This window comes from Gossypium raimondii, chromosome 8 (assembly GCF_025698545.1).
Source record: "Gossypium raimondii isolate GPD5lz chromosome 8, ASM2569854v1, whole genome shotgun sequence".
NCBI lineage: Eukaryota > Viridiplantae > Streptophyta > Magnoliopsida > Malvales > Malvaceae > Gossypium > Gossypium raimondii.
Window position 1 is genome coordinate 49,458,901 of NC_068572.1, and position 72,089 is coordinate 49,530,989.

The 72,089-nt window shown below is 37.4% G+C and overlaps 3 protein-coding genes and 1 pseudogene across 5 annotated transcripts; 3 read left to right on the forward strand and 1 right to left on the reverse strand.

The window, feature by feature from the left end:
• Nucleotides 1-6,295: 6,295 nt before the first annotated feature.
• Nucleotides 6,296-20,776, forward strand: LOC105791878 (CSC1-like protein At1g32090; annotated as a pseudogene).
• A 1,624-nt stretch (nt 20,777-22,400) lies between these two features.
• Nucleotides 22,401-25,820, forward strand: LOC105791879 (4-coumarate--CoA ligase-like 6). 3 transcript variants are annotated; one of them, XR_008188199.1, is made up of 7 exons: nt 22,403-23,581; nt 23,716-23,905; nt 24,190-24,335; nt 24,441-24,508; nt 24,884-24,986; nt 25,154-25,318; nt 25,605-25,733. XR_008188199.1 is itself a non-coding variant. In XM_012620155.2 (6 exons), the coding sequence occupies exons 1-6, from the start codon at nt 22,523-22,525 to the stop codon at nt 25,818-25,820; spliced, it is 1,782 nt and encodes a 593-aa protein (XP_012475609.1). In that variant the 5' UTR covers nt 22,401-22,522. The 3 variants fall into 3 exon arrangements, 2 of the variants coding, with proteins under 2 accessions (XP_012475609.1, XP_012475610.1); XM_012620155.2 differs by lacking the exon at nt 25,154-25,318 and having other exon boundaries at nt 22,401-23,581; nt 25,605-25,820; XM_012620156.2 differs by lacking the exon at nt 25,605-25,733 and having other exon boundaries at nt 22,404-23,581; nt 25,154-25,532.
• A 1,043-nt stretch (nt 25,821-26,863) lies between these two features.
• LOC105791880 (protein BASIC PENTACYSTEINE7) lies at nt 26,864-27,725 on the forward strand. The gene is given in 3 exon segments (XM_012620157.2): nt 26,864-27,014; nt 27,017-27,180; nt 27,182-27,725. Coding segments are annotated over 3 exon segments (495 nt in total). The 5' UTR covers nt 26,864-26,872; the 3' UTR covers nt 27,371-27,725.
• Nucleotides 27,726-28,420: 695 nt separating this feature from the next.
• Nucleotides 28,421-30,434, reverse strand: LOC105791881 (uncharacterized). Its single transcript, XM_052634866.1, has 2 exons — nt 30,195-30,434; nt 28,421-30,103 (listed from the first exon to the last, which is right to left on the reverse strand). The coding sequence occupies exons 1-2, from the start codon at nt 30,432-30,434 to the stop codon at nt 28,421-28,423; spliced, it is 1,923 nt and encodes a 640-aa protein (XP_052490826.1).
• Nucleotides 30,435-72,089: the final 41,655 nt, after the last annotated feature.

The window sequence follows — 72,089 nt, forward strand, 5'->3', positions numbered from 1 at the left end:
GCTGCATCTTATTCTGGAACCCATTTCTTTTTGGTTCCTCGAGAAGTTTGGGAAGAAATATTTGATTCTGAAACACCTGACATAATTATCTTAAGAAAAAAATTCAAATTAAAATTGAGTTTAATATCATGAATCAAAAGATGAACACTTTATAAAATTAAAATTAAGTTCAATATCGTGAATCAAAAGCTCAACACTTTATAAAATTATAACACATGATGAATGAAAAGAAATTAAATTATAATTCAACAAGTTTAGTACAATACAAAAAACAATTCAAACACCACCAAAGTTTGACAAACTAGATACATAAAATAGCATAAACAAATTAACTCAAACTCATTTTGTCCCTAAACCTAACTAATTTCTAGATGCTTGCCATTCATCGAACATTTGGTGAGCTAGTTCCATCCTCCAAGTAGCCCATGCATCCGATGGAAGAATATTTACGATATTCAGTTCATCATCATCTACCACATTACTAGGTAATTCTTCTCCCAACTCCGCTTCAATAGGATCAATTCTCATATGTGTTCAAATAAAATTATGGAGTAAACAACATGCAATAATGATTCTATTGTACACCCTTACAGGATAGAATGATGGACTCCTAAGTATTCCCCATATATGTTTTAATAACCCAAAGCATCTTTCAATAACATTACGTGTTGAGGCATGTTTCATACTAAAAAATTCTTCCGGAGTACTTACCTGATAACCCTAACACCACTCATTCAAATGATATCGTTGTCCTCTAAAAGGTGCAAGAAATCCCTCACAGTTTGTGTATCCAGCATCAACTAGATAATAACAACCTATAAAAAAAACTTTTTATAAAATGATTAATTCCCCAATAATGTTTGATCTTAAAGAATAATTCAAAGTCCTCTAATTTTGTACTTTACCATGAGGAACTTTTAGTCCATCTCTTCTACTAATGACATCTCGAAGAACTCGTCCATCAGCAACAGAACCTTCCTAACCAGGAAGACCATATACAAATTGCATATCAGGTGTACAAACACCTAACATATTTGTTGCTATGTCACCTTTTTACGTTCGATATCTAGGTTTATCAATTGTTGGAACCCTAATCTTGATGTGGGTTCCATCTAAAGCACCTAAGCAATTCTATATCACATGCATAAAACGTTAAATTAGGATACTATATTTAAATTTAAATTAACTAAATTATGTAGAAGCTATATATAGAACTCACTCCAATACCTTAAATCATTTCCATCTTGGGTCTGTAGAATTAGCTGTAATTGGCTCTGCCTTTTTAAATAACACATCTTGCAAACGTATGACAGCATTTAAAACATTGTGAAATGATCTGCTAACAGTTTCCCCGGACCTACTAAAGTGATGCTTGATAACTCGATTTTTAAGGTGATGGGAAATGATATGTAAAAACATTGCTACTTGCTCATCAACAAACATGTTCCTTGACGACTTCAATCCCCCTAACATTTGTAACATCTCACATAGTTTAAAAAAGGCAATTCTATTCATCGTAACTTGTTCAATACATGTCTCATCACTAGCATTTATAAGCCTTTTCACATAATCTCGTTTTGCATAAAAATCTAAAATATAGAACCTAATCCTTGGTCTATAAGTATGTAGGCTATGGATGACACCCAATGTAAGTAAGAACCAACTCGCAATTCTACAGATTTGAAACCATATTGTCAATGCAATACCAATTCTTTTACGCCTCACACTTTGTCCTATTAAAGGCAGACGAGCCATTACTGCAAGATATTAAAGTGTTATATATCTTCAAATAGTAGTAAAAGGGTCACATTTCTCCAATACTAATTTCAATAATAGTAAAATAAAATTAAATAATTTAATTGCCAAAAAACTTACAGTGATTTAGTGAATACAAGACGCTCAACTATGGGTGGAGGAAGTAATCAAACAAGCCAAAGAATTCAAGTTGCAATAACAAACTATCAAAGAAAAATGAACAATACAAATTTAGAATCTTTACGAAGCAAAAAATGGAAATTAAAATTATCTTTGCAACTTGAAATTTATTTCTTTATATGGATATCTGTTTCATTATAGCTTGATAAAGGGAAAAAAAAGAGGAAAATCTTGAAATTCAATTTTTTTCATTACGACTTGATGAAAGGATATCTGCTTTTTTGGTTTTTTTATATGGAGCTTTATTTAATTAATATTTTTATATTTTTAAAATAATTAAAAAGAAAAAATTGTTGATTAAAAGTGCCACATTCATTCCCTTTCTCTAATAACTAGTTCATTTAGGAGTATTAGGTTTTAATCAATTACAATCATTTTAACTAATTTTTTCAATAATAAATGTAATTAAATTATAAGTATTTTTAAATATGTAATAATTATCACAATATTTGTTAAATTTATAATTATAAAAAATTTATTTTATGTAGACTCTTTTAATTAATAATTTTAAATATTATAATTATTTTAAATATCAATTTAATAATATGATAGAAAATAAAAATATTCTCGTCAATTCAAATAAAAAATTCAAACTCGTACTATTATATATATAAAGCATATTTTAAACATCATAATTATAAAATGATATTATTTTTATATATTCTTTTATCATGCTTTAAATGGAACCTTTATTTATAATCTTTCTTATCCTATCAAAATCATGACAGTTTTTAATTATAAAATAGAATTAAAATTTTCTATTTTAAACATTTAAAAATGAAAGATTATATATTTGTAGGGCCCAAATTTTTTATTAAGCCAATATCAAAAGAAAATAGGAATTTATTAAAACTTAGATGGTTCCATATTTTAGGTTTTAAGCATAAATTTCTCTTAATATATATAAAATGTACGATAAATTGACGCAATTAGGGGTGATAAAAAATCTCGAATTTAATAGGTTTCAATCTACTATAATTTTATAGGTATGAAGCATAAATAAAAGTTTTACTTTAATAAAAGGAAATGAATGGACTTGATAGTATTTTGCCGTTTTGATAACAGTCCATTAATAAAGTCGAGGTAAAAGTTTTAGGAAAATTGGTTAGTTTATCTATGTGGTTTTAATTTTAATTTTTTTCAATAATAAATAAAAGACTCCAACTGTATTAAACTAAGGTAAAATCGAAGAAATCAATTTAAAATTAAAATCGAAATAAATATTTTAAATAAAACCGAATTCAAAATCATATATATATAAATTGATTAAGAAAAAATAAATCCAACACCCTACATTGCTATCCCATTCCTACATTGCCTCAAAAAAAAGTTCCTTCCAGAGGCAGAAAATTAAAGCTCCATATAAAATATTCATTATAGTGCACCCTTACAGCTTCATAAAGGGAAAATAAAAAGAGGGAAAATCTTGAAAATAATACATTTTCCTTTCTGATAAGCTTGCAACCTTCAACAGGACCAGTACTTGCAAAAACCTCTTGGAGTAGTGGTTCAGTCACTTGTGAATGGATGTTTCCCACATACCTGCAGTTTCTCAAAAATCAAAAAAACTATATAAGTAACTTTCTAAGTTTTTAAAAAGATGCAAGAACATGCAAACATCTATCACATTCCAAAAACCATTTAACTATCAATTAAAAGAGCCATTAGCTTAGAATTTTGCACAGAGGGCCATAGCAACGTATCCAATCAGCAGACTCATGAAGGAAAGTGTCTCTAATTCTTGCAATTATAAGCACAGAAGTGACTACGGTAGGTGCTTAAGCAAGAAGGGGAAATAAGCGACTCACAATATACAAACAAAACAAAATGGAGAAAGGGGAAAAAGAAGTAAAAAAAATCTAGGCAAGCACTCACACACTGCGGCAAGTACTTGGATCAAAACCAGGAGGTAGATTTCCACTTGGGATTGGCTCTATCTGCAGAATAGAAAAGTGAAAAATTAAAAAGAGGGGAAAAGAAGAAACGATGTGCAAAAAAGTCAGCTCCCACTCAACTCAATTCTAAAAGCCTCCATGTCCGGGAAAAAGGACGAGTTTTTGAAGAAATCCAATAGTCAACCTAAAATAACAACCAAGATGCTAACTACAACCATCACAAATGTGAGCATCACTTCTCCTACTTTGAAAACACTTTCCACTTAAAAAGACAACAGGCTTCCTTGCTTTTACTATTATCACATTTTCCCCCTTCATTTTTTTAGTGCTGACTGGAAAAAAATTATTTCAGCCTCATCTGAATAAGACAAACTTCAGCAGAACAATAGACTGCAAATCAGACCAAATTCAAGGGTAATGTAGTCCAAAGTTCCTTGAACTCCCTCCTCCAAAGTGAAAAACAAATCCATATCTTTTTGCATGATTCAAACAGAAAAGACTATAGGACATGTAACTCTGAAAGAATGCAAATACATTGAAAGCACCATAGATTTTATAAATTAGCTTCATGCTGTTAAATTTCAACACTATAAACCTAAAAATTCCCAGAACGAAATGCGGGAATCACTCCTTAAACTCCAATACTCAAACAAGAGACAGAGAGATGTCAACTAAACATTATCCAAACACTAACATTTGCAAAGCAAAATAAAGATTAAGATTAGCAGTAAACTAAATAAAACCAAAGAAGTGAGAACCACAAGTAAATGAGAAAGAAAACAAAATAGAGAACCTAGTAGCTTTCCCATTGAACTTCGTATAAGAGAAATAAAAACATTTGAACTTCAAGCAAATGAAAATATAAAATATTCAGAATCAAAACAATCTTTTATCAAAATTCAAACCAAAAACAATTAGCTTCACTCTATACAAGAAGCATGTTAAAATCATAGGCTTTCTCATTTTTGGAAACCAAATCCAGAAACTTCTTCTACCAAAAATCAAGAAAATAACTTTTGTTTTTGAAAATCACATTCAAATCGCCGCTTAAATGTTCAGATCAAAGAAAATACAAAAAGAAGCCATTTTTCCTTTGAATTCAGATCAAAGATGAAGAGAAAAATCAAAGAAATTACAAAAAAAAGATAGAGCATATAACCTGAAAATAGCCGCCGATTAAGTGAAGAAGCACTTGCCGAAACAATTGGGTCGGAGATATGAGATGGTGGAGTCGGCGAAAGATGCCAAGATGAAAGTGAAACGGGAGCCGGTGGAGGTGACTTTGCTGACAGCTTCTGTTTGATGTTGGGAGGGAGCGGGTGGAGGTGGCTTTTGGGTTGGGAGGGTAAAACAGAACTGTAATAGCTAAACGGTGCTTTGGGAAGGGAATAGAAATCCCCCAGAAAGTAGCCAATTTTGGGAATAACTCGTAATGGAATAAGCCCGTAATAGGGCATTCCATTGAACCAAACATATAATTAGCTGGGCCCACAGAATAGGGCTGTAATGGCATAGCCATTACACCCAACCAAACATGCTCTCATTCTTACTAAACACATACTTAATTTTTTACTTTTTCATATTTTTAGCTGTCCACTCACTGTTAATTCATGAATTTATGAAGGGAATAATCCAAGTTAGGTTTTCAGAGAAAATAAAACGAAAGGGTAAAGACAGCAGAAGATGAAAATCATTTTCTTTAATCTTAAGTATTTGTGAAAGCAATGTTAAGTAGAGTAATAAAATATTGCCAGAATTTGAGGCGTTGATGGGGGCAACTTTGTCATCGTTTCATCCCAACTACGACTCTATGGAGCTTCCCTTTCCACCATATGCACAAGGAAAACATGAATACCTAAAATATAAGATACCTCTTTTCACATTTCTTTAATCCATCAACAGGTTTTGACAAGAAAACAAAACATGAACAACAACAAATCAACACATTAATCAATCCCATAAGCAAACCCCATAGTTGTTATTTACGCCCCCAACTTTTCTCTTCTCCTTATTAAATTCAATAAACAAGTCATGTTCTCACATTCACATGCACATGGACATGAAAGCTTTTCATAGTCAAATTTAAGTAATACCCTTTTGATTAAATTATACAACTAGAATCAAAGACAGAGCAGCAGCCTCGGTCCTGACAGATCAATTTTCCATTAATTTCCCACTAAAACAAGAAAAAGAAATTAAGTTTTGTATGTTTAAAAAAAATATACTTTTCCTTTCTGGAACTCGGGAGCTCTCATTCTATTCCTTACATCAGCAGTCACATAGTTTGGACAATTTGGTTGCTTCTTTGCATATCCTCCTTTGTGTCTATCTGACTATCTCTCTATCTCTATTTATTTTTTAAAAGAAAAAAGAAAAAAAACTTACTCACATATTTGGTTTGGGCATTTTGTTTTTCCCTATAGCCTAGCCTAGCCTAGCCTTTGTCTTTCCTTTCATTTCCTCCAATGACTACTCTTAGTGATATTGGGGTGTCTGCCTTAATCAATATTCTCACTGCATTTGCCTTCTTGTTGGCTTTTGTTGTGCTGAGAATTCAACCAGTTAATGACAGAGTTTACCTCCCAAAATGGTATATCAATGGAGGAAGGTCAAGCCCAAGAAGTGGTGGGAACTTTGTGGCCAAGTCTGTCAACCTCGATTTCAAGACTTATCTTACTTTCTTGAATTGGATGCCTCAAGCTTTGAAAATGAGTGAGAGCGAGCTCATCAACCATGTTGGCCTTGACTCTGCTATTTTCCTCAGAATTTACTCTCTCGGGTACTCTTTTCTTTTCTTTTCTTGTGTTTATCTACTCGTTACTTCTGGTGTTACAAGTTGAAAAGTTAGCAGACGACTTTTGCAGAGTTAATTGAAACGGGGAGTTTTGAGAATTAGTCATACGGGGCGTTTTGTGTTTTTGTTGTTATAACAGAATTGTCCACGTCACTTTGTTAGTTTCCTTTATATTTTGCATGTATTGCATGGAAACATTTTATCCAGAAAATATTGAATTAATCCCTCTCATTCTAGAGTTCTTTTCATCCTCTCTCTCCTTTCTTCTTCAAATTTCTTCTTCTTTGTCTACTAAACTTTTAGTCTCGTATCAAGGGTATCAGATCTTTCACGATCCCTCTTGATGGCTGGCGATGGGGTATCGACCAGATTGTAGAAGGAGGTAGGGAGCTTGTAGTAGGATATTTCAAAAATCCAAGAAGAAATCGCTCAGCTGGAAACTAAAATGGAGAATCGGTTATAGGAGTTCAAAGTGGAGTTTCGAGGAGACTTACAGTCGTTGTTAGGCCAGTATTTTGGACCACCCCCAATAGGCTCTTCGGTGAATGCTGCAGTTGATAAGGGTAAAGGAGTTTTAAGGGCTCCTCCTGGGTTTTTACCTAAGAATACTGATTTGCCGCAAGGACAGACAGACCTTTATGTTGCGGATGGAGGTAGTGTACATGCGAGAGATTCTTCTTTTGTGGTAGGGGTTTCTACTAAATTCAGCCGTTTGGAGTGTCCTAAGTTCGATGGCACTGATTTCTAGGGTTGGTGAACCAAACTGGAATAGTATTTTGAAGCTGAAGGTACGCCTGAAGCCAGTAAGGTTCGCTTGGTGATGTTGAATTTGGAGGGCAGAGCGTTAGAATGGCATCATTTCTATTCTCAGCGGAATGGTGGCTTGCCAATGCTGACTTGGCCGGCGTACATCAAGAGCCTTTAGGATCGTTTTGGTTGTGGACCATTTGGGGATCCAATGAGGGAGCTGGTCAACTTGAAATAGCAAGGTACTGTTGAGCAATTTCAAGATCTGTTTGTAAGACTGCTTAATCAATTGCATCTACCAGAATCATTTGCTCGTAGTATCTTCATTGGGAATTTGAAGGCCAAAATAGGTCACTATTTGAATTTATTTGCACCTGCGACGTTGATGGAAGCTTTTCAATTAGCTAGAAAAATCGAAGTTCTCGCGTCCCATTTCGGGAAGGGCCCTCCAATAGTGGGGGTTAGCTCACCAAGGACTGTAACTAGTACTCCATCTATTCAAGGCATTCTTCCTTTTCCACAAAACCGGCGGCAAGTTCACAGTCTACTTTTACTGTACCATCAACCATTTCAAGGTCTAAGATTATTTCTTCAGCATTGATGGCTGAAAGGAAACAAAAGGGCCTTTGTTTTCGGTGTGGGGTTAAATACCACACAGGTCACAATGTATGAAATCCCAATTATATCAATTTCTTTTGGAACCTTTTCCAGATTGTGAAGTGGAAGAATTTCAGGAGTGTTCTGACAAATTGGATGGAAACGGGAATGAGTAAGATGATCTTCAATCCCCTACAATTTCGCTACATGCTTTGACAGGCTTACAAGGGCACAACACCATGAGGGTGGCTACTCGGGTGGGAACAAATTGGGTTATCATCCTGGTGGACTTGGGAAGTACGCATAATTTTATTGACATAAAGTTGGTCAATAGAGTATCCTTACCAGTGATACACCAGAAACAACTGAAAGTTTCGGTGGCCAATGGAAATTGCTTGTTTACCAAAGGTCTATCTAAAGGGGTCAAGTGGGAGGTGCAGGACCAGAAGTTCGAAACTGACTTCATGGTTTTATCCTTGAAGGGCTGTGATATGGTATTAGGGGTACAATGGTTATTGGCGTTGTGAGACATAATTTGGAATTTCAGCTCTTTAACTATGCAGTTCAACTTAGCTGGGGAGTCATACGTTCTTTAAGGCATCATTCTCGGTTTGTTAGTAGCTATGAAAACAGAATGCAAACCGAGATGTTTTGCAGTAATCGGGGAGTCATTGGGACCTTATACAGCTGTATTAAGTTCACCCGAGTAGGTGACACTCTCCACCAAGGGGGACATGAGCTAGGGAGATCAGCTTCAGAAACTGTAGTTGGAGTTTGATGACATATTCCAAGTTCCAAAAGGGTTGGCCCCTAGGACAATACATGATCACAAAATTCCTCTAACGGATGAAAAAGCAGTAATCAAAATTAAGCCCTACAAATATCCAGCATTTCAGAAGACAGAGATAGAGAAGCTTATTCAGGAAATGCTTCAAGCGGGGTTTATTCGCGATAGTACCAGCTCATTTGCCTCTCCTATCATCATTGTCAAAAAGAAGGATGGCAGCTGGCGATTATGTGTTGATTACAGGCAACTCAATCAGCATACAGTCAAGGATAAATTCCCTATCCCTGTGATCGAGGAATTATTAGACGAATTAGGGAATGCTCGAGTATTTTCTAAACTGGACTTAAGATCGGGATATCATCAGATCCGTATGTGGGAACCAAACGTACATAAAATGACATTTCAGACACATGAAGGGCACTACGAATTTCTCGTGATGCCCTTTGGTCTCATGAACGCTCTCTCCAGTTTTCAGGCCCTCATGAACTCTATTTTTAAGTTATTATTAAAGAAATTCGTGCTAGTCTTCTTCGATTACATTCTTGTCTGCTCGGCATCCTGGTCTGAGCACCTACAACACTTGAGGTCAGTTCTTCTTATTTTAAGAGAACAACAATTGTATGCTAAACTATCAAAATTCTACTTTGGTTCCCCTCAAATTCAATATTTGGGTCATGTGTTGCATGATAGAACGGTGTCTATGGATACCACTAAGGTGGATTGCATATCTTCATGGCCTACTCCTCGGTCAGTGAAGGAGCTGCGTAGTTTCCTTGGTCTCACAGGGTACTACAGACGATATATAAGGAATTATGGAGAAATTGCTCAACCGTTAACTGATTTATTAAAGAAAAATTGTTGGGGATGGAACGATCGAGCTACTGAAGCCTTCCAAGCACTTAAACAAGCCCTGGTTACAGCTTCTGTGTTGGTACTTCCAAATTTTCAGCTTGAATTCACTGTGGATACAGATGCGAGTGGCGGGGGCATTTGTGCAGTTTTGTAACAGCAGGGTAGGCTGATAGCATTCTTTAGCAAAGCTCTTGGGGTGCGACATCAAGCTTTATCCATTTATGAAAAAGAAATGCTGGCAGTTTTACTAGCAGTTCGAAAGTGGCATGCTTACTTGGTGGGTCGCCATTTTAAAATTCGCAAAGATCATCAAAGCTTGCGTTTTTTTTCGGATCAGATGGCTATTACTCCCTTCTAGCAGCGTTGGGTAGCTAAAATACTCGGTTACGATTTTGAAGTTTCCTACCGAAAAGGGATTAACAACAAAGTTGCGGACGCTCTCTCTCGACAACCACAACTTGAACATAGTCAGTACTATCAGATGTCAGTAAGTTCGGTGATCTCGGATCTCTTGGTACAGGTGCAGCAATCTTATACTCAAGACAATTGATTGCAGCAAATTATTTAACACACCCAGCAACATCTGAATCCTGACCAAAAATATTCTTGGGATGGCCGATTTTTGTTCAGAAAAGGGAAAATAGTCGTGGGGAAGAATTCACAGTTACGACGGGAGTTATTTCTTCATTTTCATGCTAGTGCTATCGGGGGTCATTCTGGGGTGCATATGACTAGGAAGCGGCTTTCGAGTCAATTATACTAGAAGGGCCTTACTACGGATGTTAAGATGTGGATCCGTGAATGTATCACTTGTCAAAAGTGCAAAGGGGAATCAGTGGCTTCTCCCGGCCTCCTACAGCCATTACCGATACCTGATAGAGCTTGGTCTGTGATTAGTATGGACTTTATTGAAGGGTTACCAGTTTCGAATCGGAAGAATTCCATTCTTGTCGTGGTTGACCATCTCACTAATATGGTCATTTTTGGCTTTGACTCACCCCTACACAGCTAAAGATGTAGCTTTTGAGTATTTAAGTCATGTCTACAGGCTGCATGGTATGCCTGATTCTATCATATCAGATAAAGATAGAATCTTTGCTAGTAATTTTTGGTAGGAACTCTTCCGGAAGTCAGGGACTAAGCTTTTCCTATCGACGGCCTACTACCCTCAGACGGATGGCCAGACTGATGTTTTGAACTGATGCCTTGAGAATTACTTGCGTTGTATGACTGGGGAGACGCCTGCACACTGGTACCAATGGTTGCCTCTAGCTGAATGGTGGTATAATTCTTCTTACCATTCTTCTATCCAGCTCACCCCGTACGAGGCCCTGTATGGTCAGCCCCCACCCGCACACATGCCCTATCTGGCAGGTGTTTCTCCTGTGGCGGTTGTAGATAGAAGCTTACGGGGGCGGGAGGCTGCTCGAAAATTACTTCATTTTTACCTCAAGAAAGCTCAGCACCACATGAAGCACTTTGCAGACAAGCATCGCTGTGAGCGAAGCTTTCAAGTGGGTGATTTGGTTTATTTGCGGTTGCAACCTTATCAGCGGCAATCACTTCGGAAGGTTTTTAACCAGAAGCTATCTCCCAAGTATTATGGTCCTTTTCCAGTGATTCAGAAAGTCGGGACAGTGGCTTATACCCTGCAACTTCCACAAAATTCTCGTATTCATCCTACATTTCATGTTTCACAATTAAAGAAGCATGTGGGATCTGTTCCAACTTGAAGAAAACTAGGTAATCTTTGAGAATTTCTTTCCAATATCAGAGAACTTTGTTTACTAAATGAATTTAGACTATTTGCTTGCTCAATACAAGGCCAGACCATTGTTTTTATACTTACAGATAACAACTTGCTTCACTTTAACAAACTAACTAACCTTTCCAACCTTCACTAACTAATCTGCTAACTGTTTTATTATTATTAACATGCATCCATCTTCTCTATTGTCAAGACCCGAAGAAAATTTCTGAATCGAGCAAAAAGAGAAACCGATAATGGTTTGGTTAACACATCAGCAACTTGATCTGACGCAGGAACTTCTCCTACACGAATCGAACCATCTGCAACCTTCTCACGAACAAAAAACAAATCTAACTCCACATGTTTAAACTTGGAGTGTAATACTGGGTTAGCAGCAACTGCAACTGTACTAGAACTATCACACCATATATTTGGTGGAGAAACAGTCCCAATATGTAACTCTCGTAACAACGATAGTAACCACAGAACATCACTTGTAACGGCAGTAAGACTTCTATATTCAGCCTCAGCTGTAGAACGCGATACCACCTGTTGCTTCTTCGATGACCACGACACAGGATTAGATCCAAAGAAAACACAATACCCCGAAGTAGACCTCCGATCATTGAAATCCAACCCCCAGTTTGCATCAGAAAACCCAACTAAACAAAGAGAATCAGACCGTCGAAAAACAATTCCAAAATCAAGAGTAGCAGACAAATATCGTAATATTCTTTTAAGAGCAGCCAAATGAACTATGGTAGGATGATGCATAAACTGACACACCCGATTAACCGCATAAGCAATATTAGGCCTAGTAAGAACCACATATTGTAACGCACTTGCCAGACTTTTGTACTCAGTTGGATTAGATAAAAAATCACAATCATCCTTAGAGATGTGCAACGAGCTAATCATGGGTGTATGAACACCTTTAGCACTTGTCAAACCGCTACGCTTCAACATATCCCGGATATACTTCCGTTGACAAAGATGAAGACTTCCACATGACGACCTGGTAACCTCAATTCCTAAGAAATAGTGTAACTCACCCATGTCCTTTAACAAAAATTCATCATTCAATAGCTTTACAAACTAGTCAATAGATGACGCCAAATTACCAGTAATGATAATGTCATCAACATAAACAAGCAGATATAGAGTGGAACTCGAGTGAACTCTAACAAACAGAGAAGCGTCCGAATTAGAGCCAACAAATCTAATTTTCACAAGAAAATTTCGCAACCTCTCAAACCAAGCTCGTGGAGCCTGCAATCCATACAACACCTTCTTTAGACGACAAACCAAAGGTCTCCCATCAGAACCAAGCCTAACATATCCCGGGGGTTGCTGCATAAACACCTCACTATCGACATCGCCATTTAAGAAGGCATTGTTAACATCAACTTGTCGAATTAACCACCCTTTAGTAACTGCAATGAACAAGATAACCCTTATAGTAGCAGGTTTTACAACTGGACTAAATGTCTCTTGAAAATCACATCCCGGAACTTGAGAACAGCCTTTTGCCACTAAACGTGCCTTGTATCGTTCAACCGTGCCATCTGGGTTCTTCTTTACTTTAAACAACCATTTGCAACCAATAACTTTGTGACCTGATGGCATAGGAACAAGGACCCAGGTACCATTCCGAATTAAAGCGTCATACTCAGCTTGAGCAGCAGCTTGCCATTCAGGACTAGTGACAGCCTCTTCAATTGTTGATGGTTCGACAATCTCAACCGCAAGAGCCTTAGGTTTAAAAATACCAGCCTTCGAACGAGTGGTCATAGGATGAATATTCACATTAGGCACCACATCTGGTCCTGTAGGGTCAGACGGAACTCGAACAACAGGTGTGGAGGACTGAGTTTCAGAATTCAAGAAATCATGATGATCATTGTCACCTTCAGTCAATATTTCATTCATTGAGGGAGTATTACGACAATTAGTATTTGTTGGACTAACATCCACTCCAGTTTGAGGACTCAAAGACCCAGATACACTAGGTGGACAAGCATTTCCATAAGCAGAATTTCTTTCCAATAATGGATTAGTCTCAAGAATAGGAAAGTAGGTAGGTATAGTACTCACCTCTCATGACCGAGATACATTCGTTGGAGAGAGAAACCGAGACTCATCAAACTCAACATGTTGCGAGACAATAATTCGACCATCTGGCAACAAACAGTGATATCCTTTGTGACAAGGACTGTAGCCCAAGAACGTACACGGTTGAGACCGAAATTCTAATTTATGACGCTGAAACGGATGCAGAAACGGATAGCAACAACACCCAAAAACACACAAATGATCATGAGTAGGGTCTTGCCCATAGAGCATACGATACGGTGTCTTACCATCCAGCACTGATGTGGGAAGACGATTTATTAAATGAACGGCACATGTAAACGCATACGCTCAAAACTCCATTGAAAGCCCGCTTGAGCTAAAAGAGTAAGCCCCATATCCACAATGTGTCGATGTTTACGCTCGGCAACACCATTCTGTTCAGAAGTATGCAGACACGACACACGATGAACAATGCCTTGGGACGCTAAAACCGAAGCTAATGCGCGATACTCACCACCCCAGTCACTCTGGAACTACTTGATGGTCTTGCCAAACTGATTGTAAACAAGTTTCTGAAACTGAAGAAAACAGGTCATAACTTGTGACTTCTGTCGAATTAGATATACCCAAGTAAATCGAGAACTCATGTCTATGAACGACACATAGTACCAATTGTTATTAGAAGCAACCGAAGCAGGTCCCCATACATCAGATACAACTAACGAAAAAGGATCAGTGTACTCAGTATTGGAAGCCGAAAATGGCAACTTATGAAGTTTACCCTTTTTACAAGCAGTACAAACATCATTACTAGAAACTTTATTCAAAGGAACATGACACTTATGTAAAACATTTTTAACAAAAAGAGACGACGGATGTCCAAGGCGCTTATGCCATAACGAAAACAACTCACTGTCGGCAGTCGAAGTCGAACATTCTACCTGAGTAGTAGACATACTAGGAACACCATCTGGTATAGAGAACCGATATAGCCCATCATGAATATGCCCCGTCAGTAAAACCTCCTGTGTCACGTTGTCCTTAATCATACAATAAATAGAGTGAAACTCAAAAAATACCCCATTATCAGTTGCAAATTGTGACACTGACAACAAATTTTTCCGAATAGCTGGGACACATAAAACAATAGATAGCTGAAGCAACCTAGACCGTGACGGCAAAACACTTTGACCAACAGATGATATCATTGCGGGTGTACCATCACCCATTAAAATAGAGGACTTACCTGAATAATGAGTGGCATGCTTCAAATCGGACGGATCCCGACAAACATGATTACTGGCTCCTGAATCAGGGTACCAAGACGACGTCCCAACTGGTCCAGGAATCGGTGAGTCAGACTCATCCCTACTCACTCTATATCGATCGGAGTTAGCATGAGAACTAGGGATCGACGGATCATAATAATCTGATGCATGTATATCTCGAAACCTAGGAAGTCCAAAACACGGGTTTGAGGCAGAAAATACTTGCGCACGTGGCTTGGTTCACCATGGAACTGTCGTGGTACCAATCGGATTAGCTGGATCGAGCTGAACGTTATTCACGAACGAATTTGTGGGCATTGGAGGAGGAACACTTGGCCGAACATACGGCCCAATACTTGGCCCACCATAGGACGGCACGCCAAACCCTCCATGCACACCATCAATTGGCCCAACAACATGCGGCCTAGGAGTTGGAGGCCTCTGTTCATCATGCGGCTTAGGCCACCCATTTGGCCCAACTTGCTGACCTTCACGCTGCACATTGTAGCCTGCTTCAGCACCCCAATTTTGACCAAAATCTTTTGCATTTTGACCAGGTCCAACAGCACCCCAATTTTGACCAAAATCTTTTGCATTTTGACCAGGTCCAACAGCACACCAAATTTGACCAAAATCTTTTGCATTTTGACCAGGTCCAAAGTAATCTTGACCTGTAGTACAATTAACTTGATTAGACCCATAAAGCTGTTGAGCAAAATTAGAAATCTTAGGTCGAGTATTTGGGAAAGATGACCAGCCACCATCGCTAGAGTTAAAATTCATCGTCTGGTCTTGCGGCGGAAGAGACACCGGAGACGACTCATCACGATGATACCTGTAATAACATTTTTGAGCCACGTGCCCAAACCGAGAGCAGATCTGACACTGAAGTCGCGGCTGAAACGTCCGTCCACGACTGCGCGCGCTCGATCGTCCTCCTTGCGACGAACCAGCCGTAGAAACATCCTCCACCAGATTTGCAGCATACACCACCTCTTAACTGGTCTGAGCATGCCGTGTCTCACATTCAAGTAACGCCTCAAGCAATCGTGGAAACGGCAATGGAGTCGGAGACAACGAAGCCGACGAGACGTGGAAGTCCCGCAAGAAGCACCGCCGTCCTTTCCGCCATTGAAATGGAAGATCTAGAGGATTCTAACAGAGCACACACACGTTTTAATTTTGCAACATAATCTCGGATTGACATGCTTCCTTTCTTGAGTGAGTGAAGCTCATGACACAAACGCGACTGCCGTTGATCGGAGTCGGCCGTAAACATTTCCAACGCCATGTTCCATACATCCTTCGCCGACTGAACATCCATAAAGGATGAAAGAATGGAGGAACTAATAGTGGAAAGAAGCCAGGACGTGAGAAGATTGTCCTGCTGTTGATAAACGGACGCCACGGGATTTACCACAAGTGCACCATCTGGCGCTTCCACAAACCTCGGTGGCACAGCAATAGGACCATCAAGAAAACCAAATAGACTATAGCCATTAACAATGAATCTCACCTGTTGCTTCCATTGAAGAAACGAACCTTCATCGAGTTTCACAACATCATGTCGAGGAAGCGAATTTACCACACGTTCAGCAGTGAACACAGATCCAGGAACGTCAACAGAGTCAGACGCAGCAGAGTGTGTCGTTGCCATAATCAAGAACACTAAGCGACTGATACCATGAAGAAAACTAGGTAATCTTTGAGAATTTCTTTCCAATCTCAGAGAACTTTGTTTACTAAATGAATTTAGACTATTTGCTTGCTCAATACAAGGCCAGACCATTGTTTTTATACTTACAGATAACAACTTGCTTCACTTTAACAAACTAACTAACATTTCCAACCTTCACTAACTAATCTGCTAACTGTTTTATTATTCTTAACACAACTCAATTATAGTTACCACTTGTGGATGCTCATGGTGCCTTACCAAAGGAGCCTATTCGCATTATTGATAGAAGAATAGTTAAGAAGGGAAGTCAAGCTGTGACTGAAGTATTAGTAGAGTGGGCTGACTCTTTTCCAGAAGACGCGACCTGGGAATCATTTTCTGTCCTGCAAGCCAAATTTCCTCATTTTCAGCCTTGAGGACAAGGCTGTTCTCGGGGTAGGGAGTATTGTTATGAGTTGAAAAGTTAGCAGAAGACTTTAGCGGAGTTAATTGAAACGGGGAGTTTTGAGAATTAGTCATAGGGGTGTTTTGTGTTTTTGTTGTTATAACAGAACTGTCCACATCACTTTGTTAGTTTCCTTATATTTTGCAGGTATTGCATGGAAACATTTTATCCAGAAAATATTGAATTAATCCCTCTTATTCCAGAGTTCTTTTCATCCTCTGTCTCCTTTCTTCTTCAAATTTCTTCTTCTTTGTCTACTCTACTTTTAGTCTCGTATCATCTGGTTAATATGTTGTTTCTTTTGACACAAAGCTTGAATTTTGTACTATAATTTGCATTAAACTTATGCACATTGTGGTAAAAAACTTGACCTTTTTCTTTTCTTTTGAGAATTCCTACTCTACGGTTTGTCAATTTTCTTGGCTTATTCTTCCATGATCTATCTCCTTGTTTTAGCGTAAGAGAAAGAAGCCTTAATATATTTGACCATTTTTTGACAGAGTTGTTTCCTCTCTTACAGCTTTAAGATTTTTGTACCCATAACTGTCGTGGCACTTCTTATCCTTATTCCAGTGAATGTGTCAAGTGGAACATTATTTTTCTTGAGGAAAGAATTGGTTGAGTGACATTGATAAGCTCTCAATATCAAATGTCCCCCCTAAATCTATAAGGCAAGTTCAGTATAAAATCTTTAATGAATATCTCTTTGCAAAATTTTCTAGCTTTTCTAATGAGTTATGGTGGGACTATTTCAGGTTTTTTGTTCATATAGGATTGGAATACTTGTTCACAATTTGGATTTGTTACATGCTTTAAAAGGAATATGATAATGTGGCAACAATGAGGCTGCGTTTCTTGGCTTCACAACGTAGGCGTGCAGAACAGTTCACTGTTAGTCAAAACATCCTATTTTACTTTCTTGAATGACCCTAGAACGCATATCACTCCCACTTATATATAATTCACTATTCAGTGGTTTATTCAACCTTTCATGGGGTAGAAATTGGTGAACTTTGCAGGTTCTTGTGAGGAATGTGCCACAGATTTCGGGTAACTCCATATCAGATTCCCTGGACCAATTCTTTAAAACAAGTCACCCTGATACTTATCTTTGTTACCAGTAATACACTTATTTTGCTTAAGGATTTTATATGTTTCCAATTATAATGAGAGCAGAAGATGCATAATAAACATCTAGCATATCCTCGGTGGGGCTTTAGGCGGCTTTATAATTCCTGCCATTATTTTTGTACTCAGGCTGTTTATAATGCATACAAATTCGCTAAATTGGTGAGGAAAAGAGATAGGCTTCAAAATTGGCTAGACTATAACCAACTGAAGTTCGAAAGTCATTCTGAGAAGAGACCAACTAAAAAGGTCGTTTGTGCTTATAAGCTTTCATGATAGTAGCATAAGCTGTGTCAACTTTATAGTTGTCCTTTGAGCTTTATATCAATTTAGCAGTTCATCAAATAGTTTACGGACCTGGTGAATGCTTTCAACTTTCAGACAGGATTTCTCGGGCTATGGGGTAAAAGAGTTGATTCCATTGATTTCTACAAACAACAAATAAAAGAATTCGATAAAAATGTAAGCTGCTGCAGATGTTTCATTCCAAGGCGTTCAATATATGGTTGAACCTGTTTTCCTTCTGCATTATTCTGGACCATTGGATGGCTCTAATATTCTATTTATTTCATTGTCTTTAATCGTCTCAGATGACACTAGAGCGCCAGAAAGTTCTCAAAGACACGAAATCTATCCTGCCAGTTGCTTTTGTATCATTTAAATCGCGTTGGGGGGCTGCTGTTTGTGCACAGACACAACAAAGCAAAAATCCCACGCTGTGGTTAGCAAATTGGGCTCCAGAACCCCGTGATATTTATTGGCAAAATCTGGCTATACCATTCCTCTCGTTGACCATTCGGAAACTAATAATATCGTTATCAGTATTTGCATTGGTATTTTTCTACATGATACCTATTGCTTTTGTGCAATCTCTTGCAAATTTAGAGGGTCTTGAAAGAGTTGCTCCTTTCCTTAGGCCGGTTATAGAACTGTAAGTTAGCTTCAATTTCTTAGCTTATAGATACTAGGATTGTGATTTACTTGTATGCATTTTTTTGTGCTAAAGTTCATCCTTAGAATCTATTGCTCACATTTTGGACTTATCTCTTTATATAACTTATAAAATGAAAGTGGGAAGCCATTAAACTATATACGACTAATATTTTTGTTTATTAGCTAAGAATTGTAGGACTACTTCTGTAATATGACTTGTCTGCAACTTAGGACACTTTACTATGAGAACATAATCACCATTATAGCAGGTCTCGAACTATTAATATTATTTGATCAAAGAATATATACAAGTATTTTGAAACTTTTTGTATTGCTTTAGCACCCTCACAAAGTGTTACTTGAAAATAATGTGCAGGAAGTTCATCAAATCTTTCTTGCAAGGTTTTCTTCCCGGTCTCGCTCTTAAAATCTCTTTGTATATACTGCCTACAGTTTTGATGATCATGTCAAAGATTGAGGGACATATAGCTTTATCAATTCTTGAACGACGAGCATCGGCAAAGTACTATTATTTTATGTTGGTGAATGTGTTCTTGGGGAGTATAGTGACTGGCACCAATCACCAACTCAGTTATCCTCTATCCACTCGTACTATTATTTTAAGATGTTATAGAATTGTCTTAAAATTCTAGTTTCTTTTACTTGATATGAATTAATCTGACTTTGAAATTTTTTAGATTTTCCTTTCTTTTAAATGGCTTAGTGATGTCTAGGTGGAATGCCTATGTTTAATCTGCAGCTGTGAATATATCTTATTATCTTATGTTCTGACTATTCCATTCTAATGCAGGATTCCTAGAACCATAGGAGTGTCAATACCGATGAAGGCCACTTTCTTTATTACATTTATAATGGTTGACGGATGGGCTGGTATAGCTGGTGAGATTCTCCGACTGAAACCGCTGGTTATTTTTCATCTTAAGAACATGTTTCTGCTTAAGACCGAGAGTGACAGAGAACAAGCCATGGACCCTGGCAGTGTGGACTCTCCAGAAACTCTCCGAATTACCGTCATCAGGTTAGTTCTTCGCAATGCTGCTGAATTTGTATGCTTTCTCTACAACTCTCACTAGGAAGCTCATCGGTCATAGAGATGGAAAGCTACTAATATTTGAAAGATGCTTTTGCAGATCATGTTATTCTGCTTGTGATCTCATTTTCCATTTAATCATGCAGATAATTAACGTCTACAATCAACAGTATGAGAGTGGTGCCGCATTCTGGCCACATGTTCACAGCCGCATAATAGCAAGCTTAGTGATCTCTCAACTTCTATTATTGGGTCTGCTCAGTACAAAAGAAGCTGCTAATTCAACTCCTCTGCTTGCTATCTTACCCATATTGACATTATCCTTCAATCAGTACTGCAAGCACCGTTTTGAGCCTGCATTCCGAAGGTATCACTCGAGGTAAGTCCCATACTTTGCAAATAGCTAACAAGGGGCAAAAGGTTCTTTTTATTTCATATGTGAAAATTTGTCCAAGCTATAGCTAAAGTTCCTTTTTCGTTGTTATCATGCAGAAAGCAATGAAAAAGGACATAATGGATCAAACCACAGAACCTGATATTAACTTAACAACCTTTTTAGCTGATGCTTACTTGCACCCGATTTTCCGATCCTTTGAAGAAGAGTAATTGGTAGAAGTGAGAGTCGATAAAGTTCGAGTTGATAAGAACCAATCTTATGGCGACAATGCTCAAAGTCAAACTAGTGATGATCACAGTTCCCCTTCCCCACCTCATCATCCCACCACCTCTCCGCCCCAAGATGTTTATCACCACGGCTTCCCACCCCAATATGCCTATAACTTTTCCTCCCCTACCCATTATGGCTATCATTATGAAGCAGAGCCGGGGAATTCAAGGGACTAATATATGTATGCTTAGAACTAAGAAGTCTTAACCAATTTGTCACTAATTTATCACACCAGGCATTGATGATGAAGTCCTTTTCCATTTCTGTAAATTATTTTTAGCTAATATTCATATCACCATGTCAATTAAGGCTTTTTTCAGTAAATTATGATTGATGTTCCACCATGCTAAGTAATTGTTGGGGGGAGGGGGGGGGCGAGAGGGGATCTTGGGTTAATATTCCATTTGGTATTTGAGTTTGGCTTCAATGTTCATTTAGGTACTTGAATTTGGTTTCAGTGTTCATTTAGGTACTTGAATTTTTTCAATTTGATATTTTATGGTTTTTTGTCTAAATTTGATACTTAAGTTTGGCTTCAATATTTAATTTGTTATCTAAGTTTTTTGTTTTTCAATTAAGGGCTTATATTTTTTACTAGAGTACTTATGTGAAACATTGATTGGATAATATTTTATTTGATTTGTGTATTAAATTTAACTTTAAAATCAAATTAAAATATCAAATAGTACATTAATCCAAAAATCTTGAAAGGCTTGAATTTTAGAACTTTGACTGAAATTTTGCACACGTCGTAATGTTGAATGCTAGAATTTTCCTCTTTTAGAACATTGCACTCGAGAAGACATGATTGGTGTGTTCTGAATTATGATCAACGTAACTTGTTGGCAAAATGATGATGAATTTTTAATTTTAATAATAAAAATTCAAATTTTTATGGAAAATAAAATGTTTGTCATCGACTCAGGTGGCCGAGAAATCTGCCATTCAATCTTGGCTATTATAAAGAAACAATTTATAAGGTCAACCCAATTACTTCGAAATATAGAAAGGTCTACGTGAAAGTTTCAAAATCATAGGTTGGCGCAAGCATTTCTGAAATAACAAGCAGAAGGAAAAAGGGGTTGAATTCAGCCATAACCAAAAAATAAAGTTAAGTTTATAAGCAAGTTTAATGTATATATAGTGGGGTTTTTTTTATGAAAATAAAAAAAATTAAGTAAATAGTATAAGTGGAAGGTTATTTACGAAAATAGTATGTTTGTTACTGTAACTTACGGACATCACCTGCAACCCTAAAATTATACCATATTTTTTGATATTTTTTAAAACTATATAACTGGTATTGCTACACACTACTTTCTACAACATGTTGGGAATTGGAGGAGAAAACATGAAAATTGGGAGAATGAGGAGAAAAAATAAATAAAATAGGAATTAGTTTTTGTCATTGATACATTTTATTTATTTCCTTCTTGATTCTCCTTAATTCTCTATATTTTCTCCTCAAATCTCGACATAATGTAAAAAATAGTATCGCAACATTATGCAACGATATCATTTTATTATTTTGATCATATTTGTTTTGAAAAAAATATAAAATTTATTTATGATCTCAAAATTTTTAAAATAGTGTCACTATAAAATAACGCGAAATCATGACTTACTATAACAATTGTACTATTTTCATAAATAATTTTCAACCCTCCATCTACTAATTAATTAATTTTTTATATTATTTTCATTAGAAAAAAACGGTATATAATCGTATCATTTGTTTAAGGATTTAGGGGTTTTTTTTTGTCCTTTTATTCAATTTCTTTTCTTTATAACAAAAGCTGGCCATTACCGAACTATATTACGGTCACGGGACCTAAAAGTGCAAACTAAGCTACAATACCATTTTTCTTCTCTCCTCTGTTCTGCCTCTGTTCCTTTTTTCTTTTCTGTTAAGCGCTGCATCAATGGCAACAAGCTTGAACTTCTTCCCCCAGACCTCAGAACCCAAAACTACTCATCTTCCTGACTGGTATTCACCAGAAACAAGAATCTATTCCAGCACGTATTCCTCTATATCTCTTCCAACTGATCCATTTCTTGACATTGTTTCCTTCATTTTCTCTCACCAACATGATGGGGTTACTGCTTTGATTGATTCCTCATCTGGGTATTCAATATCTTACTCAAAGCTATTACCTTTGGTCCAATCAATGGCCTCAGGTCTCCACCACCTTGGTGTTTCCCAAGGGGATGTGGTCTTGCTTTTGTTGCCAAATTCTGTCAATTTCCCCATTATTTTCTTCAGCGTTTTATATTTGGGTGCAGTTGTTACCACCATGAATCCACTAAGTAATATGATGGAGGTCAAGAAACAAATTGTTGATTGTGGTGTGCGTTTTGCATTTACTCTACTTGAAAATGTTGACAAACTTCAGAAATTGGGTGTTCATGCAATTGGGGTACCAGAAAACATGGACCTGGATTCAGAAAAGACTGGTTTTTTATCTTTTCGTAAGCTTATTGGGGGCCAATTTGGTAAGGCGCCAAGGCCTGTGATTAGGCAGCAGGACACGGCCGCAATAATGTATTCATCAGGTACTACAGGCGTTAGCAAGGGGGTTGTATTAACACATGGGAATTTTATAGCAACGACTGAGCTTTTTGTAAGATTTGAAGCTTCACAGTACGAATATTCAAGTTCAAAGAATGTGTATTTAGCTGTTCTTCCAATGTTCCATATATATGGATTATCACTTTTCGTGGTTGGATTATTGTCATTGGGTTCTAGCATTGTTATCATGAGGAGATTTGATGCCAGTGAACTGGTGAAAGTAATTGATGACTATGGAGTTACTCACTTTCCAGTTGTTCCACCTATACTGACAACATTGACAATGAGAGCCAAGCATGTTTGTGAAAATAGCTTGCAGAGTTTAAAACAGGTTTCCTGTGGTGCTGCTCCTTTGAGCGGGAAAACCATAGAGGACTTTGTTCAGGCTCTTCCTCATGTTGATTTCATTCAGGTACTAAGGCTTAAGTTTAATACATCCCTCTTAAGTTGTCATGCTCTTACAACTTGTAACTAATATAAGCTGTTTACATGTTGTCCATTGGGAGGTTAAATTACTTAGCTTGCTTCAGTTTTGTCTCTTTATAGGGCTATGGCATGACTGAATCAACTGCAGTAGGAACTCGTGGCTTCAACAATGAAAAACATCATAATTATTCTTCAATAGGACTTCTAGCACCAAACATGCAAGCTAAAGTGGTAGATTGGAATTCTGGTTCTTCTTTGCCTCCTGGCTTTCATGGCGAGCTTTGGCTAAGAGGACCTGCAATTATGCAACGTAATTAATTAACCCATCTTTGAATATGGTTTGTCCTATTTGTTTTAATATGAGAATGACATAAAACCGGTTCTTTCTAATCTTGTATTCTTATTCTCACCTTTATGTTTTCTACATGATCAGTGGTCCAGTCAGTCATAAAATGATGCAAATATGCCTGCATTTTGTTTAAAGCAGTCCATGTTGCAGGAAAAGGCAATTTATTCACTTTATGATTTAAAAGCTAGAAACTTCCAAACATATTCTTGGGTAGCTTATTTATTAGGCTTCTCTTGATTTTCCAGGATACATAAATAATGTTGAGGCCACCAATATGACAATTGATAAAGATGGCTGGCTACGTACTGGTGATATTGTTTGTTTTGATGGAGAGGGGTATTTGTATTTATCTGACCGCTTGAAAGAGATTATAAAGTACAAGGGCTATCAGGCATAACTTCTTTTCCCTTTCAATTTAATATACTTGATGAACAGACATAAGCTAGTGCTCTGAAATCAATTTAACATGGTATTTATAATGTTATTGTTGTACCAGATCGCCCCTGCTGATTTAGAGGCTGTATTGATTTCCCATCCCGAGATACTAGATGCTGCTGTAACTTCGTAAGTATTAACTTTCACATTTTTGTCCGACATTGACATGTTGTGGAGAGAATTGTTTGTTGTCCTCCTTCCTAAAATGAATCTCAAATTGCAAGCATATGCATCTGATTTCTCAAAAGACAATGAAGCCATTAGACAACTATGTGTACGAGGAACAATAAACTATGAAGTCCAAAGTTCAGAACTAAAACCTAGCTGAATGTTATTTATAGATCAAGGTCAATTAAATTGTCTATGGAATGAGTAATTGCAATTTGCAACCATGACAACATCACAAAACCTCTGAGCTTGGTGATGCTTCTTCTTTTTAGCCTTTATTTGCTTTTAGCGATGAAAAATAGAATTAAATCTCATCCATTTTTTTGGGTGCTTTAGAGCCGCTGATGAAGTATGCGGTGAGATTCCTGTGGCATTTGTGGTGAGGAGGCACGGTAGCACACTGACCAAAGGAGCTGTCATAGACTTCGTGGCTAATCAGGTGCATAAGTTCTTGCCATTTTTGGATGTCATATAATATCCCTTCCTTTCAGGCATTTACATTTACAAATCATACCCAACATAACAAAAGCCTAATACTCTTCAAAGCTCTTTTACTGGCCTGTTTATCAAGCACTTACCTTATACTTTCATCGTTATTTATATTAGGTTGCACCTTATAAGAAAGTAAGAAGGGTGGTGTTTACAGAATCAATTCCAAAGTCTGCTGCAGGAAAAAATCTTCGAAAAGAACTTAAGAGTTTCATAAGTTCTAGACTTTAAGATCTTTGTTCTGGGTAGAGCTGATTTTTTCGCAGATTTAATTCTGACAAGGTAGGACATTCAGCTATAAAGACAATTATAATTCCGTTTGTCTAGGTAAACAGCAGCAATCTGCTGCTACTTGTATTAGTCTTGAAGGGATAGTACAGTTTAATGGTTCATATGGTCTAAAAGACCTATGTGGCATTTCAGCATCATGTATAAGATACTTTTCGCTACCTTATCTTTGTCATTACTTTCAAGTTCAAGCCTTGTATTTAGTTAAAATTGTCTTAATTCAGCCCTTCAAATCATGCGGTCCCTCTATATATAAAGAAATTATTATGTAAAATTGCAGTATATTTCCATATCAGCAGCTAAGGAAACCTTGAATGGACTTCTGAAGTTTGAGAACTTCGTGCAACACACACAGCAGCAGAAACCAATCAAATCTTTGAGCTTAAAAGTCTCAGCTATTATTGATGGGTCACACTTTTCAATGAATTTTGATCGTTCACCATTTTTAATGTGGTTTAGCGATGTCCTCAATCTGTTCATAGGACAAAAATGGTGATGATGTTTCGTTTGATACCTGAACATATCATTTCAACTAATTTCAGTTTCATGCTGTATATGAGAGCTTGTCTATATTGCTTGTACATGCCTATTCATCCCTCACAGCTGCTGCAGTTGTAGTGACTGGTTCTGACTAGTGCAAATTTTATGCGGGACATTGAACAAATTACTTTTTTGTGACCCTATTAGCCTGAGGAATAGCTACTGCATCAAGGTATGTACCTCTTCAACAGGATTTATGAATTCCGTAAAAGCTGACCAGTATTACTATGCCTGATTATGCATTTGTTTGCCTCTCAAAATTCTCGATTTTCATACTCTTGATATTGTTCCCAGTCTTGATTATGCATTCTTCGTTAAAACTAGTTCTTTAGTCTTTACTTGGTTTTTCCCGTGCCCATAGATTGGAACTGGCTGTGTTGTATATTTGGCTGAATTTTTTCACTCAGCCCCGGCAAGCAGGCAAAGCTTGCTCATTGTTGTCGGCTGACACTATCAGTTTGTAACAGTTCTGTGCATTTGCACGTGGGGCACAACTCTAAATTTGTCCCACAAGATTGATTTATCTTACAGCCAGAAAGCCTTGAACCACAATCTGTTTTTGTTATAGAAAGAATCTGGAAATCTTATATATAGTAATTCAATTAACGGATTTCTAGTTTCTTCTTTCTTTTTCCTCTCAAATATTTTCCTTAGCATAAACTTGTTGGTAATAACTGTTTTCTTCTTTCTTTTTATCTTTCTACTACTAAGTGTGACTTAAAGGATGTTTAAGACCTAATAAGTACTTGGATTTTTAGCTTCTTGAATGCTCGAAAACCATTTAGTATCTCATGATAAATTGACGAATATAGAAAATGTTCATGTACCAGGAATTTTAATGCCAATTAGGAATTTGTTTTTGTTGATATTATGCTGCAGTGAAAACATGATGCCTGGAGCTGACGTTGGATCATCCTTCTTTTTACCTTTTTCTTGGTTTTATAATTACAACTCCACATTCAAACCTGGTTCAAGTTCTATGCAACAAAACTCAAATATGCCGCAAAGATGAGGAAACAGAAGCCTTCTATGAAGGGTTCAAATCAAATTGTATCCAAGCTTCTAAGGCCAAAGCAGCCTGAGAACAAACCCTCTGGTCCTAAGAAAGCAAAGGGACCGATCGTTTTGGAAGCCAGACGTGAGAAGAAGAATATCTTGATGGAAAAGAAACTTTTGATTTTTCCAGGGTGCCTTTGCTGGGCGTTCCAAGAGTGGTACAAGTGGGGGATGCTGGTGGTTGGCAATCCTCGTATTGCACCATTATGTATCAGAATATCCTCTTCCTGAGTTCCAGCAGGGCTGGTGCTCGCATGGCATGGGAGAAAAATGAGCAATAGAGCATGTATAAAATTTGTTCTGAGACTTACAGCTGAGGGTCATGATCTCTCTCAACCAGTTGATTTGAAGGACCATTGCGATAGGCATGGGACAAACAATTTTGTTACAATCAAGCTTATACTTTACTCCATGAACTACCTTCATCTCGCCCGTCATCACTCTCCTTAACTTCAAACCTGATGGCGAAAGCACCTTGTTATAATCCGATTTAGCGAACTCCGCAAGTTGCGTCTTGCGGGGACTGGTTATGTCTTTTATCGGTCCCCATTTTCTGACTGAACTCACCTTCCTAGCATCGGAACAACCCAAAGAAAGGATTGTGAGGAAACCAGGCAGAGAACAAAACCTAAGTTTTTCTCTTTCTTTATTTGTAAAATCCAACCTAATTGATTTTGTTTTCATTTTTTGGATATTAGTTGCGGGGGCTATTTCAGTATTTTGGTTGTTGATTGATCATTTAAATTTATAGCTGTTTATTTGGTTCCAAGACTGTCCTTGATGATTGTTGAATTTATTATCTCAACTTCGTATTGCTGGATTGCCATATTAAAGCAGTTGATGTACAACTGTGATATATATGATAGTTAGCTGTGGTTATAACCCTTTTTAACTATTTTTACTTTGTTACAACAAATATGTCACTTGAGATTTTATCAAATGTGTTTACAGTTTTGGTAACAGCAGTCTACACTTTGGACAAAACTTTATGAACCATCAGGTGAAATTAAATAAACTTTTTTTTTTTGAAGAAAAATGTTAATATGGATAAATACAACAATTCAAATAAACCCATTTATTTTATGACGGCAACGGAAGGTACAATATCTATAACATTGATAAGATTAGTAAATTGTACAAATTAGGAAGAAAGTGAATACAAATACTGCCTCAAGTGTTAAATTTATTTATATATTTAAAAAAAAAGAGGAGTTAAATTACTTTCCGGCAATGAGTTTGGCGACGGTAGTGGTTTGGAAGCAATGGCCTAGACCAAAGTGAGCGACGAGTAACCAGACAAAGGTAATAAGCTCCCCACCTTTTCCTATTTGCTCAACATGTGCACTTGGTCTGCATTGGTTGCAGCATAGGAGAGTAATTCCACCCATACCTTGCTTATTAACACCCACTTTCTGTTTCCAAATTTATTCAGCTCTTTGGCCAGCCTGCATGCATCAAACAACACCGACTTACTTCGATCTCCCTTGAGATACACAGGTTTCAAATTATTTCACAGGCCTCTTTATCAGAATTTCTTGCTCCTAACGGGTATCTTGCAAACAACCTTTCAGCCTCAGCAAGAGTGTCTTGGAATCTTATTTTGGCGAGACCTACCAAGGTGGACATGATAGATGGGCGCATGACCAGAAGATATAACATGTAATCTGAGAGAAGCTTACTAGTGGTCTCATACGGTGGCGATGGCGATGATGATGCTGATGGCGATGGCAAGTCATTGTGGTAGCAGAGGTCAGTGGCAATGTGCCACAATATAATCCTCTCATCGAGTTCTGCCTCATGGCTCATAAATTCAGTCCAGTCAATGTGGCTGTACTCAGCTGACATTAGAACCCATTCACCTCTACCTGAAGATATTCGCTTAGCAACATGTTGAGAAATTAGTGCTTCTTCAGATTTTTCTTTGATCTCCTGAAAGACGAGATCCCATAAAACTTTAGCGAGCGGCTTATGTGACACATAAGCCATTTCATCCAAAAACTCCTTAATGCCCATCTTTTCAGCGATGGTTTCTGGAATGTAGCAAAGTTTGCTGACAAAAGAGAGGGGCCAGAGTATTAGCTTCAGCTTTCCCACCAAGTTGGCAATTAGAGCACGCCCTGGCACTACCTTCGGAATTAGGTCCCACCAACTGGTGAATTTCAGCATTGTGGTTGGACTACTTTTCCGGCAATACCTTACGAAATTGTGTCCTGAGACAGACCCAGACCATCTGCGAAACAAGGGTGTACCCAAGACTTGTATTTCATTTTCTGGAATCAAGTACCAACTAGAATTGGTGAGAGCAAGGCAGAAGCGGTAGATAAGCGCCAAAGGCTTTAAAGCAGGATGAACAGGGGAAGCAAAAGTCCAATCAGAGAAAAAGAGCATGAGGAAGGCTACAAATTCCAAGGCAAGGGCACCCAGGAGCAAGCTGTAGGTGATTTTCACATTAAATGGCTCATATTTACTTTGGTTGGTATGGAAATGGAAAAGCGCAAGAGCCGCTAAAATTGATCCACAGGCTATGATTCGGAAAACATAGCCTACCGAGGAATGCATTATCATCATCTTGGTATAGAAAACCCCATACAAGAAGTTGAGTTCAATCTCTATGACTCTTCGTGCATCTTCCGGCTCCTTCACCTTGAAGAAGTCTCGGCTCTCTTTCCGCGCGTGTCTGCTAAACACGAGATCCACAACAAGGCCCTTGAAGGTTTCAAAAAAGTGATAAGCGTAATGCAACACTTCTAAATCACTCAACTTGCCTAGCTTCACATCCTTGCCTTCTTTCTCAGTCTGTTCTACTGTTATGGTTTTCGTGGGAAGGTGGCCATCTCTCATACAAGCAAATTTGTCCATAAGCAGTGCATAATCGGGGCCCGGATCTTTATCTTGGAGCAAGTATTTGCGGAAGCTGTCGGTGCTTGCCCGGTACAAAGCCCAAATCCGCTCAGAATACTTGATGATTCCGGCAATAAACATGAGGAATGTGGGCAACTCCAGCTTGTTGTGGGAAAGGGATTGAAAGAAGACATAGAGAGAAGCTACGGCTTGGAGAATGAGGCTAAGCATGTGCCTTTGCCAGAGTTCATTATCTTCAAGAGAAAAGGCTGTGATGGGATCAGGACAGCCAAGGTGCAGTAAGAGAAATGGAGCCCAAAATGCCAAAAGATCATCTTCTTCCTTACGGGAAGAATCACATGGGCTGCTTACGTTGTTGCTTATGAGACCGATAGCAAAACTAGCAGTTGCATCAGCGATCAAGTAAGCACACCAGATTATCACTAACAATCCTCTGTCCCTTGTGGATCTTCTGAATGGGGCCACCAATGTGAGGAAGCTCTGCAACATGAGGCTGAAGAGAAAAGCCCCTACGATATTCCAATGCTCCCACAACTTCTTGATTGTTGAAGTTGGTCAGCATGAAGCCAACAATCGATTCCATACAGGCCATGAAGACCAAGCAAAGCTGGAACAGATGCAAGGGCTGCTGATGCAAGCTCATTTTGTTCATTTTGTTATATTTAGTTGATGAAATGAGTGTTAGTTCATTTCTAACTAAGTTAGCTTTCGATTGATGTAATTAGCTTATGTATGAGTCAGTAAACACACTTTTGTATAAGTTTACAAGCTAAGATTTCAAGTTTCTATGTAATTAGTGGAGGTAGGTAATTACTTGTTGATTTTGACAAGCCTTATGCTTGAGTTATGTCTTGGCTTCAAGCCATTGTTTTATGCATGAATCAAATCGGTTTTGTTCATCAATATTCTCTCAAATTTCCCGACTTATTCTCTTCTTTCTTTAACTCGAAATTGTTTGTTTGCTCGGCAAGTTTGAGGCTTGCTCGACAAGATACTTCTTGAGTCTACTTGATTACATTGTTGCACCAACAATTGGTATCTAGAGCTTATTTCTTAAGGGACTGTTATACAAAACCATGGCTTCATCAAGCTTTTCACCACCGCACCTCAAGTATTCAATGGAGAAGGCTATCACATATGGGTGGTCAAAATGAAGACTTACTGCGGGCTTATGATCCGTGGGAGGTGGTCAACTCGGATGTTGAACCGAAACCACTTAGAGGCAATCCAACGATGGCTCGGATCAGGCTGACATCTTGATGAGAGGACCAAGAGGCACAAGGCCATGTCTTGCATTGAACTCGATGTCGGATGTGATTTTCACAAGGATTATGGCACGTGAATCACCAAAACAGCTGGGATAAGTTGCAAGAAGAGTTTCAAGGACGAGAGAGGACAAAGCGACAATGATTCTTGAATTTGAGGAGAGATTTGAGAATTTAAAGATGAAGGAAGAAGAAAGCATCAAGCAATATTCGACAGGATTATGGTCGTAGTTAATAGCATCGAGCTCCTTGGAGAGCGGTTTAATGAAGCTAGGATAGTGGAGAAAGTAATAGCAACTCTGCTGAGAGGTATGAGGCAAAAATCTCATCTCTCGAGGACTCAAGGATCATCCACCATTCCCCGGCCGAGTTGATCAATGCTCTATATGCTCAAGAGCGAGAGGAGAGCAAGTAGACGGAAGAGCATCAAGAAGGTGCCTTTCGAGGCAAGGACAAATCTGCCTATAAAGGCAAGAAGGCACGGAGAGACAAGCCAAAGAATGATCTTTGCGAGAAGAGAAGGTCAAACTTGCAAGCACCGCGGAAGGGCTGGTCATCCGAAGAAAATCTTGGTTCAATCCGGATCTTTGTGTGTCGACATTGTAAGAAGAAGGGTCATGTTGAGAGAGTTTGCAAGAGCAAGACCAAATCAAGACAGAACCAGTCTCAACAGATGAAAGCGGAGGCTCGAGAGGCAAGGAGGACCGTGACCAAGAGGAGCAAGTCTTTCTCTGTGTCATGCTCAGCTGCTCAGGAAAGGCTCTCATCTGGTTGGCTCCTAGACAGTGGATGCACCAATCACATGACACCTGATGCTGCAATCTTCAAGTTTTTAGACAGAAACTGTAAAACCAAAGTCAAAATTGGTAATGGGCACTTTATTCAAGCTGAAGGTAAAGGTGATGTCTTGATATGCACTCCACAGTGCCAAAATGATCTCAAATGTGCTCCTCGGTGCTCGAAATTGTGAAACCTACTCAAAGATAGCTCAATTGCTAGAGAAAGGTTACTCTGTGGTGTTCAAGGACAAGCAGTGCCAAATCAGTGATCCAAGTGGATCCAAACTGATGGCAGTCCCTATGGCTGATAAGAGCTTTGTGGTTGACTGGACAAAGAAGTCAGACATTGCCTACACAGCCACATCAGATGAATCTAAGTTGTGGCATCAAAGGCTGGGACATGCCAACTTCAGATCGATGGCCCGAATGGTCAGAGAAGACCTGGCTGAAAACTTCATCAACTCAGTGGACCATGATGATGTGTGTGAAGTGTGTCGACTAGGAAAAGCAGCCGATTGCCATTTCCCATGAATCAAGCCTGGAGAGCCTCTGAAAAACTCCAACTGGTGCACACTGATGTGTGTGGCCCTATGAGGACTGAGTCACTAAGTGGAAACAGGTATTTCATACTGTTTATTGATGATTTCTCTAGATATTGCTGGCTTTACTTCTTAAAACAGAAATCAGAAGTGGCCACTGTGTTTTGGAAGTTTAAAACTGCTGCTGAGACAGAAACAGGCTGCAAGCTTAAGACCATAAGGTCTGATAATGGGACTGAGTACACCTCAGCTCAGTTCCAAGCCTTCTGTGATAAGGCAGGCATCAAACACCAGCTTACCAACACTTATACACCTCAATGAATGGTGTAAGTGAAAGGAAGAATAGGAGCTTAATGGATATGGCGGTGCTTAATGATTCAGAAGAATCTGCCTAAAGCACTATGGGCAGAAGCAGTTAACACTGCAACATACATTCAAAATAGACTTCCAACCAAGGTTTTGGATCAGAAGACTCCATTCGAGGCCTGGTTTGGCTTCAAGCCATCACTGGCTCATCTGAAGGTCTTTGGATGCATATGTTACACACATGTACTGCTTGTTAAAAGAGACAAATTATGCGAAAGGGCTCGACTGGTCTTACGGTGGGCTACTGACCTTTATTAAGAAGGGTATAGGATCTTGGATCCTTCAACAAACAAAGTGTCGATGGCGGGGATGTGGTATTTGATGAAAGGTCATGTTGGGCCGGAAAGGCATGAACACGAGGAAGTTTCGAAGAACTTCAACAAAACAAGTCGAGCGAACAAAGTGTTCTGAAATGGACATTGATGATGAACGGTCAGGAGGAACAAGATCAATGACCGAGATTTATCAAAGGGCTCATATAGCCATAAATGAACCAAGTAACTTTGAAGAGGTGAAGCTCGGCAAGAGTGGAAGCGAGCAATGGTGAGGAGATCGGCATGATTGAGAAGAACCGGACACTGGAATTGGTTGAAAGGCCGATCAAAGGAAGGTGATTGGGGTGAAATGGGTGTACAAAGCCAAGCGAGAATCTTGATGGAACCTTGAACAAACTGAAAGCAAGGTTGGTTGTCAAGGGGTTCACCGGAGGTATGGCTTGGACTACACGAGACCTTTGCACCAATGGCGGGCTCGACACCATCGATCTTGCGATTGCCTTAGCGACCATTTCGAATGGAAAATTCATCAACTCGATGTGAAATCAGCCTTCTGAATGGTTTTTAGATGAAGACATCTATGTTGAACAACCACAAGGGTTTGAAATAGTGGGAGAGAGCATATGGTCTACAAATTGAAGAAGGCCCTATATGGCTTAAAAGCAGGCTCCAAGGGCACGATGCAATGAGAATCGATGGCTACTTGACCGATCCGGGATTCAATCGAAGCAAGAGTGAGCCAACATCTTTGTATGTTAAGAAGCAAGGGACACAAACACAACTCATTGTGTCCCTATATGTTGATGACCTGCTGGTGACAGGAGGAGATCGAGCAGTGCTGGTTAATTTCAAGACCAAGATGCAAGAGGTGTTTGAAATGTCTGATCTTGGGGAGATGTCCTATTTTCTTGGAATGGAGGTGACTCAAGCACAGAATGGGATATTTTTAAGTCAGAAGAGCTTTGCCACAAAGATTCTGACCAAGTTCTCCATGCAAAACAGCAAACCAACTAAAATACCTGTTGCTGTTGGAGAAAAACTATCGAGCCAAGGAGACTTTGAGAAGGTATGTGAAACTACCTACAGGAGTCTAGTTGGTTGTTTGCTATACTAATCGCCACTAGACCGGACATAATGTATCTTGTAGGATTGCTCTCAAGGTTCTTGCATTGTTGCAATGAGAAGCATTTCAGTCGCCAAGAGAGTGCTCGAGATATGTCAAAGGCACTTTGGACTATGGCTTAAGGTACAAGAGGAAGGAAATCTAAATCTAGTTGGGTACACCGATAGTGGTAAATGGATCGATAGATGACATGAAAAGCACCTCGGGTATGCTTTCAACCTTGGTTCACTATGTTCTGCTGGAGCTCGAAGAAGCAAAGTCTGGTGGCACAATCTCTGCTGAAGCGAGTATGTGGCGTGACAAGTCTTATCAACCAAGCCATTTGGCTTAGGAAAATCTGGTGATTTGAATATGGATCAAAGGAAGCAACAGAGATCTTCCGTGACAATCAATCTCTTGTTGCAATTGCCAAAATCACATGTTCCATGGAAGAACAAAGCATTTTAGCATTAAGCTATATGTTGTTAGAAATGGAGCAAGCTCGAAGTGAAGCTAACTCACTTGCAATTGAGAGGACCGACTTGCGAGACATTTTGACTAAAGCCCTTAATGTCACAAGGTTTGAGCATTTAAGAAGAAAATTAGGTGTTTGCACCATGCTAACCAAGGAGGAGTGTTGAAGTTGGTCAACATGAAGCCAACAATCGATTCCATACTGAGCCATGAAGACCAAGCAAAGTCGAGCAGATGCAAGGGTCTGCGATGCAAGCTCATTTTGTTCATTTTGTTATATTTAGTTGATGAAATGAGTGTTAGTTCATTTCTAACTAAGTTAGCTTTCTGATTGATGTAATTAGCTTATGTATGAGCTGTAAACACACTTTTGTATAAGTTTACAAGCTAAGATTTCAAGTTTCTATGTAATTAGTGGAGGTAGGTAATTACTTGTTGATTTTGACAAGCCTTATGCTTGAGTTATGTACTGGCTTCAAGCCATTGTTTTATGCATGAATCAAATCAGTTTTGTTCATCAATATTCTCTCAAATTTCCCCAGCTTATTCTCTTCTTTCTTTAACTCGAAATTGTTTGTTTGCTCAGCAAGTTTCGAGGCTTGCTCGACAAGATACTTGCTGAGTCTACTTGATTCTGTTGTTGCACCAACATTGATAAATAGTAGAGGAAGTGCTAGACCTGTAATGAGCTTCAACATTTCCTGCCTTCTCTCTCTCTCTCTCTCTCTCTCTCTCTCTCAATTCTCTTGTTATGTATAAGCAACGTAAAACTACACCCACCGCCAATCAACACACATATACATTCATCGTCTCCATCTCTTGCTTCTTTTTTTTGTTTTTTCAAAAAAAAAACAATATTTTAGACGCCTTTCAGATCTCAGGCCGGGTTTGCCATAGTCTCCATCTCTTGCTTTCATTTTTTTTCTTTTTATTTTAAAAAAATAATATTTTTTTCTTTTATTTATGAGAATTATTTATATAACATAATAATTTCAATATTTCAAATTGAAATTGATTATGAGTGCATAACTAATTTCAAGAATAACTAGTTCAAACATTGATCGACTTGATATGTTAAAAAGGATTACACCTTTTAATTACGTGTTATATATAAAAACTTTATAAAAAATTTATGATTGATGTTATGGATTATCAAAAGTAGAGGTGTTCATGGGCTGGGCCGCCCGAAATATGAGTTTAGGCAAAAAAACGAGACCCGTTTAGAAAACGGGCCAGGCCTCGGGCACACTTGTTTTGTTTGGGCTAGAGCACTGCCCTACTTCAATATATAATAAATATATTTTTTATTTTTTATTTTAAAATGTTTTTAAAATACTCTTTTGGTGTTTATTAAAAAAATGGGTCGGGCTCGGGCTTAGAAATTTTTTTCCCTGGCCGGGCCTGGACAAAATTTCAGGCCCATATTTTGGGCAGGGCTGGGCTCGGGCCTAGGACGCGGGCCGAAATCAAAAGTAATATATTTTAATGGTGAAAAAAAGTAACATATTTGTTATACAAGGAATACAGAACATGTTACGTGTCATAGCTCGCCACTTATATGGTTCTATCCTGCTCGTCCATATCTTCTGAGGTACTAGTGATCGCTAGACCTGTCCTGCCCGGCCCGACGGCCCGCCCGAAATATGGGAGGGTTCGGATAAAATATAGGCTCGAAATATGGGTTTGGGCAAAAAAAAGAGGCTGTTTAAAAATGGGCGGGCTCAAACTCAACTTTTTTGCAGAGCCTGGTCCTACCGAATATAATAAATATATATTTTTATTTTTATTTTTAATTTTAAAATACTTTAAAAATATTTTATTTTAAATTTTTTTGTGTTTATTAAAAATTGGGCGGAACTGGTAAAATTTAGGCCCATATTTGGTAGGTGCCCGAACCTAAGAGGCGGGCCAAAAAATTTTTCCGGCCCATGGACAGGTCTAGTGATCGCCACTTACATGGTTTTACGTTGTTCTTCTATATCCTTTGGGGCATCTGGAACACATGTAACCTCTAAGGGGGTAATGTGTCACCACGCATAGTGCCTAACTACCCCTAGCACATAACACCGTTGGACTATGTCTTATATATGCAATTAAGCTACTCTGAAATGGAAAAAAGAAAATAAACACTTAACAATTTGGTGCGGTGAGTGTGGACACACTTCCGACGATCAGAAATACCAAAAAATGAAAATTGCTCACCCAAATAAAAATTTCCCAACCAAGTTACCATTTAACCGAGGTTGAAGATTTGAGGTTGGTAGTCAACCCCAAGAGATGGATCTTTTTGCTGGATGGTTTGCAGACCGACTAGAGAACTTAGGTAGTTCAAGATAGGGAGGTACCTTTAATTTTTTTTATTTTAATTTTTCTTCTGATTAGGGGCCACCTAATCCTTCTGATCAGGAGGCACCACAACAACAGCTAGTAAGTTTGCAGGAACAAATACGACTAATGAAGAAGTAGATGTTGTAGCAAAATATAAGGTTTGAGCAACAACAAATATATCATTAGGAGTTGTTAAGGCAAAATGAGGAGATGAGGAGGAAAATACAGTCAGATCATTCCGATCTCTAGGGTAATGTCATACCTCTATAGGAGGAAGCTTTTGGAATGCATGCAAGACCATGGCAACAGGAGATGGTTGCTTTACGGTGGGATGTGCAGGCATTACATCCCGATGTCTGAGATATGGACTTGCTTTTCTACTCTAACAATCCTTTGGCTCTAGAGGTTGTAGTAGTGGGATTGCTGTCAGAGTTCAAGGTACCGAAGGAGATGTTTGAGAGAAGAAGAGACCCATGATCACATCTCATGCAATACACAGATTACATGAATGTGTCAGGAGCTTTGGATGCGGTGAAGTGCAAAGCTTTTTTGACGACTTTCAAGGGGAGAATGAAGGATTGGTACCTATCTTTGCCACAGAGTTCCATTAGAAGTTTCACATAGTTGGGTCAAATGTTTTTGAGAATATTTCGTACTCAGAGAACGATAATGAGGACCCCAATAGGCTTAATGTTAGTGAAGCAGAGGGAAAAGGAGTCCCTACAGGATAATGTAAAGCTATTTCATATAGTGAATTTAAACATGAAAAAGTTGAAGGATTAGTGGGCCATTGATGCCTTCATCATGGGGGGTCTAAAATGAGCATGTCCAATACTCGTTCATAGACAACAGGCCGCAGAGCCTGGTGGATTTGTACGAGAGAGCACACGAGTTCGCTAAAGTTGGGGAGATAAAAAGAACAGCTCATAGTATTTTTTAAAGAAAGGATAGGCAACATAAAGGTCGCTAGAATGTTCGTAGTTAGTAGGGTTCTGACCCACAGGGCTTGCGAGTCCAAGGTGGGGGATAGTATAAAAGTTATTCTCAATGAGGATCTCCTAGAGGTTTTTAGAGGGTACAAGGGGAATCTATGAGAATATACACTCCTCAAGGTAGATGCGAAGCTTATACCCCATTAAATTCTCTACATGTTTATATTCTTAATCAGTTTAAGAATTTGGGCATCTTATCGACTCCCCTTCCACGCCCATGCAACCTAATCAAATGAGGAATAATTTGAGGGATAGGTTTAGTTTCCATAACAATAAGGGGCACACAACGAAGGGTTACTTTTCTTTAAAAATGACATTGAGGAGGCTCTTCGGAATGGTGAGTTAAATGAATTTATAGTAAGTAATGCTTTAGTGTTCGGACAAGGTTCATGAGGTTAAAATAAGGGAAAACAACAGGTTAAGGGTACAATATATGTCATTATCGGTATCGATGAAGAATGGGCCACATCTAGCATGAAAAGAAAAGCTCATTTGAGAAGTGTAATGTCTATTGGAGCAATAAAAAAGCTGCATCAATAGGAAAAATGGCAAGTAGAATTTAGCACAGAAAATAAGGATTTAGTTTATGATGAAGAGGAGAATGATCCTATAGTGGTTACAACGATAATTGCAGGTTGTTGAAAGCTGGACTGCAAAGCAACATGTGGCCAGCAGCATGGTTGGCTGTCGAGCTTGGTGATAATGCTTGGTGTGCAAGACTGAAGCTGAACCAGATGAAGCAATCAACTTTGGATGTTTTGTTCTTTTGTAATTTAGTTTAGTTCAACTTTAACTAGTTTCCAAAGTTAGTTGGATTAAGTTTGTGATTGGATTGATGATGTAAAGGCGATATGTCACTTATTTTGTATTTGACTTAAGCTTGTATTAGTTTAGTTTAAGTGGGAGCAGTTATGTCATTAGGTAATCATCAAATGAATCAAATTTGTAACTCTTTTATATATTCAAATTTTGAATGAAAAAGGTAATGTTCGTTACAATTTCTTTGAGTATTCAATTTTGTTCACTTTTTTTGCTTTGCTTTGTTTTCTTTTGCTTCGATACTTCTTGCTTCAGTTTTGCAAATTACATTTTGCAACTTTGTTTTCTTTTCTTCTTGCCATTGTTCCAACAAATGGTATCATGAGCCCGAGTCTTTGAGGGCCTTTGTATGCAATCTGTTGTGTTCAAATCAAAACCAACAAAGAAGTTCAAAATTTGGTAAGATCGAAGCATCTGGATTCGATCTAGCAGGATGAGTTTCACTCCACCACCTCCATCTGTGTTCCTTTGGAGAAAACTATCACATTTGGATAGTTAAAATGAAGACTTACCTCCGGGCACATGATCTCCGAAGTGTGATCGAGAATGATCTTGAACCACCTCCATTGAGAGCCAATCCCACTATTGCAGATGAGGCAACATCTTTGAGGAACGAGCTAAGAAGCACAAGGCTATGGCACTGTCTGCAGTGGAGTGTCGATGTGATATTCACACGCATCATGGCATGTGACACACCTAAGCGAGCTTGGGACAAGTGAAGGAGGAGTTCATGGGGACCGACAAGACAAGGCAACAAAGGTGATCAACCTCGGAGAGACTTTGAAAATTTGAGGATGAGGAGTCCGAGACCATCAAGCGATTACTCGAGACGGGATAATGGCCATTGTCAACAGACATTAGGCTCACGGGAGTGAACTTCACGAGAGCGAGTTGTTGAAAAGTCATTACAACTCTCCACGAGAAATTTGAGTCAAAATCTCTTCACTTGAGGACTCGAGGATTTATCGGCCATTTCATTGTGCGGTGATAAACTCCTGTATGCACTTGAGCAAAGGAGGGCAAATAGGCAGGAGGAGAATCCTGAAGCTGCCTTCCAGGCTAAAGCCAGTGAAGGCTCGAGTGTGAGTGCAAAAGGCAAGAAGCCTTGGCACAACAAAAGGGTCAAGTCAGGAAGAGATGAAGCAAAAAGGGTGTTCCCACCATGTGTTCATTGCAAGAAGACAACACATTCAGAAAAGTATTGCTGGTTTAGGCCAGATATTCAGTGTAGAAAGTGTAAGCAGTTTGGCCATGTGGAGAAGGTGTGCAAGGGCAAACCAAGGGAGGCTGCTCTGCAACAAGCTAGACCTGCTGAGGACATTCAAGCTCAGGAGGAGCATGTGTTCACAGCAACTTGTTTTGTTGGCACAACCAAGGCCAGCAATGATTGGCTACTAGAGAGTGGTTGCTCACACCATATGGCTGCAGATGAGAAGCTGTTCAAGGGCCTGAGATGAAGCTTCCACTCGAGGATTAGAATTGGAGATGGCGGTGATTGAGGCTAAAGGCAAGGGCAATGTGTTGATTAGCACCGTTCGGTAATAAGTCGATCTCGGATGTGTTTTTGTACCGACTTAGACCGAATCTGCTTAGTGTTGGCCAATTAGTTGAAAAGGGCTATACATTGGTTTTAAGGATGGTTCTTTGTCTTGTTCAAGACATGAATGGTGCAGGTTAGTCCTTGTCTCTATGGTGATAGGTGCTTCATCTTTGGATGTTAGCCAAATAAAAGAAAGGCATACACCACCTTGTTGAAAGCAATCGACTTGTGGCATAGGAGACTAGGCCATGCAAATTCGGATCCATCGATCTGCTACATAGGCTGAATTTGGTTAATGACATTTCAAAAATTGAAGTTAGTGGGAATGTTTGTGAAGTTTGTCAACTTGGTAAGTAGGCTAGACGCCTTTTTCACGACAAGGCTTGGAGAGCTCGAAACAAGCTCGAATTGGTGCACTCGATGTTTGTGGCCCTATGAGAACACCTTCAATCGGTGAGAACAGTACTTTGCCTGTTTATAGATGATTTAACAAGGTTGTCTTTGGGTCTACTTCTTGAAGCAAAAGTCGAAGTGTTTGAGGCCTTCGCAAATTCAAGGCATATCTTTGAAAATCGGTCAGTTTGCAAAATTAGAGCCTTGAGGATGATAATGGCTCAATATGTGTCGAGAGATTTGAAGCTTTGTGATAGTCTTGGGATTCACCATCACTCACAATGATCTATACTCCTCAACAGAATGGAGTTTGTGAGAGGAAAAATAGGATTATCTTGAATATGGCTAGGTGTCTATTATTTCAAGGCAAGCTTCCAAGCCAGTTTTGGGCTGAGGCAGTCAACACCTCAGTGTATCTGCTCAATAGACTGCCAACTCGAGCAGTCAAGGATAAAACACCTTTTGAGGCTTGGCATGGAGTCAAACCTATGGTAACACATTTAAAAGTGTTTGGCTGTATATGTTATGCTCTTATTCCAGTAGAGAAGAGGACCAAGCTCGAGAGCAGGGCTACTCCAGGAATCTTTGTTGGCTACAGCAATAACAAGAAGGGTTATAGAGTGTATGATCCTACAGCAAAGAAGGTCTTAGTCAGTAGGGATGTAAAGTTTGATGAAGAAAAAGTGTGGAATTGGAATGGTGTTGAAGCTGACATGTCTGAAATGGACCAGTTGGACTTGGTTGATGAACCTATAGAAGAGGGACCAAGTGAAGATGCTGTAGATGACATACCAGTGAGGGCACGGGACTTTGGTGATGTCTATCGGAGGTGCAATGTTCTTTGTGATTGAGCCTCGGACTTTGAAGAGGTCGCCAGGACGGAAGTTTGGATGAAAGCTATGGAAGATGAGTTAGAAATGATCAACAAAATCGGACTTGGGAGTTGGTGAGCGGACGAGAACACAAGAAGGTCATTGGAGTTAAATGGGTGTCTGGGGCCAAGTACAATCTTGATGGCTCATTGAACAAGCACAAGGCCGGGCTTGTGGTGAAGGGCTCTGATCGGCAGTATGGTGTGGACTACTTGGAGACTTTTGCTCCAATGGCAAGATCGATACAATTAAGTCTTTGTTTGCTTTAGCATTCGAAAGCAGTGGAGAGTTCACCAATTGGATGTCAAATCAGCATTCCTAAATGGTTTTCTCAAGGAGGAGATCTTCATTGAGCAACTGAAGGTTTTGAAGTTCTTGGACATGAAGACAAAGTGTACAAGTTAAGAAAGGCCCTCTATGGCTGAAACAGCACCAAGGGCTGGTATGACGAGTTGATGCTTATCGACCAAGCTTGGATTTGTGAAGAGCCTTAGTGAACCTACTCGTATGTTAAGAGGTCGAATTTGAAACCTTGCTGATTGTCTCCTTGTATGTGGATGACTTGTTAGTGACGGGGAGCAAAGTTGAGCTCATTGATGAGTTCAAGGTCCAAATCAACAAGTGTTTGAGATGACAGACTTGGGGATCATGACTTACTTCCTTGGCATGGAAGTTCACCGGTCGATCGAGGTATCTTCATCACCAACACTCATTTGCTTTGAAGATCCTAGACAAATTTTGCATGCATAATCGTAAGCGATCAAGACACACAGGCTCAAGGTGAAAAATTGACCAACAATGGTGATCGACAAAGGGTTGATGAGAGGCATTATCGAAGCCTAGTAGGTTGCTTGTTGTATCTAACGACAACTAGGCGGACATTATGTTTGGTGTTAGTCGCTATCAAGGTTCATGCATTCTTGTAATGATGCGCATTTGAAGGCGCCAAAGGGTTCTTAGATACATCAAAGGCACATAACTTTGGTGTAATGTTTGAAAGTGGGAAGGCGAAATTAGAAGGTTACTCTGATAGTGATTGGGCAGGATCCCTCGATGACATGAAGAATACCTCTGGATACTTCTTCACACTTGGATCGGGCATGTTTTGCTGGAGTTCAAAGAAGCAACAAACTGTTGCTCAGTCCACAGCTGAAGCAGAGTACATTGCAGCAGCAGCAGCAGTCAATCAGGCCATTTGGCTCAGGAAATTGCTTCAGGACCTTAATGAAACACAAGCTGAAGCAACTAAAATTTGGGTGGACAATCAATCAGCAGTTGCTATAGCTAAGAACCCCGTGTTTCATGGGAAAACTAAACATTTTAAGATAAAGTTACACTTTGTTCGAGAGGTGAACAAACAAAAGAGATCGACCTTGTTCATTGTAGCTCGAGGGCACAATTAGTCGATATGTTGACTAAGCCCTTAGGAGTGCTAGGTTTGAGGTATTGAGAAATGGAATTGGTATGTGTTGCTTACAGTCCAAGGAGGAGTGTTGAAAGTCGGATCGCAAAGCAACATGTGGCCAAGACATGGTTGGTCATCGAGCTTGGTGATAATGCTTGGTGTGCAAGACTGAAGTTGAACCGGATGAAGCAATCAACTTTGGATGTTTTGTTCTTTTGTAATTTAGTTTAGTTCAACTTTAACTAGTTTCCAAAGTTAGTTGGATTAAGTTTGTGATTGGATTGATGATGTAAAGGCGATATGTCACTTATTTTGTATTGACTTAAGCTTGTATTAGTTTAGTTTAAGTGGGAGCAGTTATGTCATTAGGTAATCGTCAAATGAATCAAATTTGTAACTCTTTTATATATTCAAATTTTGAATGAAAAAGGTAATGTTCGATTACAATTTCTTTGAGTATTCAATTTTGTTCACTGTTTTTGCTTTGCTTTGTTTTCTTTTGCTTCGATACTTCTTGCTTCAGTTTTGCAAATTCTGTTTTGCAACTTTGTTTTCTTTTTGCTGCTGCCATTGTTCCAACACAGGTTTTGAAGTTAAAAGAATTTTGGTGGTTAGTGGGAGTGCCGTCAAAGTTTTGACTTGGGAAGCCTATCAAAAGATGAGGTTGAAAGAATAGGCTTTGAAGAGGGTGAGCCCTTTGTATGGCTTCGTCAATCATTTAGTAGATGTTAAAGGATGTATTACTTTGCCTGTTACCCTAGGAGATGGTGAGCATGCCACTACAGAGTGTGTTCAATTTTTTGTGGTAGACCACCCCATGACTTACAATACTATTTTCGGTCATCTTATTATGAGGACGACTAAATTGATAATAGCTAATTTTTGTATGAAGATTAAATTTCCCAACAGGACAGGGGTGATATTTATGAAGTCTAATCAGTATTTGGCCAGACAATGCCACATGTCTGTGAAGTAGACCCACAAACAAGAATCAGGAGGTCAGGGTTCGCAACAAAGCAACGAAGCTTACCAGGTGATAGGGTTAGAAGATTTGGATGTAAAATTACAATCCGGAGATGGCAGAGGCCATAGAAACTCTTCAGTTGTTTTATGATGATGTTGAAAGTTTGCTAGAATATCGGAGGCGTTAACGAGAAAGGAAAAAGAATGTTTGGGAAGGTGTTTACAGAGACACTCAAATGTCTTCGCATGGTTTGTGGAAGATATGCCAGGAGTGGATCTTAAGGTCATTGTCCATAGTTTGAATGTAAGTCTAGATGTAAAATCTATACGGCAGAAAAGATAAAGTTTGCTTTATCGGTGTTGGAAGTTAGAAGACAAGAGGTGAGCAAGTTGTCATCAGGATTTATCAGAGAAGTAAAGTACCTTACATGGCTCTCGAATGTAGTCATGGTGAAAAAAGCCAATGGCAAGTGGAGAATGTGCATTGACTTTACTAACCTCAATAAGGCATGCCCTAAGGACAATTTTCCTCTGCTAGCCATTGATAGATTGGTGGCTGCGTCATCAAGGCACAAGTTTATGAGTTTCATGGATACATTTTCTGGTTATAACTAGATTTCTTTGGCAAAGGAAGATCAAGAAAAATTGAATTTTATAATGGATGCAGATCCTTTTTGTTATCGAGTTATGCCTTTTAGGTTGAATAATGAAGGGGCGACATACCAACATTTAGTGAACAAGATTTTCAAGGATCAGATTGGTCGCAAAGTCAAGGTCTACATTGATGATATGTTGGTAAAAAGAAATACTCTGGAAAAACATATTGAGGACCTCGTAGAGGTGTTCGCAATATTGTGTACTTATAATGTGAGATTAAATTCGAAGAAGCGTGCTTTTGGAGTTGGATATAATGAAAAGTTTCTCGATTTTATGATTTCTAAGAGGGCATTGAAGCAAATCTGGAAAAGATTCAAGCAATCCTGAACATGTCTTTACCTAAAACGATAAGGACATTCAATGTTTAATATGTAGAATAGTGGTATTGAGACTTTTTCTCAAGGCATTGAAGGCTCCGCTCAAGTGGATAGAGGCATGCCAAGTAGCTTTTGATCAGCTCAAGCAGTATTTATGTCACCTCCTTTGTTGAGATCGCCTAAAATAGGAGAGGTCATTATCCTGTATATAGCAGCTTCAGAAGACTCTGTGGCAGCGGTATTGGTCAAAATCGAAGGTACACAACAGTACCTAGTATATTTTGTTAGCAAGGTTTTACAGAGTGGCGAACTGAGGTACTCCAGAATAGAGAAAGTTATCTTTGCATTAATAACGACAGCTCAAAAGTTGCGACCATATTTTCAAGCTTACCCGGTGAATGTTATTACAGATCAACCAATTAAAGATATTCTTTCCAAAATGGACACCTTTGGAAGGATGACAAAATGGGGAATGGAGTTGGCAGATTTTAGTTTAGATTATGCCCCTCGAAGGAACATCAAAGCTTAAATTTTGCTGACTTTATAGCATAACGCTACTTTAATAGCTTAATAGTGGTACTAGGTGACACATTTATATGATAACAAGTAATTTATCTAACATAAATGTGTGAATGTGTAAACATATATTTAGATTAACACTTTTGTGAGTATAATGTTAAGAATGTCACTTTCATCTAAAAAATAGAAGTGGCATCGCCACCAAAGGAACAAGCTAATTAGGTGGCAAAGTCAAAGTGTTGGACAATTTATGTGGATGGATCCATGGTGAATAAAGGAGCAGGAGCAGGTATCCTGCTTATAGACCTTGAACGAAATGAGTGGTAGTATGACATTTCTTTCAGATTTCAAGCATCCAACAATATGGCGAATATTAGGCTCTAATATCTGGGTTACAATTGGCCAAACAGCTAGGAGCTAATGAATTGATTATGTTTACTGATTCTCAATTAGTTGCAAAATAGATGACAAGGGAATACGAGGTAAATGAAGCTAATCTATTCAAATATCACTCAACAACGCTTAAACTCCTAGCTAAGTTTGAAAAGGCTAAGATCCAACAGATCTCAAGAGTAGCCAACACCAAAGCTGTCGCCTTATCTAAACTTGCTTCCTCTATCCTAATAAAGTAAAGAGGAAAAATATTATTGAAACACAAAGCTTTCCCTAGTTGCGATCACCCTCAAGTGCTTTCTATTTAACATGGAAAAACTTGGATGACCTTCATTTTTCAGGCCTTGCAATAAGACATTTATGGTTTGAGTAGCAAAAAGTTAGCGAAGATTCAATACAAATTAACCAGATGCATCATATTAAATAGTGTATTGTACAAAAAAGGGTATTTCGAACCCTTGTTAAAAAGCCTCACTCTTGACGAAGCAGAATATATTCTAAGGGAAGTCCATGAAGGCATATGCGGTGATCATTTAGGGGAGAGGTCATTAGCTCAAAAAGTCCCGCAACAAGGATATTATTGACTGACCATCCAAAAATATGCCCACCAATTAGTGCATACATGCGATGCTTGCCAGAGGTTTGTACCAATACAACGATCACCAGCTGAGCCTCTCCAAAGGGTGACCAGACTTTGTCCATTTGCGACATGGGGGATAGATATTTTGGGACCATTTTCGATTATGACAGCATAAAAGAAATTCGTAGTAGGAGCCATTGATTATTTCACTAAATGGATAGAGGCAGAGGCTTTAACTATGATAATAGAGAAACAAATGGAGTCTTTTGTGTGGAATCCTATTTTTTTTAGGTTTGGTATCCCACATTTAATCATAACAGACAATGAAACTCAATTTCAAGAGAAATTTAAGAAAATTTGTATGGATCTACAGATATCGCTTCCTCAAATTTCAGTAAAAACCCTGCAAACGAATGGACAAGTGAACGCAATGAAAAAGAAGAAATTTAATCAAAGATCTTATGATCCCTAAGGACCATGTCGCACATGGCTATAGGAGAGACGCCCTTTTCTTTAGTGTATGGAGCAGAAGCGATCATTCCGACAGACATAGGTCTTCACTTCCATAGAACCACCTATTTTAGTACCGAAGCCAACCAAGATGCTTTAAGGCTCAGTTGAGACCTCATTAAAGAAAGGAGGGAGAATGCTGAAATTAGAACTGCAGTACGACCCCAACAAGTTGCAAGATACTACAATGTTAACGTAAAGGGTAAACAATTCCCGATTGGTGATCTAGTCTTAAGGAACACCAAAGCTAGTTTACTGGGTTCTCAAAAAGGAAAGCTAGCTCCCAGTTGGGAAGGACCATATAAAGTGGTGGAGAAGGTATGATTAGGAGCCTATAGGATCACAAAAATTGACGGTCTAACTCTGCCCTGCACATGGATTGCCCGCCACCTGAATAAGTATTATGTGTGAGCAATTCATCTTTACTTTTAATGTACTCATGATCATCAATAATTTTATTTCTTATTGCTAAGTGCTAAATCCTGTGAAATTTTAGAGCTCGTTGATTTAAGATCACAGCTTTGACTAACAATTCATTGATTTATGATCATGAATTATTCACTCATAGCTCACGAATTTACAATTGCAACTTTACTTAAACAGTGTGTTGATTTAAGATCATAATAGATATTTTATATCTCACTAATGTAATATCGCAAATCCACCCAACAGTTTATTAATTTACGATCATGAACGATTAATTCATCGCTCACCAATTTACGATCACCGCTTTACTTAAACAATATGTTGATTTAAGATCACAACTGATATTTTAGAGTTCACTAATTTAAGATCACAACTCCACCCAATAGTTCTTTAATTTACGATCATGAACAATTCATTCATAGCTTGTTAATTTAAGATTGCAACTTCACTCAATAATTCGTTGATTTAAGATCACGAATAATTTTTTATAGCTTGCTGATTTAAGATCATAACTTCACTTAACAGTTCACTGATTTACGATCACGACTGATTTTTTGTAACTCCACAATTTTATATCGTAATTTCTCTTAATAGTTCGTTGATTTAAAATTACAAATGATTTTTCATAGCTTGCCGATTTAAGATTGTAACTTCACTCAACAATTTACCAATTTAAGGTTGCACTGGATTATTAATATTTGACTAAGTTATAGTAGTAATTTTATAAAGTTGAATTTTAGTAATAGAGTTATGAGATAACTCACCAATTTAAGATTGTAGTAGGTAGACAAGTTAGTTGACTCATAATCATACTTATAATTAAGGTTGATCATTATTTGTGTACACTTGCACAAACAAATTCGATTTGATTCACGAACTTTACTTGAGAGAATGCAGTTCTTGTAATTAACATGCCTTGATAAGTAAACGTTAGTCTCGACAAAGTAATATAAAGTACATGATGAACGATTGCTTCAACAAAGATAGATAGAAAAGATAGACAAAACTAGGCAAACAAAACAATTCAAATTTAACACTAGTTCTTACAAGTAAGAGACAGTGATAATTGATCTAAAATGATAAGTGTACTTTAATACAAACTGAAAGTCTAATTATCTATACTATTAATAAAAACATTGACTGAGTTGGTGTCACTTAGGGGTGAGCAAAATTCAATTCGATTCGAAAAAATTTTAAAAAAATTTAAATTTCGAGTTAATCTAATTGAGTTATTCGAATTATTCAAATTATTCGAGTCAACTCAAATAAGAAATTTCAGATTTCAAGTTCGAGTCAAATTGAATTTTTACAATTCGAATAACTCGAATAATTTGAATAACAAATTAGTATAAATACTCTTTTGGTCCCTATCAATTTTGAAATTGAGAAAAACATTAGTTTTGATAAATGTTTACCCAATAGTCTTACTTTCCTTCTCGAATCATCCCACTTTCCCTTTTTCCTTTATCAAAATTAATCTAAAAGCTTGTACTTCATCTACTAGTTAAATAATCGATTCATGTAAATATAACATTAAGTATAAATAATAAGATTCGTTAACTTGACTTGACTTGACTCGAAATTTTTTGACTCAATTCGACTTGACTCGATCGAATATTCAGCCCTAGTCACTAGGTACCAATTCAGTTAAGAAATTATGAAAATGTCCTTCAGTAATTTAAATAAGTCATATTATTTGAGGGTATTTTAGTCTTTTTATTAAAAAAAACAAGAAAAATATGCATATGATGGGATTTAAACTTACACCTATTAGATCAATAAAATATTAAATTATCACTCAACCAAAGCATTATTTTAATATTTTTATACATAATTTTAATATGCACAATTTACTATATCTACTAGGTGAATCGTACATATTTCATGGGTTATTATGATTAGTTAATTTCAAACAATACATTTTATTATTTATTGCATATTATTTTAAATACACATCTATATTGTAAATATGTAGTTTTCACATGCATATGCATGTGATAGGATTTCAGATATAAAAATATCACTAATTGTATTAGTGTCACAAATTAGCTCGATATATAATTTTTAAAAATAGATAAATTTTAATATTAAATTTTCACTAATTTAATAACTTTTTAACGCGATATAGAAAATGACATTAAACTAATAATAGTGGGATATGATTGATGACAAAATGTAAACTATATATATATGATTATTAAACTGTTGTTCAAGTTATCAAACTATGATACTGATGAAATTAAAAACTAAAATTAATATCATTGAAAATTTTTCATCACTCTTGTTGATATAATAATATTTATCGAGACTTTCTTCGTGAAGCCAAGAAACATGATTAGAGATGAAGTATGGGGTTTTGGCCCCTAAAACTTCTCAATGTATTCGTATATTACTGCCCGTTTTAAAACTTCCCAATATTATTATCATTTTTTCTTCTCAGTTATATTAATACACAATATAATAATTATGAATAATTAAATAAAAATGAACAAAATATGGTTATAAAGTTTCTTGGAAGGCATGGATATATACTTGGCTGTGATTCTTAAAAAAGCATGGAAGGTAGAGGAATAAAGCAAATTTAGTGGAGTTTTGTGAAGTAAATAAGTGTTACGATACACGTTGTTACTAATATTACTTTTAACTTTTGATATAAATTAATTACTATATTATATTATATTAAAATACAATTATAATTCTATAAAATTATAAATTTTAATTGTTCAATAAATTGTAATATTAGTATACAACAATATAAATTATGTGAAAAGTTATATAAAAAAGTAACTTATTTTTTTATGAGATTTGATAAAAAAGTTTTATCTTTTTTTTTATGAAATGAAAATGTGTAATGATAAGTTTAGCCCTTAATTTATATATATATATATATATATATATATATATCAATTTGGCCCTCATTATTTTTTAAAATTAAATTTGGCGATTAAATTTTAAAAAGAGTCAAAATATTTTTTACGAAATTGTTGACTAAAACATTAAATTTGATAGTCCATGTGTATTTCATGTTAACATGACACATTTGTCTTTTATGCCACGTCAACAAATAATTTAAAAATCATAAAAATATTTAAAATAATTAAATTCAAATTTCAAAAAATATAAAAAGTTCCTAAAAATTCAAAACCAAAAAAGAAGAAAAAGCATGAAGTATATGTGGATTGCCATGCAAGTTACATGTTTAAAATCCTAACATTTTAGTTAGTATTTTTGTTAAGAAAAACAAGCTAAATTAACAATATATGACGTTTTTTTATTTGGCCTTTTAGGTCGTTTTCTTTTAAATTAGGGTTATCGGTTGATTTTGGAGAGAGTGTGGGAAAGCACACCCTGCTGGATTTGAGGGGTCGGGTGTGCCTTAGAACACATACATTTCATATGTCATGGTGGGATAGGAAAATTACCTTAGAAACTCATTTTAAGGAAGTCAAGTTTTGGGGTGGCAATGGTTACTGCGGTCACGGGTCGAAGTCTAGGTGGAGGTCCCATTCAGCAGTCGTGATGCGGTCACGGGTTTGAGTATAATTGAGGGTCAGTTGATGGCTGTCATGTGGTCACGAGTTCAAGCTTTTTGGATACCCGCAAATGATGCCTTATATATACCGTACATAAAATTGAGGCCATAATCATAGGAAAAAATAGAGGGATTTTCGATGTAATTAATGTAATTTTTTTCTTTATTTCCAAGTAGACGGTATCTTTAACCTTTCATTCTTATCCGAAAACTGACATTGAGGTGGAAACAAGAGGGATCTCATGAGGAAAGTAGATGTTTTGACGGAAGTAGAGGTCAAACTCAGGTCAACACATCAACAATTGTAGTTATTAATGGGTTGTTTAATAACACAGCCATCGCTGCCTTGAAAAAACATCATCTTTACTCTACCGAAATAGTCGTTCTCCGCCTGAGACTCTTCCTGCGTCTATGAAGGTGTCGGCCTACGGATAAGTAGGAAGGTTAAAAGTACCAGCTGCCTGAAAATGGAGAAAAAAATTACGCTGATTATAGTGGGAAGCCCCACAATTTTTCCGTATGATTATGCCCTCAAACTTCTCTATGGTATTTAAAAAGCAACATTTCTATGTATCCAAAAAGTTTGAGCTCATAGTCGTGTAACGACTATCAACTGGCTCCCCCATTATACCTTCATCCATGACCGCATAACGATCGTTGATTGAGACCTCTATGTAGACTTTCCACCTATGACTGTACAAAACAAAATCATCTTGAAACCTAACTTCTACGGGATAAGTTTTGGAGGTAATGGTCTCATCTCGATAGGATATATGAGATGTATACGTCTCGGAGTGATATCGCATCAGTGATGACTCAAGAATACCTCAAACAATCGAAATTATTAGTAATCTAAATTTTAACACCGAGAAATATTGTATAGTTGAGGGATAGAGAGGCTGGGAGAGATAATGTTTGAAGGGTAATGAAGTATGGAGTGGGAGCCCTATTTTATAAACACGAGGGAAATGTGAGATTGTACAGTAGAAAATTCCCATGGTCAAAAACGTGTCATAGGACTAGCGTCTTCATTGAATATATTCAAAATGTGCTTAAAATCTACAAAAAATTCGAGGGCTTAGGTACTTTTATTTTCTAGGCTTTGAAAATGTTAGAGAAAGCTCGTCTAGTTTGGTAAGCTTCCTTGCTAACATGGCAGAAAAGTGCTCCTAGCTGGATAAGCTTTCTCTAACATTTTTTAAAAGATGAAAAATAAAAGTACCTGACCTTGAGAATCATGGTGAAATCTGATGCATGTTCTGAGGCACTAAATACCCTATGAAGCACATTTCTGATGAAATTTATGTGATCTGTAGAACGTGCTTTCGAGCCCCAAATAATGTTTCATTATTAGTATTTGATGAAAGTGTATCCTGATAAAGGGATTTTGGAGCACCCATTTCTTTTCTCCTTGTTCTATTTTCCTATTAAAGTAACAAAATATTCATAACTTAGGTACGTAGCAAATTCATATTAAACATCGAAGAGTTGAGTTGCGAGATTTATTTGCATTTTTTTGGATAACCATCAAGAGATTTTCTTCCTTATGCTCATCCAATTCGTATTCGATATTGAATTTAGTCAATAAGTGAAATTCGTTATTTACTAAGATAGTTAAATCTGTAATACGAAAGTCGAGGTGGTATTTGTAGGAGCCCAATCCACCGTGTCATTTAATTGCGTGAATTATGAACTAGAATCAGGAGGAAAATAGGGGTTCAAGTCGGGAAAATATTTTAAGGTTGCAATGTAGATATCTTACTTCTATTGACCCATAGAGGTATGAGCTATTTGATGAGAAATGCGAGCTCGAGGGGGTCATATCATCGCACTGCTCAAGCAAAAATGTTGTAATAGAGTTATATGTCGAGTTTCTTGAGGCCGATGGAGCTGGTCCATCTTCAACCACCGTTGCGGCTAATGCTGGAACTGAAGCTGAAGTAGGAAGTCATACTACACAATTGTACGGTGAGTTCACTAACTTGTTGCAAAACTCCTACTATGATTTCCCTGAAACGCTTATGGTAGATGTTCTTCGATTTTTGGCACGAATTTAAACTTTGGTGGCCACTACTAGTCAGGGTTTAAGCATAACCCAAACCTTGACACTGTAAGCCTTTAGTGTAAGTTGGACCTTCGGTTAATGTAAAGAAAAGAGTATTCCACCGATTCTTTTGGACCGTCGATCAATGTAGGGAAACTTTTTGACACTGCAAGCCTTTGGTGCAAATTGATGGCACCTGGCTGTACAGGAGGTATCAATATCGATTTTTTATTGTTGTTGCCCAAGATGGTAACCAGAGGATTCTACCTATTGCGTTTGCAATAACTTCCTCCAAAAAAGTAAATGACTTAGGTTGTATGTTTTGGTATGTTTTATGCTTCTTTGGATGTGTTTTTGAAGGCATATTGATGGTTGATTTTGTTTGGCTTAGTACTTAATGAATTTGCATTGTTTTTTTCCTTGTTTTGGAAGCTATTTTAGGTGCACATGGCTTGGGACACAAGCTGTCACACGGTCGTGTGCCACACATAGTCACACTATTCGGCCTTGTGGACTATTTAACTTTGGTGCAGGTTTATCACACACAGCCACAGGTTGTTACACGGTTTGAAAACACGATAGTGTGATCCAAATTTCAAATTGTACATGGTTTGGCCACATGGCCATATTCCTGGGCCACACGACCTAGGCTCTGTCACATGACCGTGTGACCTCTATTTCTAAAATTCTCAAAATTTTCTATTTTTTTTGTTTTGTTTCAAATTAGTCCCTGATTGTTTCCAAACTATTTTTAAGGTTCCCTAAGCTCAATTTAAGGCCTATAAGAGTATATATGCAATGTCTAACGTGTGTATTGAATATTGATATTTAAATTATTATTTGAATGGTTTGTGATGTTATTTGATTGAATGTGTGCCATAATACTCTATAATCCTAATCTGATAACGGAGACGTATTAGGGGTGTTATAGGGTGATTTAGGTAATAAAATAATGTAACAATCTGTTTTCAGTGAAATCAAAATAGTGGTTTCAAAACCACAAATCCAAGTCCAAAAGAAAACTTATTTTAATATTTTTTAATGTTCTACATTATGATTGAAATGTCGTATGAAAATTTCGTAAAAAATTGTATCGATTACATGTCTAATTAAATGGAAAGGACCAAATTGCATAAAATGCAAAAGTTGAGTTCTTGTAGCTATAGGTATCAAATAGCTATGGAATTCAAAATTGGAGGTCCTTAAATGGCAAATAGAACATTAAGAGGAGTTAGTAGATAAGTATGATTAGTCATCAATGGAAAATTAAATAAAGAAAAGGATTAAATTGGAAAGTAAAAGATAAAAAGATGATAAATAATAAAATAAACTAAAATATCATAATTTTCATCATCTTTCCCAAATAAAAGACGTGGAAACCCTAGTTTGGAAGCTTGAAGAAAGACAATCTTACTTGGCTTAATTAGGTGAGTAATCTTGCCCCGTTTTTAGTAATTTTTATATTTTCGAGATCGTAATAACCTAATCTAGCTATCTCGGGGATTAATTTGAAAAGTTATTAAGGTTCCATGGATGAGTATGCATGAATTATGAAGTTTTATGGTAGAAATGGAGAGGTTGTTGATAGATAAACAACTTTTGTAAATGAAATTTTTATAAAATTGTGATTTAGGGACTAAATTGAAAAGATGTAAAATCCATGGAAAAGTTTTGACTTTTTTGAAATACATGGACTATTATTGTTATAGGTAAAAATTGGTTAGGCTTGGAATAAGGATTAAATTACTTGAATTTCATTTTCCGAGCTTAGGGACGAAATCATAATTAATTAAAAGTATAAGGGCAAAATGGTAATTTTTCCAAAGATGTAAATTGGATTGAATTGCATAGAAATTGATTTTAAATTCATTCGCATAGATCTGGATAGATCAAATACAGAGGTAGATCGGATAAAAGAGAAAGTAATAGATTAGTAGATTTTGCATACACGAACATTGTCGAGGTAACTTCGTGTAACTAAATTGTATATTTATATTTTTGAATTGAATGTTGTGTATGTGAATTAAATTGTGTAATTGATATGTATGAAAATTTAACACACATCCAAATATATCCGACAAGTACTAAGTCTAGTTTGAAAAAATAAAATTTGATGGATACAAGGTTCTCTATTGGTTGTGGTCTTGCATGTGTTGCGGACACACCACAGCTCGAAAGAGCGTCTCGTTATTAGCTCTCATGAGCTCCCCGTTAAATGGTTCTTGCGAGCTTCCCCTTAATAGCTCTTCAGAGCATCCCGATTGGTTGTGAACTTGCATGTGTTGTGGACTCACCACAGCTCTTATGAGCGTCTCGGTATATGGCTCCTTGGAGCTTCTAGATTAAAGGCTCTTATGGGCTTCCTGATTAATGGCTCTTCAGAGCTTTCTGATATTAGCTCGCTTGAACTTCCCGACATTGGCTTGTATGAGCTTCCCGTTAATGGCTCTCCAAAACTTCCCGTTTATGTGCATGCATGAGCATTCCCGAATATGAATTAACATATTACAGGTTTGTACACTTCAAGTGTACTACCCGGGTATCCATCGATATTTTAAATGATTCAACAGACAAAATCCTGATATCAAAAAATAAATGAATTCAAAGTGAATCGTTATCTGTATATACACGAAATACATGGGAATTTGATATTGATGAGCTCATACATGACTCTTGATATTCATGTGAAATAAATGACTAACATGTTTGATGAAGTTGTGTGTTTAGGCTATTAGCCAATTTGCTTGGATGCATTTTGTATGTTTATTTTAATGAAAATGAATGGTAAGCTAATTTCTCGTTATACGAACTTACTAAAAATTAAATGCTTACTCTGTTTTATTTGCTCTATTTTATAGTACTAGGAAGCTCTTAAAGGTTAGAAGTTGGTCGGAGCTACATCACACTATTCTTCGGACTCTTCGGTATAAATATAGCAAACTAATTTTGATTATAATGGCATGTATAGGTGATTTTGGCCAAAGATGGCATGTAAATGTTTGGTTGACTTGTGTTTGATATGTTTTGATGAATATACATATAAGTAGATTTATCATGTTTAAAGTATGAGTTTGATTATGCATATATGCATTTGATACCTAGGTAAGTATGAATATTAGTATGACATGATAATAAATTGTAATTTGAGGTTCCCAAGAGCACATTGGTTGTATGTGGTATTATGTCATGTTTAAGACATGATTATGGACTGTTTTGAGTGTTTTGATATGGTTTGTGAATGTGCAAAATTGTTGTGTTAGGTTGAAGCCAAAATTGGGTGAGAAATGTGGCCTGGAAAATGGTCTATTTTCGTCCACATGGGTAGAGACACGGGCGTATGTTTCAGCCGTGAGTGACACACGACCTAGCACATGGGCGTGTGTTTTGGTCGTGTCCCCTGAAACTTTGAAAATTTTCAAAATTTTCTGAAAAATTCTCTGAGTTTCCAGTTTAGTCCCGACTTGATTCTAATATTTATTTTGGGCCTCGATGGCTCATATAAGGGACAATATGATTGATTTATGATTGATTTCTGATATGAATGTGAAGTGATATGAAATGTCTATATTTGATATGTAAATTTCAGTAATGTTCTGTAACCCTATTCTGATGACTGGTATGAGTTAGGGGTGTTACAAATAAAGTTAAGGTACCACTTTTGATAAAAAAATGTTTACATATTGTTAAAGGTGCTCGACTCCTTTGGAATAAGTCTTTCAAGTGTTGTTTGTTAAGCAACTGATCAAACCTTTAACAAAGGTTGATATTGTCCTTGCCTCTATCGAGATACTACCCCTTTCAGATTTTGTTGTCAAAGCATTGATTGAACAAAATAACAAGATGTCGTGTCGGTGATAATACTTCAATGAACAAGCAAGCAATGATCACTAGGCAATAGGAAGAGGTTTTCTGGGAGAAGAAAGTCTTCATTTGTGAATTAGCATTTGGTATGACACCCTTGAAATGGTATAAAGGACCAAAGAGCTTTACATTCTGTATCCTTGAATTAAAATAGGATAGGATTGAGAAAAAGCCATATTTTTCTACCCTTGGGTTACAGTGGGAGAATGATGGTACAAATTTTGCGTCCCAGTGGATTGAACTTGGAGGTTTACAGTGGGGGCAATCTGACTAAGTGTTTCTTCAGAAAAGCCAGCTGAACAAGAAGGCGTTATAGTACGTCAGTGATAAAGCCTTAATAAACTTTGAGCAATGACAACCTAAGCGAATCATTCTCGAAAAAAATAAAATTCTGTATTCATTCAAATGATATTCATAAGAGGCTAGTTAGGAGCATTTGATTCATTCTGATCATGACATCCTAATCACTAGGCATAATTATGTTCATAAAATTAATTATACAGGTCATGTTCCCCAACAGATTGGTGAAATCACAAAGCCTTATATCCTTGAGCAGTAGTGGAGTAGGTTGAAGATAACAGATCTTGCATTCCTGTACTGACAGCGAAGCAAATTGAAGACACCAGTCTTGCCTTCCTGTACTGACATCGGAGCAGACTAAAGATAACACATCTTGCATTCATGTATTGACAGCGAAGCAGATCGAATACACCAGCCTTGCCTTCCTGTACTGACAGCTGAGCAGACTGAAGATAAAAGATCTTGCCTTCCTGTACTGACAGCGAAGCAAATCGAAGATACCAGCCTTGCCTCCCTGGTTTGACAGCGGAGCAGACTGAAGATAGTAGATTTTGCCTTCCTCTACTGGTAGCGAAGCAGATCGAAGACACGAGCCTTGCCTCCCTAGGTTTGTAGCGGAGCAGACTGAAGATAACAGATCTTGCCTTCCTGTATTGACAGCGAAGCAGATCGAAGACAAGAGTCTTGCCTCCCTGGTTTGACAGCGAAGTAGAGTGAAGATAGTAGATATTGCCTTCCTATACTGACAGCGAAGCAGATCGAAGACACCGGCCTTGCCTCCCTGGGTTTATAGCGAAGCAGACTGAAGATAGTAGATATTGCCTTCTTGTACTGACAGCGAAGCAGATCGAAGACACCAGCCTTGTCTTCCTGGGTTGACAGTGGAGCAGAATGAAGATAGTAGATTTTGCCTTCCTGTACTGACAGTGAAGCAGATCGAAGACCCTAGCCTTGCCTCCCTGAGTTTGCAGGAGAGCAGACTAAAGATAGCGTATCATTGTTTTCCGTATTGGCAGCGAAGCAATCGAAGACACTAGGCTTGTCTCCCTAAATTTGCAGTGGAGTAGACTAAAAATAGCAGATCTTATCTTCCTGTACTAGCAGCGAAGCAGATCGACAACACCAGCTTTGCCTCTCTGAGTGTGCAGTGAAGTAGGTTGTATATTGTAGATCCTGTCTCCCTAAGCAGTAGTGGAGCAGATCAAAGACACTGAATCTTATCTTCTCAAGTTGCGGTGGAACCAGTTGAAGCTATAAGTTTCATCTCCCTGAAGTTGCAGTGGAGCAGACTGAAGATAGCAAATGTTTCCTCAAAGTGCTACAAATCCTATCTCCCCGACGTCACAATGGAGTGGATCAAAGCACCAATTCCTATACCTCCGAAGATGCAGTAGGAAGGAATGAGGCTACTTGAAAAAGAAGAGCACCAAGGTCCAGTACGACCGGGCAAAATTGGACATTTTTAAAGTCTTTACTTTATTTTCGTTATACGACTATGAGCAAAGAGGGGCAGCTGTAATACCCAATTTTGCCCCAGGCCCGTTAAATAATATAAAAACCAAAATATAAATAAAGTCCAAATATTAGACAGTTCATTTACCTAGCCCAGCAAACCAAACCCATTTACAATGGCCCAGTACAAACCCAAACTACACCTAGACCAACTATCATACGACCCAACACCAAAGAGAATCAGAAAACCCTAGCAATAACAGCCCTCCTTCCAGTGCCGCAAGCACCAGAGCCTTCCTCGCATATGCTGCGCCACGTCCACCACTTCCGTACCTACAAAGAATACGAAGACAGCACAGCAAAGAAAAGAAAAAAAACAATGTATTTCTTTTTTTATTTTATTTTTGACCTATAAAACAGAGGACAAAACCCTTGTAATTTTTTTGGGACGCGAACAATACTAAAAAATACAAAAGGAAATCTGAAATCTGAAATCTGAAAAGGTGGCTTACTATTTTTTTCGATTATTTTATTTTACTTATTCGCGATTTAAAAGAAAAACGGAGAAGGTGATACCTTCGTGGGTGCGCCAATGAAGCCTTCTTCCCCTCTGTGCAAGTCGGAGATGGATGGGCGGAGGCCTGAGATTTGAAACGGTAAAGAATGGTTTCAGATTTGCAGCGATAAAAATGAGGAGTTTAGTGTTTTTTTAATCTGTTTACAGTGATTAAGGCTGATAGTTTTGGTGTATTGTTTTGGCATTATTTAATGTATAAAACGGTGTTGTTTAAAGCCTGTGTTAGTAGCTTTGAAACGACACCATTTAAAGGTGTGACCCGATGATCCGATTTGACCCGGGGAGGATCCGCGTGTTTTGTTTCAATGGCTTATTTAAGTTCTTGGTCCTTCTATTTTTTCGATTTACTTCAATTTAATCCTTTTTGTTTTTTTTTTAATTTTGCCACATAATTCGATCTTGTTTTCAATTTCATCCTGTTGAGGAGACGAACGTTCGAAACGACGTCGTTTTCGATGATCTAACTTGATTGCCAGGTGGGACTTGTACGTTTAATTTTTGTGCTAGTCCCTCTAATTGTAAATTAATTTCAATTCGGTCCTTTTCATTTCATTTTATTGCACATCTTGCCCCTAAATTTCTGTTTTAATTCCAAATTAGTAATCTGTTTTGTTATTTTTTTCTATTAAATTAATTACTTTAATATTAATTTATCATTATTACTATTATTACTATCGTTATTATTATTATTAATATTATTACTACTATTATTTTTATTATTAGTATTATTATTTTTATTTTATCAATTTACCTAACCTTTTTATATTCATTATTTTATTCTATTATGCACTATTATTTTAAGTTTTTTATATTATTATCATATATTATTATTTAATTTCATAATGAATTATTTTATATTTTTATGTTAATCCAATAGAATTTACTTTTTTAAATAGTTTTCTTTTTATAATACGTAATTTATATCTATTACCTATTTAGATTAATATAGGTGTATTATTTTGGGTTTTATTTATTTTGACTTTCTTCTTATAATATTTATTTTAAAATTCATTTAGATATTATTATTCATTTTAATTCTATTTTAAATTATTTCAAGTCTTCATATTAAGTACTTCTTTTAAATTTTTATATACGTGTATTTTGTGTATATATGTTGATAATTTCAAATTTCTTTTCTCTTATGCTTTTTTTAGTTATTTTAAATTTGTTAGATTTGCGATAGGCTTTTAGGTCATTAGCTTTCAAATGTTGATGTTAATATTTACATGTGATTATTGCTCTTATATGTATGGTATTGTTTATTTGTTTTTATTGATTATTTATCATTCGTTAGAGTATGTTTTGTTTACAAATCGTCATTCCGCGTTATACATTATCGTTCCGTCGCATTTTATTCGTTTAAAAGGTTAGGTTTAATATCATTAAAGTATCGAGAGCATTTTTATTCAAAAAGTTTTTTCAAAAATAACGCGACACTCGGAATTTGGGATCCTCGAAAAGATTGTGTCCTAACTTACTGGATTCCAATCTTCCTCGTTGAATCTAAGAAACCGGGTATCCTGCTTTAATTAAACCATAAATAAAAAGCTCATTCTTGGGAATTCGATACGTTGTGTCCTAAAGCATTGGATATGACATGTTGTTTACTCGAGATGAGGATTTTTCCTAAAAAATATAGAGGCAAGATTCGGCGTTTAGGAATTTCGAGAAATAGAACCCTAACTTACTGGGTTCTGATTTTTCGTTTGACCCAAATAACCAAATATCCTTCTCAAAATGCATGGGTTTTAAAAAAAGATAAATTTAATTTTGAAGATTAAAAATATTACGCCCTAACTTACTGGGTGTGACATTTCATTTCTTTGAAATAAGAGTGTTTCATTATTTTAATTCATTCAAGTTAAAAAGATCGTATTTTAAAATCTTTTCGAATTTACGACACTAAGACATTAAACAATCGATTCGGTACCAATATTGGGCGTTACGAGGGTGCTAACCCTTCCTTGTGCGTAACTGATTCCCGAACCTATTTTCTTAAAATTCGTAGACCTAAAATTGTTTTCAAGATGATCCGATCACACCTCAATAAAAGATCGGTGGCGACTCTAATTTTCGTTTTTAAGTCGACAACTAAACTTTTCTTTTATTGAAAAAGTGGTTTCGACAGCTTGACGACTCCATTGGTGACTTAGAGAGTCAAGCCGTAAAATTGATTGTTTTTTGTCTTATTGTTCAAAATTGAAAATTTGATTTCAAAAATTACGATCCTCTCATTGCATTTATTTGTTGTATGATTACTGTAAATTGAGTTTTATATCTTAGCATCATATTGCATAATGACCATTTGGTCTTACCTTTTTAAGTAGGAGTGAGAAACTACTCCTTCGTGAGGTTTTCACCTATGTGCAGGATAGTGGATCACTTTCGGGATACATCCGTACTTATGTCTTCGTGAGAATTTCATCTCCGTGCAGCCATAGGGAAATGTATTCCCCTGAACTAAACTCGGTCCACATGAGCCTATAATAGGTGAGGGTCGAGGAATCTATTAGTCCAAGTACCTTTGCCTTAGAAGCCAAACCACATATAGTGAACCTTAAGAACTTGCCCTAGGTAGAACTATGTCGAACCCTAGTAGATACCAGAATAGGTGTTCTATAATTTGTTGATTGTATTGGATTCTATGTTTATACATGATACTGACTTTTTGTGTTTTACTTTGATTGCATGGCATTCCAACTATATGGCATTTCATTATGAAAGGCGCTGGTTCATATTTGGTTGCTAGATAGAAAGCTTATCATGAAAAAAGGGTTTCTTGAAAAAGTGGAAGAAATACGGCTGCCCAAATATATTCCCAGAAACACAACAAAAGAAGGGTGATGAAGAAGTATACGACTTTACTTCGTGGCCCGAGAATTCAAGTTGATTATTCAAGAGCTGGCGACATTTAAAGAAGCAGATTAGCATTACGAGAACAGGGAAATGACGGATCGCGCAAAAAAGAGTTAGGAGTGGCGTCTATTGGAAATTCGCGTGATTTGTCTTAAACATCTAGATGAATGAAAGATTGACGTTGTTTCTTGGAGTATGAAGGCAAGGCCGTACATGCATCCGTTTTATGTAAAAAAATTTGCTTTCTAGTAAAGTTTTCTAAATGAAATCGAATTAGAACCGACACTTTTTTCATTCATTTTATGCATCGCATCATATGCATTAAATACCATTGAAAGACCCTAATTGAGTAAAATTATTTCAGCTAATCTGGAAAACCAACACCCTTACGGTACCCGAGCAAAAACTAAAGACATGGACCAAAGATTGGAAAAGCTTGAGCGGCTTCAAAAGGAAATGCAAGATCAGCTACATGGCTAATCTTGGAGAAGACAATGACGATCTGTTATATCCTCAGGGTTTTACTCCACCAAATGTACAAACCCAAGCTGAAATGTACCCAAGGAGACCATCTGTCACAATTAGGCCTCAACAATTCCAAGCTGGTGCCTCGATGCCCATTAACCTTCAAGGTGGATCAAATTTAAGCCCGGGAGATAACCCGATTAATCCTATTATTCACGATTTTGATGAAGTAGCTGAAAAGGAAAATACAAAAGTTGAATTGCCAAAACAGTTGGAGGATAGGTGTAAATGGTTGGAGGAAAAGTTCAGGGCGATGGAAAGCACCGATGGTCATCATGGAATCGACACTAAGGATCTGAGCTTGGTTCCAAACTTAGTACTTCCTCACAAGTTCAAAATGCCTGAATTCAAAAAATACAATAGAACTAGTTGCCCCGAGGCTCACATCACTATGTTTTACAGAAGGATGACGAGTTACGTTAACAATGATCAACTGCTAATACACTGCTTCCATGACAGTTTGGTAGGGGCAGCGTCTAAATGGTACAATCAATTGAGCCGTACCAAGATTGGTTTATAAAGGGACCTAGCACAAGTTTTTATGAGGCAGTACAGTCATGTATCAGAAATGGTTCCTGATAGAATCACCTTACAAAACTTGGAAAAGAAATCGAATGAAAGCTTTAAGCAGTATGCACAGAGGTGGAGGGATGTTGTCGTCCAAGTTCAGCCACAGTTCTTGGAAAGAGAAATGACAACGCTCTTTATAAATACATTGAAATCCCCGTTCATCACATATATGTTAGGAAGTGCCACAAAAAGTTTCACTGACATAGTCATGAATGGTGAAATGATTGAAAGTGTCATAAGGAGTGGAAAGATTGATGCCGGGGAGAATAACAGAAGGTCGACCTGGAAGAAAAAAGAAAATGAGGTGAACAACACGAATACCTATAACAAGGGTTATTCAAAATCAATTACAGTGAATCAGCCAAGAAAAATGGTCGCTAACCAACAAGGTTCATCAAGACAAGAATCCGAAACCAGACAAAACACTGAAAAGCTTTAGTTCACGCCAATTCCGATGTCGTATAAGGAGTTGTATCAAAGCTTATTCGATGCGCACGTTGTTGCCCCTTTATACTCAAAACCCCTACAACCTCTGTACCCCAAATGGTACGACGCGAATACACAATGCAATTATCATGTGAGAATTACGGGGAATTCCATAGAAAATTTCATTGCCTTTAAAAATGTGGTTGAAAGGCTTATCAGTATGGTCGTTGTTAAATTTGATGATTCATCCAGTGCAAAAAATTCACTACCCAATCATGATTGACAATGGAGTGAATGCAATGTATGAAGAAGTGTTGGGAAATGTTCACATCAATGCCATATATGAAGACACAATTAAGAAGGGTCATTGTTAGATATTTGCCCTTATCAACTTGGAGGTGTTCTAAATAATTAGACTGCAGAAGAAATCCCTATAGTATTTAGAGCTTACTTATAGTATTTAGAAGCAATAAGAACTTCTTTGTGAAACAAGCTCATGCCTGAACGTTATTATTTTAATGAAATACATCCTTGCGGTCATTTTTGAGCAAATGTTCTTTCATTCCATATGAATAATTATTTTGATTCTTTCATTCTTTTGGATTTTCTTCCACATCATTCTTTCATTCATTCATAATCATACTATACAAATAATTATTTATAAATTCATACAATATTTATATATTCTTTGGTACCTACAATAGGTCCCTAAATATCAATGTCATGAGTGACACTGCTACAGACTTAGAATCTCCTTGTGAATGAGACACGTGTTTAGAGGGATCTCATGACTTTGAAGATGACATAGATCGTGGCCTATCTTCAGACTTGTTGAGGATGGTAGAATAGGAAGAGAAACAAATTTTACCTCCTGATGAGACAATGGAGATTGTGACCTTAAGGGAACGTGCATAACCAGAGAAACAAAGTAATACCTTGTTGAGTTACCTTAAGGGTTCAAAGATGTCTTCGCATGGTCATACCAAGATATGCCTGAGTTAAGCACTAATATTGTAATCTGAGCAACAACACAACGTCAATAATTTGCAGTATGTTCAAGATTAACATCATGAACGATGCAGTTAGAATTCTTTGCCAGGGCAATACCTTCTTCTTTGGCTTATCATAGTTTTGCCCATTGAAGTCAAGTTGCCATTTCTCCACATTTTTGTTAGATTTTATCCTAATGGAAGAGGAAGATCCAAATTTTTTCGTCATAGTTAAGTTTCACCCCAAAAGGCTCTATGAGAGAAATCTGATACCAAAGAAGATCTTTCGCATACAAAATGAAAGTGAAAGATCTTATGTGGAAGACCTTATCTGGAATAACATTGATTCTGATTGAAAAGGATGACCAGGACTTGCCTAATCCTATGAACGCAAATTTAATCAAAAAAAAGGAAAAGAACGAACCAAAAATAAAAAGAAACAAAAAACCTCTACCGGGGCAATGCCTTTCTCTTTAGCTTATCACGGTTTTTCCATTGACGTTGAAATTCTTTCTCTCCGGGTATTGGCTGAGCTAAAGTAGGATGAAGATCCAATCTCGATACAATTAGTTAAACCTAATTGAAGAAAAAAAGGTTAAAAGCTATTCGTCACGGTCAGATGTACAAAAAACAGATGATGCGAGCTTACAACAATAAGGTTCGTCCCAGATAATTCCATGAGGGAGACCAGGTATTGAAAAAGATCCTTACTCTACAAAAGGATTTTAGAGGAAAATGGATGCCAAATTGGAAAGATCTTTATGTCGCAACGAAGGCCTTCTCCAGAGGAGCTTTGATTTTGAGCGAGATGGATGGAAAACCTGCCAAATCCTATAGACTCAGATTCGATCAAGAAATACTTCACCTGAAGAAGAAAAAGAGACCAAGGTGAAAACCCACAAATGGTGCTTTGAAAAAAAAGAAGACTAAAGTGAAAACCCGCAAAGGACACTTTGAGTTTAAAAAATAATAAAAAAATAAATAAAAAGAAAAAGAAAAAAGAAAATGGAGAGGCCAAGGTGAAAAATCGCAAAGGACACCTTGAGACCAAAAGGGATTTGAGTTGAAAACTTGAAAAAGGCGGCTCAAATTTTAGATCAGAATGGGACATGAGATGATCAGAGCAGCTTAAAGTTTAATCAGATTGGGGCATGTGGTGATCTTGCTATACCTGAATCAACAGGAAATGGTAATCGACATCTTGGGGCATCGACAGAGTACTGTAGATCTCCTAAACGCATGTCAAACTTAGAATGGTCTTCAGAAAGTTTGTACAGAGAAGTTCAAGCTGCGATACCTGAGGCACCTAATCTTCATACTATTTATACTGAATTTTTTATTCTTGGAACACTCCATTCATTTCCAAGATACGCATGTCCAATCAATTTCTTTGCCATCCCTCTTTACTATCTTTGATAATTTATTCGTTTTGAGCATGCTCAGAACCAACTCTATTCTTATCCATTGTTATGACCTTTTTGCAAGCATTGGAATAATGATTAATGGACTAATAATTCTTTCACAAATGAAGTTTTGCATATTACTCTAGAAGTTTCTAAATGATACAGTAACCTCAAACAAGACTATTGTTTAGAATGCACCAAGTTTAAAGGTTAAAATATCTAGGAAGGAAAAGTTTAAATTGAGACTACCTCTTTCAGATTTTGTTGTCAAAGCATCGATTGAACAAAATGACAAGATGTCGTATCGGTGATAAGGCTTCAATGAACAAGCAAGTAATGATCACCAGGCAATAGGAAGAGGTTTCTTGGGAGAAGAAAGTCTTCATTTGTGCATGAGCATTTGGTATGACACCCTTGGAATGGTATAAATGACCAAAGAGCTTCACATTCTGTATCCTTGAATTACAATAGGAGAGGATTGAAAAAAAGCCATATTTTTTTACCATTGCGTTACAGTGGGAGAATAATGGTACAAATTTTGCGTCCCAGTGGATTAAACTTGGAGGTTTACAGTAGGGGCAATCTGACTAAGTGTTTCTTTAGAAAAGCCAGCTGAACAAGAAGACGTTATAGTACGTCAGTGATAAAGCCTTAATAAACTTTGAGCAATGACAACCTAAACGAATCATTCTCGAAAAAAATAAAATTTTGCATTCATTCCAAATGACATTCATACAAGTCTAGTTAGGAGCATTTGATTCATTCTGATCATGACATCCTAAACACTAGGCATAATTAGCTTCATAAAATGAATTATACAGGTCATGTTCCCCAGAGAACAGATCGGTGAAATCACAAAGCCTTATCTCCCTGAGCAGCAGTGGAGTAGGTTAAAGATAACAGATCTTGCCTTTCTGTACTGACAGCGAAGCAGATCGAAGACACTAGCTTTGCCTTCCTGTACTGACAGCGGAGCAGACTGAAGATAGCAGATCTTACCTTCCTGTACTGACAGTGAAGCAGATCGAAGACACCAGCCTTGCTTTCCTGTACTGACAGCAGAGCAGACTGAAGATAGCATATCTTGCCTTCCTGTACTGACAGCGAAGCAGATCAAAGACACTAGCCTTGCCTTCCTGTACTGACAGCGGAGCAAACTGTAGTAGCAGATCTTGCCTTCCTGTACTGACAGCTAAGCAAATCGAAGACACCAGCCTTGCCTCCCTGGGTTTGCAGCGGAGTAGACTAAAGATAGCAGATTTTTCCTTCATGTACTAACAGCGAAGCAGATTGAAGACACCAGCCTTGCCTTTCTGGGTTGACAGCAGAGCAGACTGAAGATAGTAGATCTTGCCTTCCTGTATTGATAGCGAAGTAGATCTAAGACACTAGCCTTGCCTCCCTGGGTTTACAGCGGAGCGGACTGAAGATAGTAGATCTTGCCATTCTGTACTGACAGCGAAGCAGATCGAAGACATCAGTCTTGCCTTCCTAGGTTGACAGCAGAGCAGACTGAAGATAGCAGATCTTGCCTTCCTGTACTGACAGTGAAACAGATCGAAGACACCAGCCTTGCCTTCCTGTACTGACAGCAGAGCAGACTGAAGATAACACATCTTGCCTTAATGTACTGACAACGAAGCAGATCGAATACACCAGCCTTGCCTCCTTGGGTTTGCAGCGGAGCAAACTAAAGATAGCAGATCTTGCCTTCCTGTACTGATAGCGAAGTAAATCGAAGACACTAGTCTTACCTCCCTGGGTTGACAGTGGAGCAGACTGAAGATAGCAGATCTTGCCTTCCTGTACTGACAGCGAAGCAGATCGAAGACACCAGTCTTGCCTCTCTGGGTTAACAGCAGAGCAAACTGAAGATAGTAGATCTTGCCTTCCTATACTGACAACGAAGCAAATCTCAGACACCAGCCTTGCCTCCCTGGGTTTGCAACGAAGCAGATTGAAGATAGCAGATCTTGCCTTCCTGTCTTGGCAATGAGCAGATCAAGAAGATAACAGATCTTGCCTTCTGTCTCGGCAATGAAGCGATCTAAGACACCAGATCTTGTATTCCTTTGCTGACAGCGGAGCAGACTGAAGATAGCAGATCTTGCCTTCCTGTATTGACAGTGAAGCAGATCGAAGACACCAGTCTTGCCTTCCTATACTGACACCGAAGCAGATCGAAGACACCAGCCTTACCTCCCTAGGTTTGCAGCGAAGCAGACTAAAGATAGCAGATCTTACCTTCCTGTACTGACAGCGAAGCAGATCGAAGACACCAGCCTTGCCTCCACAGGTTGGCAATGAGCAGGCCAAGATAACGATATTGCCTTCCTATCTTGACAAAGGAAGCAGATCGAAGACACCAACATTGCCTCTCTAGGTTTGTAGCGGAGCAGACTGAAGATAACAGATCTTACCTTCCTATACCGACAACGAAGCAGATCGAAGACAAGAATCTTGCCTCCCTGGGTTGACAGCGGAGCAGAGTAAATATAGTAGATATTACCTTCTTGTACTAACAGCGAAGCAGATCGAAGATACCAGCCTTGCCTCCCTGGGTTTGCAGCGGAGCAGACTGAAGATAGCAAATCTTACCTTCCTGTACTGACAGTGAAGCAGATCGAAGACACCAACCTTGCCTCCCTAGGTTTACAGCGGAGCAGACTGAAGATAGCAGATCTTGCCTTCCTGTACTGACAGCAAAGCAGATTGAAGACACTATCCTTGCCTCCCTGAGTTTGCAGCGGAGCAGACTAAAGATAGCGTATCATTATTTTCCTGTATTGGTAGCGAAGCAATCGAAGACACTAGCCTTGCCTCTCTAAGTTTGCAACGGAGTAGACTAACAACAGCAAATCTTGCCTTCCTGTACTGGCAGCGAAGCAGATCGACAACACCAGCCTTGCCTCTCTGAGTTTGCAGTGGAATAGGTTGAGGATTGTAGATCCTGTCTCCCTAAGCAGTAGTGGAGCAAATCAAAGACAGTGAATCTTATCTTCCCAAGTTGCGGTGGAACAGGTTTAAGCTACAAGTCTCATCTCCCTGAAGTTGCAGTGTAGCAGATTGAAGATAACAAATATTTCCTCAAAGTGCTACAAATCCTATCTCTCTGACGTCACAGTGGAGTGGATCAAAGCACCAATTCCTATACCTCTAAAGATGTAATAGATAGGAATGAAGCTACTTAAAGAGGAAGAGCACCAAGGTCGGGCAAAATTGACCATTTTTAAATTTTTTGCTTGATTCCTATTACACGACCATGAGCAAAGAGGGGCAGCTGTAATTCCAATTTTGCCTCGGGCCCATTAAATAATTTAAAAACCAAAATATAAATAAAGTCCAAATATTAGGCAGTTTATTTACCTAGCCCAACAAACCAAACCCATTTACAATGGCCTAGTACAAACCTAAACTACACCTAGCCCAACTACCATACGGCCCAACACCAAAGAGAATCAGAAAACCCTAGCGAAGAATGACCCTCCTTCCAGTACTGCAGATACCGAGCCTTCCCAGCGTGTCTTTGCGCCACGTCCACCACTTCCGTACGCCAACTGGCCTCCGTACCTGCAAAGAAGACGAAGACAACACAGTAAAGAAAAGAAAAGAAAAAACATTGTATTTCTTATTTTTTTTATTTTATTTTCGGCCTATAAAACAAAGGACAAAACCCTTGTAATTTTTTTTGGGACGCGAACAATACTAAAAAATACAAAAGGAAATCAGAAATCTAAAAAGGTGACTTACTATTTTCTTTTTTTATTATTATTTTATTTTACATATTCGCGATTCAAAAGAAAAAAGGAGAAGGTGATACCTTCGTAGGTGCGCCAATGAAGCCTTCTTCCACTCTGTGCAAATCGGAGATGGATGGGCGGAGGCCTGAGATTTGAAACGGCAAAGAATGGTTTCAGATTTACGGCGATAAAAAGGAGGAGTTTAGTTTTTTTTTTAAATCTGTTTAATGTGATTAAGGCTGATAGTTTTAGGGTTTTGTTTTGGCATTATTTAATGTATAAAATGGTGTCGTTTAAAACCTGTGTTAGTAGCTTTGAAACGACACCGTTTAAAGGTGTGTCCCAATGATCCGATTTGACCCGGGGAGGATCAGCTTGTTTTGTTTCAATGGCTTATTTACGTTCTTGGTCCTTCTATTTTTTCGATTTACTTCAATTTAATCCTTTTTGTTTTTTTTTAAATTTTTCCACATAATTCGATCTTGTTTTCAATTTCGTCCTATTGAGGAGACGAACATTCGAAACGACGTCGTTTCTGATGATCTAACTTGATTGCCAGGTGGGACTTGTGCGTTTAATTTCTGTGCTAGTCCCTCTGATTTTAAATTAATTTCAATTCGGTCCTTTTCATTTCATTTTATTGCACATCTTTCCCCTAAATTTCTGTTTTAATTCCAAATTAGTAATCTGTTTTGTTATTTTTTGCTATTAAATTAATTACTTTAATATTAATTTATCATTATTACTATTATTACTATCATTATTATTATTATTATTATTATTATTATTATTATTATTATTACTACTACTATTATTTTTATTTTTAGTATTTTTATTTTTATTTTTACCAATTTACCTAACCTTTTATATTCATTATTTTATTCTATTATGCACTATTATTTTAAGTTTTTTATATTATTATCATATATTATTATTTAATTTCATAATGAATTATTTTGTATTTTTATGTTAATCCAATAGAATTTACCTTTTTAAATAGTTTTTTATAATACGTAATTTACATCTATTACCTATTTAGATTAATATATGTCTATTATTTTGGGTTTTATTTATTTTGACTTTCTTCTTATAATATTTATTTTAAAATTCATTTAGATATTATTATTCATTTTAATTCTATTTTAAATTATTTCAAGTCTTCATATTAATTACTTCTTTTAAATTTTTATATACATGTATTTTGTGTATATAAGTTGATAATTTCAAAATTTTTTCTCTCATGCTTTTTTTTAGTTATTTTAAATTTTTATATTTGCGATAGGCTTTTAGGTCATTAGCTTTCAAATGTTGATGTTAATATTTACATGTGATTATTGCTCTTATATGTATGGTATTGTTTATTTATTTTTATTGATTATTTGTCATTCGTTAGAGTATATTTTGTTTACAAATCGTCATTCCGCATTATACATTAACGTTCCATCGCATTTTATTCGTTTAAAAGGTTACGTTTAATATCATTCAAGTATCGAAAGCATTTTTATTCAAAAAGTTTTTTCAAAAATAAAGCGACACTCAGAATTTGGGATCCTCGAAAAGATTGTGTCCTAACTTACTGGATTCCAATCTTCCTCATTGAATCTAAGAAACTGGGTATCCTTTTTTAATTCAAACATAAATAAAAAGCTCATTCTCGGGAATTCGATACGTTGTGTCCTAACGCATTGGATATGACATGTTATTTTCTCGAGATAAGGATTTTTCCTAAAAAATAATAGAGGCAATATTTGGCGTTTAGGAATTTCTAGAAATGGAACCCTAACTTACTGGGTTCTGATTTTTAGTTCGACCCAAATAACCAAATATCCCTTCTCAAAATGCATGGGTTTTTAAAAAAGATAAATTTAATTTTGAAGATTAAAAATGTTGCACCCTAACTCACTGGGTTTGACATTTCATTTTTTTGAAATAAGAGTGTTTTATTATTTTAGTTCATTCAAGTTAAAAAGATCGTATTTTAAAATCTTTTCGAATTTACGACACTAAGACATTAAACAATCGATTCGGTACCAATTTTGGGCGTTACGAGGTTGCTAACCCTTCCTTGTGCGTAACCAATTCCCGAACCTATTTTCTCAAAATTCGTAGACCTAAAATTGTTTTCAAGGTGATCCGATCACACCTCAATAAAAGATCGGTGGCGACTCCAATTTTCGTTTTTAAGTCGACAACTAAGCTTTTCTTTTATTAAAAAAGTGGTTTCGACAACGGGCACACAACCACCCATCAAGGGGACGTGATCTTCTTTGCTCTTGGTGGGGTTTGAACCCCTACCTATGGCATATAGGTCACCACTTGGGAGATAAGGTACCACTTGGTGGGTGGTTGTGCACCCACGAACAACCTGTTCTTACGAGGTGCTTTCCCTTTGTGAACCATATATGGCTTTTGGTGGAGGTGTGAGACCAAACCCCAACACGACCTAGGAACAATACTGACCATTATTGGGTGTCCGGTCGTTGGGACACTTCAAAGACTTCTCTGGAATAAAACAACT

Bases quoted from the DNA above. Each gene is read 5' to 3' on its own strand.
- LOC105791879 (XM_012620155.2), top strand. From the start codon at position 22,523: ATGGCAACAAGCTTGAACTTCTTCCCCCAGACCTCAGAACCCAAAACT. The intron at 23,582-23,715 runs GTACTAAGGCTT...GTCTCTTTATAG, and splicing joins CTCATGTTGATTTCATTCAG to GGCTATGGCATGACTGAATC. The intron at 24,336-24,440 runs GCATAACTTCTT...TTGTTGTACCAG, and splicing joins TAAAGTACAAGGGCTATCAG to ATCGCCCCTGCTGATTTAGA.
- LOC105791881 (XM_052634866.1), bottom strand. From the start codon at position 30,434: ATGAACAAAATGAGCTTGCATCAGCAGCCCTTGCATCTGTTCCAGCTT. The intron at 30,104-30,194 runs GTGTGCTTACTT...TCTTCCCGTAAG, and splicing joins GGATTGTTAGTGATAATCTG to GAAGAAGATGATCTTTTGGC.